The sequence below is a fragment of the Saccostrea cucullata genome, unplaced genomic scaffold (genome assembly GCF_032062105.1).
Source record: "Saccostrea cucullata isolate Sc308-1 unplaced genomic scaffold, CSIRO_AGI_Scuc_v1 ctg1875, whole genome shotgun sequence".
Classification (NCBI taxonomy): Eukaryota; Metazoa; Mollusca; class Bivalvia; order Ostreida; family Ostreidae; genus Saccostrea; species Saccostrea cuccullata.
Window position 1 is genome coordinate 121811 of NW_026922028.1, and position 70483 is coordinate 192293.

The following is a 70483-nucleotide window of genomic DNA, read 5'->3' on the forward strand; positions in this document are numbered from 1 at the left end:
TCTCTTCAAGACTTAGAGACTAGGGATCAGCATAAATTAAGCTGTTGCTGTTTAATATTTAATAAATGTGTTTCGTTTTATACATTGATGGAGTAATTATAGAGGATTTAGTTATTCAGAATGCTAATTTGATTATTTGATTATGTCTCGTATCAATTTTTGACAAAGGTATCCAATATGTTTTAATATAAAGCACATGTAGATCCTAATTCAAGACTTCAAGGCATTGTTAAGTCTCATCAATTACGGAACATTAAAATATATTAATACAAGTTGTAGTAATTTTTTTTCAGAAATATCAAGTCATATACTCTGTATTATCTTTAATTGAGAAATCAATACTATTTCTGTTTTTACAAAAAATTATCTCCATTTTAACACTTGTTCTATGAAAAAAAGTAAGCGGGGGGGGGGGGGGGTGTCACTCACTTTAATGAAATTTTCTAAAAGGACTCCTGCAATATAGCATATGATCACAAGAAAAAAAAACATAAAGTCAATATGCATTTCAGATTCTATGAATAGTAATTCAAGTCTTTATGCTGTTATATACTTAATCATGTGATCAAGTCAGAGAGCTTAGAATAAAAGGTGATATCACCTATTTGAATAAGTGCTATCACCTATTCGTAATGGTGATATAACCTATTTGAGTTTCTTACAACAGTCAATAATGAATGCTCCCTGTAATACATTGTATATAGATTAACACTGGAACCAAGAAAATTCGGACTACCCAGTTTTCATGCGTTTTCTACGATTTTCTTGTTGATAACATGATATATAAGTGAAATAAATTAATTTGTAAGCAAAAAGAAACTACAGCTGTTTGATGGGAAAAGGTGATATCGCCCATTCGAATAGGCGATATCACCTTTTCGAATTGGTGATATCACAAATTCAAATCAAATAGGTGATATCATCTATTGGAACAGGTGATATCACTTATTCAAATAGGGGATATTACTTTTTGCAGTAAATACCAAAACGGGGCCTCATACCTATGAATTAAGTCACAGTAGTGAAAACCCAATCATAAATATGTGTTTTTATGCTGTTGAATTTTGAACCGGTTTCATGATCAAAATTCAACGACCCGGCTCAGTTTTCAACGGATTAGGGTCTAAATTCAACACCTTTAATCTCAGTATTCAACGTTGAAAAATGACCCCCGGGTCAATTTTCAACCCGGGTCAAAATTCAACGTTACACCGGAACCAGAAGTAGAGATTGAAATACAAGTCCTCATTTTGGACGGCCCACGGAGGGAATTGTTCGATACATATTACAAGTGTGTTGTTTGGCGCAATAGGTGATAAGACTGGAAAAGGGATGAATTCAAAATCAAAGAAACGCGCAATATGCGACCACAGGTGCTTGAGGACAGGACCCCCCCCCCCCCCATATAGACCCCCGGGCCTGTTCAACTTTTTTTCACATAAATTATACATGGATGACACATTTGTGATAGAATCTATCCTATCAATTCAGAAAATTTGCTTAAACTTACATTTTATAAAAATATCTACCCTCTCTATATATAAATTCACAGGTGCTTGAGGACAGGACCCTCACAGGTGCTTGAGGACAGGACCCCCCCCCCCCCAAAGAAATATAGACCCCCGGGCCTGTTCAACTTTTTTTCACATAAATTATATATGGATGACACATTTATGATATAGTCTATCCTATCAATTCAGAAAATTTGCTTAAACTTACATTTTGTAAAAAAAAATATCTACCCTCTCTATATATAAGTTGATTTTTATATAGAGAATGTAGGGTAGATTTAATAGAACGTTTGTTTTAGGTAATTTTTCGATTTGCTGGTATAGATCTTATCACAAATATGGCAATGACAGATTTTTTATGAGAAAAAAATCGAAAAAGCCCAGGAGTCTATATCGAAGGGGGGGGGGGGGGTCCTGTCCTCAAGCACCTGTGTATGCGACAGTATGGCAGAAAAAAAGATTATGAAAGATGCAATGACGACATTTTGGATAGTGCAAAATCTTCTGGCGGTAGCTGTGTGACAGATGTAAACGTAACGTTGAATGGCCAACGTCACTGTTAGCCAGATCGAGGATGTGTGGAATATGGTCGGAATAAGCTCGCCGAGAAACCTGTAGAGGTAAAACCAGTGATATTCCACAAACTCCTCGTAGTTCTCCAGAGAAAAGAAGTGAATTAACACCGGAAGCGGAGAAATTCCAGTTAATGTGTCAGAAATTGCCATGGCAGCCAGGATAGCGTTAGTGGGTGAGCGCATGTGCCTCCGAAGAAGAATAAGAACTACGAAGATATTTGTCACCAGAGTGAAGAAAATTAGAACGGGGGAAACGAATCCATTTACGTAGAACGCCTCCGGGAAAGGATACACAAAAGCGAGGTGGAAAGGGAACGACATATTAGGGAAAAAAAGTTCCTCGGAACCTTCCATGTTGTCGAGGATTTTGCGTGGGACTTGAAATTTAAGAAAATGATCTGAAGTATGTCTCTTTCTCTCTTGTTTTAATTTAAATAAACGTAATATCTATATGTCACGTCAAAGTATTTCACACGATGACGTCAATATTTCCTAAAATATAAAAAATTAAATAATTAGCAAGCAACAGTATAAAATTCGAAGTAGATCTTTTAATCAAACGCAATTTATGATAATTAAAGTAGTCCGATCCCCAGGTTTATAAAACTAGCAGTTAAGTAATCAAAAATACTCAAAAAAGTATATCTATATGAATCAACAAAGTTATGTAAATTTATCCACAGTATTTCTTTACAGTTAAAGATAAAAATTAATCATATTATTTAGGGAAAATTGTCAAATCTCCAATATTTTTGCAGAAAATAACAGCAATGCATTTTCTAATTGCCCAAATATATTTCAGTTTAAAAAACGATAGGTATTCAGGCATTTAGAGAAATTGTCATGATTTTTATACTTATTTGGTATTTCTTGTCTTCTGTTTCCGTCATGTATTCTATAATACATAGTGTAAAAGGCTTTTGCTATCATTGCAAGACACCACAAGTCACTTCTTATTTCATTTCATGCTAATAAGCATTGGTATCTAAGGCTGAATTCAAGGAAATATCAAATCGTACTTACGGCACACTTTCTGATGATAATCTTGGTTAAAGTTCACTTTCCACGGATACAATTATTCAATATCACATTTTAATGTTTATATTTATAAAATTCCGGTTTACCAAGAAGACTACACTACTCTTATTTTTCATAAAAATCCCTACAAACAAAAGCACATTGTCGGGTCTAGGAAATCCTTGAACAAGGCCTTCCTTTCTGCTCGAAAAAATCTCTTGGTGCTAGAAAGAAAAAACTTCAGACGTACTTGAATACCGTATAAGTAGAATTTTTAGCGAGGATTTAATTTTGGCATTTTAGCGAGGGTCCTGAGATCGCTAAAATTAAATATCGGTAAAAATCAATGGCATTATATTTGCAATAGCTTCTTTAGTAAGCATTTTAAAATCGCTAAAATTACCTTTCGCTAAAAATAAATTACCATTTTTAAGGAGAAATCGCTAAATTTCCGTCTCGCTAAAATTTTCACTTATACGGTATTCAAGAACTGTTGAAAATAATTCTTTATGGTCCAAAACCAAGAAAAAATTTTAAAATTTCAAAATCATGAAATGTTTATAAGAATATTTAAACCGCACCCTATATTAATTTTAATTTCAATACAGTCATTTCTGAAGATGAAAGTTGATGTTTTGATATTATATAAAATTGCTTCTTCGATATAAGCAGAACTGCTTCTTCGATATAAGCGGAAATTTTAATAACACATCAATGAAATGATTTTGAAAGAGTCTCTCATTGCAGATACATGTATTAGGTCATGACGTGATGTGAAAGACTGTGGTATCTTTTATTTCATTCTCACCGGAATATATTTTATCGATATATCCCCTAAAAATCAATTTTTTTTAGATTGATATTCAGAATATTATTTTAATTATGTATAGAAATAATTATATTAGAAATATTTCCAATACATTTTTGCTTCGGCACTTAGTGGCATCAAGAAAATTCTTTTTCATCATTCATCAGGGGGGTGTTCTTTTCTTTGCAATCCAACCGAAAGAAAGAAAAACCAGAAGTATGCCTTTTTTCTCATGTTCTTTTTCTAATGGGAACCTTAAAATGCAGAATTGAACATATTAATTTTTCGATCCGTCAGTAATTAGTATTGGATAGATGTACAGTGGACCTTCAGATATCCGGACGCCAGATATCCGGATGCTTCAGTATCCGGACGATTTTTCATCGGAGCGGAATTTTTAAACTTTATTATGTTCTGTTTAACTGGTGATTCAGGTATCCGAATGCTTCACATATCCGGACAAATTGACTGGGAACCAAAGCGTACGGATAAATCAGGCTCCACTGTACATCTTTGATAAAAAATTTAAGTGATTAGCGGGCTAGGGTCACGTAGTCAGCTGAGCGGATCACTTGTATTTCTCTTCCCACGCTGCCCACAGTATTTATGAAATACCCGGTACGTATATTTTGAAGACCCGCAACCGACCCTGAAGTCCTACCTCTCGCATTTTTATTCATTGCATAAGATGGATTCTTGTAATTATGAATTTAGCTCATTTTGTTTTTATGTGCCATCCATTTTGTTTTGAAGTGCCATCTTTTTGCTATATTTTTCTTAAAATATTTGATCTTACTGTTTTAAAGGAATGTTTTCTAGTCATTGGGGGAGGGGGGGGGGTGGGGGTGTTCAGACATTTTTTTTATATTTTGCGTAATTTCAATAGGAGCCTGCGAGTCTGATCCCCATTTTTTTGTATAAAGTATTTTACTTCATACCGTCATTTAAATAAATGATATTATTCATCTCTGTGAATGTGTTTGAGTTAATCTTTAGCAAACTAAGCAAAAACCAGCTGCGGTGAGCCTGCCGAGCATTTGAAGACATAAAAACAGTTTGGTTCGACGAGTCAATAGACAAACCTTGCCCGAGAACACAAAAATAAACATTTTGTTATACCTATAACTTTTTAGTTTGCATGAAAGATATAGAGATAACGACAGTATTCAATATCAAAGTCTATAAAACAATACAAAATAGGAGCAGAGCAAACGCTGTCTTCATAAACATCAGAGATGGAACCAGGTGCCATGGAGGAGTGAGCATCCCCGACCGGTCACACCCGCCATTTGCTCCTTGTTATGATCAGGAAATAACGAAAAAATCTGTCGTCAATTCAGTGTGTCATAAATAATGACCTTACAATTAGTATGAAAAACGTCAGTCAGAATTTGACTCAATGATAAATTGCATTTGTTGACAAGGTCATTGTATCGACCATAGAACTTACGAAATTATGACTTTAAACAAGACTGCTAATATTCTTGTTTCATTGACTTGTTTGTCAATAATATTTCTAGTTTCAGGAATTGTCCATACGTAGAGCATGCTCTTGCGTATCGAATCAACTGAAATATGTGAGGTTTTTCTCTTGATTTAAGTATAATGAACATATAACGTCTACATAAAAAAAAAAAAATTCAAACGAGGGAGAGGGAGGGGCGCACGCTCTGGATCCAAAGAACTATATGCGGTATATTGCATACATTTGCCCCCACAAAAGTCAAATTTTGAAAACTTCCTGAAATGTGCTGAATTCAATAAATTGTATGAGAAATATAAATTAACAGAAAATATTATAGTGCCAAAGCATTGTATTCACAATTTTTGTTTTTATGACGTCACAAACTAGTCCGATTTTATATCCTTTTTCAGAAAGAGGACAAAATGGACAAAATTTCAACAATTGTAGCTTTGAAATTTATAGAGCGCAAGTTTGTTCCGGAACAGTATTGACATATTTCATTGATATTATCATTCTACACATTATATCAAAATATTGATCCTGAACACACATGCGCCCGGTGACTTTTACTTAAAATATCGACCAAATATGTACATTTTTCTGTAAAATTCATAAAAAATGTGAAAAGTTTACAGACGGACAGACAGACGGACGGACAAAATGTGATCAGAAAAGCTCACTTGAGCCTTCGGCTCAGGTGAGCTAAAAACCGAAATTTACGTCATGTTTGTGACGTCATTACGTACATATGGCGTCATTACTTGTGAAAATGTTCAGTGCTTTGAAGTCAGCATATACTCCCCTGTTTAAGAACATAATTAAATATATCTCCATCAAAGTTTGATTTGGGGGGCAAATATTGGATATTACTGAATAAAGTTCTTTGAACTCAGCATCTTTTAACCATAAATTTTAAAGTACCTCTCTGTACTTTCATAATTTTTTTAATAATAATAATAATTTTGCAAAAAAAGCAATGACAAGTTAAGTAAGTGTCATACAAGGAAAACATGTTTGCCTTTTTCACCTTTTACAAACTTAAAGGTTTTGAACTTTTTATTTTGTAGTAATATTACTTAATTGAATTATAATTCTTGTCTTCTTTTTTTTGGACTTTAAAGCTTAATATTTTATTATAGTAAAACACATAAAAATATTTTTTCATTAGTTTTATTTTTTCACTACTAGGTAAAAATGACTTGTGTTGTTCAAAAAACCAAAGGGTAAATTTCTACGAGTGTAGTTCATATATGCAATGAAAAACAGGGGCATTTTTTCTCAAGAAATATTTCAATTTTTCAAACGCAATGCATGAGAAACATTTACAAAAAAATGTAACTTTGTCCCTTACAAGTATTCTGTAAGCTAAATATGAGTCATCTGTGTGCTTTTAATACAATCTTAAACTCTTACTAGTAGATCTTCTAGTTGTATAATACCGGGTATTTGAATCACTAAAATGAACAGAATACAAAATTCAAGAGAAGATATGACAAAGATGTGACTATGAATTATAGATGAGCTGCACAAACATAGATACAGTACATTATTTTTTTCTAAATAACAGTCTTTATATGCACAAAAATAAGCACAGATTGTATTATTATAACATAAAGAAATATTATTGAATTTTTTAACAATCATTATATTTATAGTTATAGACGACATTAATTGAATTTTTTGAAAATTCAAGTGAACATGAATTATAATGTTTCATATCATAAAATACAGAAAACACAAAAAAATGTAGTTCATGCACCTTATGAATTTTGTATCGTTTTCTTTATAAACTAGCAAAATATCTCCAAGAGCCTTATTTTTACATACATACAGTGATTAAGTTAGGAAACTATTCATTATGAAATTGTCACTTTAAAAAAATCATATTTCTGTAGGGCCATCTTTAAAATAAGGTTTGCTTGCCTCCCCCCAACTCAGGGTAAAATTATTTGGTCGGTAGATAGACTGAAAAATCTTCTTTTTTTTTTTTACTCAGAAAATTCTTGTTGGTGGGATAGGAGGAATAAAACAAGAAATTATTGTGTCCTGAAATTAAAGAAAAACTTGAGTCAGCCATTTTTAGTTGGTCAGTCGGGAGAGGGAAATCAAGCAATTTTTTAAAGATGGTCTAGTTTACTGACATTTTGATGGGTCATAATTCTGTATGTGGAAGATACTGGAATCTAGGGATTTCCTATAAAAACAGCAATGTCTCTAACTACAACCCATTTACAAACACAAAATAATAAAGACAAATCTCCATCATGAAACTGATTCAGTGTTTTTGAAATTTCATTGCATATTTCTATGGAAGTATTATTTGGCATTATGTTTTCTTTTTTGACAATGGCCTTATATTCTTCAGATAACCAAGGAACTTATACCTAGCTGATGATATCAATGAAAAGAATGATTTCTCTATCTCTCTTTAACACACACACATACACACCCTCCCACTCTCTCTCCCACACAGATGGAGGCATGATAATTATACTGACATTAATTTATGAGGTTTAATACTTGAAACAAAACAGGATATGTGAAAGAAATCAATCATAAATATGCTAAGAAGAAATTCACGACATCTATTAAATATCAACATTAATAAAAATTTATATTTTCGTTAGAAAAACACTAGGGCTGAGGACTCCTTATTAGCTTACTGTAGTTCAAATAATTCTTTCAGTAAAAAAAATAAAAATAGCGTAAAAATAGAAATAGTGCATATTAAGTAAATTTTCATATGCTTTTAAAGACGGTTCTAAACAGAGAAAAAACTTTGAATGTTTAAACAGAAACTGGGATACAAGTTTTACAGAAACAAAAAAAAAATACTTAACATATTGCAATTTACATTCATAATTTCAGTAATAAATTAACAAATATAAAAATAAAATCATTTGTTAAACTTAAAATACTAATAGTAATACTAACTTTTTAACCCAAGATCAAGCCCTGAGGACTACAAGACATGCTTTATTATCTATAATTGACAAACTTCTGAAAATAAGCAGTCATTTTACAATCATTCCCCGCAAGCACTACAAATTTCTCTAAAGTTTTTTTTTGAAACAATATTTTAATTAGGGGGATCAACAAGTATAAAATAGTTGGAATTTGGCTATTGAAGATTAATTGAACTTTTTAAAAATTAAAATTGTTAAAGAATTAAATGAATTATGCATTAATTGAAAAAAAAATCATATTTTATAAGCAAAGAAACATTTTATGTTAAAAACAAGGGACAACATCAAATTTTACACCTATGTTCCACCATCATGTAATGAAACGCTTTATAAAAATGAAATATAATGCACCAACTCTTTTTTTAAAAAAAAACTCAAGTAAAGCTACATCATTGGAAAACTGACAGTCCATCTGGCTGCTAGGTAGAGAAGCCAGAACGACTAGGGGTGCTCAACAATGGTAAAGCTAGTAATCTTGAAAGAATGTCAAAGTTTCACTGTTTATGGATATCTATTCACAGGTCAACATCTACCTACACAGCATACAAAACTTATGTCTTGATTGTTCACAACGTATAGGCACTTATAAAAATAATTGTTACAGAACATAACATTTACAGTCAGTATTTCTACCCAGGTCACATGCCATGGGACAAATAATCAACCAAAGACAAAATGTTTAACAAAATTACTTTTGTGGTATTTTGTTCTGTTTCTGATATTACACATTACAGTTGCAGTTAACAAACTAAATATATTAGGGATGTCAAAATTGTCTGTAATTGATATTCGAATATTTAACAATACGATAAAATAAATGCATTTTGCATTATAAAATACATATTTTCACTCTCCTGTTAAGCAGTATAAGTTTTATGCCATTATTTTGGAATAAAAACTCTTGTAGATTTCGGTAAATGCACTGCATTACTGCACTTTATTTTTTTTAATTATTGAATAGTATACATCCAAAATGTTATGATTGTTTTTTTGAAAATTCAAAAGATTCTTTAGTATTATTAGTAGTATTCTTTAGTAGTAATAGATTAATTGATCGTCTTACCAAAGTCTACACTGATAACTCCTACAAATTTTTACCAATCAGAACAAATATTTAACGGTGAAATATTACAAGCAATTACTTTTTGCTAATTATAATTTCCTGATAATGATTTTTAATGATATTTACATAAACATAAACGTATGTTTACTGTAAAACTGTGTCTTTACAACAATACAAACTGATTGTAAGTACTGGAAACTATTATACTACTAATTAAGTGAACAAATAAATAAATTACTCTAATAGATACACTATTCACACCTTTGAGGTAATCAAAGAGGACAGTTTTTTTTTATTTTGTACAAACTTGATTCAATTTCTAATAAAACTTGTCAGGTTTTTCTCTCTATTTAATGCTTGTATACTTAAAAACGAATATTCGAATCATAAATTTATATTCGAATATCAACTCATCGAATGAATATTCGAATATTCGTTGACATCCCTATAATTAATCCATGCTTACAGAACAGTGATATCTATTCCCTATGAAAAAAAACTTGTAATAAATAAAACAGATGTAATGAATTACAATTTTACGTAATTGTTTGTCCCTGGCACTTGATTATAAACATGATTTATTGTGTATATGAATCACCACTTGCATTAGATACATCCAGATACCAATCGTCAAATGTATATTATTCAAAGAATGCCAATTAATAAATTAAATTGTTTGAAATATCCCAGCAAATTGACATGCTATTTATTTGATTATTTCTAACTTGTCAATCTTCCAGAATGATGTTGCACAATTAATAGATTACAAATAAACTATATCCTTTCAATATATCAAACTCCATCGCTGGCTTGTTTATGTCTTATACTGCCCACTTTGGTCACTAGGCTGTTTTTCTGGAGTGGGCAATGTCTTTCCCTATATTTCAGTAATGGATTAGTCCTCTTACACGTAAAGCTTTGATTTTTGTCTTTGTTCTGTAAATTGTATAAATTAGAAGCACCGTTGGTCACATCTTTATGCCCTGAGATTATAATGGAGTCCTCTTCTACTTGGAGAAGTCCAGTCAGTTTTAACATATTCTGCCCTGTATCATGGCTCATATCAACCTGAAAAATGGCTGCCTCCAGCATTCGGGCTAGAGCTATTAAATATTCCTCTTGCTTTTCTAGCATTAGAAAGTTAGTTCTGTGGCGTAATATTTCTACAATGTCCACATATAAAGTATTTATTTCTGGTTTTCTGTTTTCTGTGACTTGGAAAAGATGAAACCTCAGGTCCACAGTGTTATCCATATTGCGCATTATTGTCAGGGTATTCTCCCCTGGAAGAGTGGTGGCAAAAACAGACAAAAATACGGGGCCATACTGAGTGCTGCAGCTAAAACAAAGAAAGTCTGAGTTTTAACTACGGCTATTTTGATATACTACTGATGGTGCTGAATCATACAAGGGATAAGGTAAATACAGTAAAACTTAATTATAAAGAACATGTTAGTAACACAGAACATTATATGCTTTATGGAAAAGCCTATCATTTCTAAACTTGTCGATAGGTCTACCCTTTCTAATGAATTTTTTTCACAAACCTATATGCGTCTGTAGTTTTTCCTAGAGATTCTAAAGCCTCCACAGATTGGACATGTTTTGTGGCGTGGGTGTTCAGCTCCGCGGATTCGTTGTTATGGGAACTCTCTGCAGCTTCGTCACTATGGGAACTCCCCCCCTGGCTGGATTCTGTGGAAGGTGGAGCTTCCAATCGTACGGTGGAGAGGATTTCCTCCGAGACTTCCTTTTTCTGTTCTACATTTTCACTATTGGCTGTGTTGACAACCACTGAAAGTTTGAAAAAATCTATCAAGCTCCCTCCTTTCTAAATCTATTTATAAACATTTTAAGACATGTATTCATGCATTTTCATTTTGTCTTATTATTGAAAGTGTTTATAGTGCTTCATATTTTTGCATAACATATTTTAATACATGATGAAGAGTTTTTCAGAAATGATGAAATATATATTAAAAATTTCAATATCTTAGAAAATGGGATTGCCATTTTATCACATTTTATGAAGGGTAACTCATAAGAAGGGTTTTCCAAATAAATATTTAGGTAACACTTTTATTCAAAAAATCAATTATTACATAAAGTAGAGAACAAAGCTTCATCTTATTAAAAAAAAAATGGGGGGGGGGGTGTTAAACATGTCTCTTTGCTTGTACATTTGTAAGAACAGTATCCATGAAATATCTACAGATACAAGTATAATTTTGTTGTTTCATGCCTGAATGAAATATCAGTGTCTTGTTAATCACCCAACCATTTTGCAATAAAACACAAGAATTAAACAAGAGGCTCAGGGGCCACATCGCTCACCTGAGTCTGTAGTTTGGAAAAATGCAAAAATCTTAAAAAGCTTATATGCCTGAGTGGTCACAACCTACCCCTAAAAGGCAGAAGGGTTAAAGGGGGAGGGGGTATGGTTTTAATACCTGAGGATGCTTCCAAATAAATATGACAAATAATGGCTTCACTGATCCTAAGAAGAAGACTTTTTAAGATTTGACCTATACATTCCTATTTTAAACTTTGATCATATATTGTGGCCCACCCTACCCCCGGGGGGCATGTTTTGAAGAAACTTGAATCTACACCACCTGAGGATACTTCCATATAAATATCACCAATAATGTCTTTGCTGTTCTTGAGAAGAAGATTTTTAAAGATTTTCCCAATTCAATGTACATTCCTATGTTAAACTTTCATCAGCCATTGTGGCCCCGCCCTTCCCCCAGGGGTCATGATTTGAACAAACTTGCATCTACACTACCTGATGATGCTTCCACATGAGTTTTCTTTCCTGGCCCAATGGTTCTGGAGAAAGATTTTTAAAGATTTCTCCTATAAATTTCTATGTAAAACTTTGATCAGCCATTTTGCCCCGCCCTTGACCCGGGGGTCATGATTTGAACAAACTTGAATTTAAACTTCCTGAGGATGCTTTGTGGCAATGCACTTTGAAAAAATTACGCACTTTGAAAAAATTTTTCAAAGTACATTAAATTTGGGACCAACTCAACGCACTTTGAAAAAATTTTTCAAAGTGCGTTAAGGTTCTACATCAATATATTTTACCATGGAGACACATAACGCACTTTGAAAAAAAAATCATATTTTATTCATGGAAAGATTTTATTTGTTATTTTACTTATTTATCTTTCAAAACACTAAGCCTAACCCAACCTCAAAAATGAATTGATTTACTCCCGTCGAAAAGAGGAGAAGACGGGTATAAGATCCCTCAGTCCAAATCTTTATCTTTCCAATACATAGGTGTCGGTAACAAACAAAGGGGAGCAATAAACCTAAAAAGGGTACGCTGCATTTTCAATGCTTATACGATGTATATATCTTCCCAAAATAAGTGGGGGGGGGGGGGGGGGGGGCTTAGCCCCCCATCCCCTCCCCTGGCCCTTCGCCCAGTCTCGATGTCTATGCTATACTCAAAGCATTCATATAATTATGTATTTACCTAACTGGTATGACGTTGAAAAATTTTCCCTTTTATTTTATCAAAACCTTAAATATTTAAAACGTCAATATCTCAGGTCCTACTGTGACTTTATCATAAAAAAGTTATCAAACCAGAATCTGTTTATCATACCGATTATTTGAAGGAATATTGATCAATCTTTACTTTTTTTTTCAAAGTGCGTTAATATGGTCCATATTAACGCACTTTGAAAAAAAATTATTTTTTTCAAAGTGCGTTAGCTTGGTCCCAAATTTTAACGCACTTTGAAAAAATTTTTCAAAGTGCGTAATTTTTCAAAGTGCGTTGTAATGAGTTTTATAATCTTCTGTAAGATATTTATCATTTGTTGAATTAATCTCTAATTTTGAAGATAACAACACTCTTGCAAAGCAATTTTGTTAATTACTTTGAGTTTGGCCTGTTTGACTTCTACAACATTTTAGAACTACAGAAATATTTTGACTTAAGCTTAAGATGTTTCATGATCCCGGGGCCTGGCCTGGGGGCCATAAAACTTAGACAAGCTCACTTTTGATCTCAGTCTCACTTTAACCAAAGGAATATATAGTGGAAAAGTGAGACTGAGATCAAAAGTGAGCTCATCTGAGTTTTATGGCCCCCAGGCCAGGTGCCTACGAGAAGTAAGCATCCCCAGTCAACTCGTCTCAAAGCATCCAACTGACTGACCAATTAATTGTCTTAGCAATCAGTTGTTAATTCAGTGAAATAACTTGCCATCACTTTTAGCCGTGTATGTCAGTAGAACCTCCAGGTCTGGGTACTCGTAAGCCGCGTCCAGTAACCTCTGTCCCTCTTTATAGAACAGGAAGACGATAGGGATCACTACGTCTGACTGGCCGTCACCGGACATCGCAAATAACAGACTCGACTCCACTGTACTCTCCTTGTTATTATCTGGAAAAAATTATTCAAGAATAACATAGCAATTATATTTTTCCATGTATTTTTACTTCCCCGTAGTTCATGTACAAAAACTTTTAAATTGATTACATCACATAGTAACAAACTTAAAGCTATAATTGTGTTGCTGTATAGTACACAGGTAACTATTTAATGATGTTCTTACCTATGATTAACATTAACATTAATGCTCTTACCAATGACAAAATTAACACTAACGTTAACCTGCTTACCGATGACAATGTTAACAATATCACTAACAATAACGTGCTTACTGATGACGATGCCTATTAAATGTTTCTACTAACAATGATCTTCTTACCGATGACAATCCCCCCAATAGCACCTGCTGCCTGTAATCGCCTGGCCTGGAAAACGAAAAAAAAAACAAGATGTGTTTGTGAAACACTGATGACCCCGTATGGAACATAGCGAAGATTTGACTTTTCTTAAATGCAAATTTAACATATTGGTACCAAAAGTAGGGCATTCTCACAAGAAATACAATTGTGAAATATGAAAGTAGGCCAAGGTTTTAAGTTTTTGCATAAGTAAAGAAATCTCCAATGTCATAGTCAAAAGATCAAAGTAATTGTATCCAATGAAAGGTCTTGACACAAAAAATACGATGTATGAAGTATGGAAACCCTAGACCTAACCCTTCAAAAGTTATGGCCAATGTTAAAAATTCTATGGCCAAGATTAAAGTTTTTTCATAAGTACAGAAATCTCCAAGGTCAAGGTCAAAAGGTCAAGATTGTTGGTATCCAATGAAAGATCTTTCCACAAAGAATAAATATGTAAAGTGTGAAAGTCCTAGCCCTAACCTTTCAGAAGTTACGGCCAATGTTAAAAATTCTAAAAGTAGGTCAAACTCCAAGGTCAAGGTCAAAGGGTCAAAGGTCTTGCTATCCAATAAAAGGTCTTGTCACAAGGATTAAATTGTAAAGTTTGAAAGAACTACCCTATCCTTTGAAAAGATATGGTCAAATTTGCTTTTTAAAAGCAAGTCAAACTCCAAGGTCAAAGGGTCAAAGTTTTTGGTATCCAATATACGGTCTATTCACAAGGATTACTTATGTGAAGTATGAAAGCCATATCTCTTAGTGTTCAAAAGTTATGGTCAAGGTTAAAGTTTTTTTTCATAAGTATGGCAATCTCCAAGGTCATGGTCAAGTCGAGGTTATTGGTATCCAATGAAAGATATTTGAACAAAGAATAAACATGTAAAGTGTGAAAGCCCTAGACCTAACCTTTCAAAAGTTGAATTTGAAAAGTAGGCCAAACTCCAAAGTCAAAATGTCAAGGTAGTTGGTCTCCATGGAAAGGTCTAACCACAAAGAATACATATGTGAAGTATTAATGTCCTGGTATCTCAAATTCAAAAGATATGGCCAAAATAAAAGTTTGGAAACTCCAAGATTAAAAGGTCAAATTGGGTGGTACCCAAATAAAGGTCTTGTTACAAGAAATACACATGTGAAAAATGAAAATTATAGCTCCCCTAAATCAAAAGTTATGGGCAAGGTTATTAAAGTTTTTGCGGACAAACAGACTGACAGAGAGACAAACAGATAGCTAGACAGACGGACAGACACGACAAAAACTATATACCCCCAAAACTCTGTTTAAGGGGGCATAAAAATGACTGTAAACATTTCACTTAATTATAAACACCTTTGAAAATTAAAATAGAGTCCCTCATCCCTGGCAATTTTGAATATACGGCCTGATATAGAAAAATTGCCAAAAAAAATGTAGGACCAGAGGCTTGTATAAAAGCCTGTAAAATCCTTTCCACTATAAAATATTTAGAAAAAAACAGCCTATTTCTGTCTTGCCCATAAACAATCTTACAATAGAAAAACAATGTCACAGTATTTTTAAGGAATGCACATCATTGGTTACTAGTACCTACATAATTAAATATTAAGGTAATCTACAAATGATAACTAATACCTATGATCATCAATCATACACTGCACATCACCTAATACAAAGAACTTTCTTGTTCTTTATTTTTCATACCAAATATGCATGAAAAGAGGAGTAAACATTCCCTATCAAGCAGTTAAACCCACTGTGTGCTCCTCGACATGATTAGGAAAACAGACAAATCTATAGACAGTTCTGTGTGTAAATAACAGCTTTACAATTACATGTACAGTAAAACTCGGTTATAACAAAGTCACTAGGACCAATGAAATTACTTCGATTTATCCATACAAGGAATTCATTAAATTTGTACAGCTGGGGATCCAATATAATTTTGCTAGATCTGTGAATTTGCAATATCCATTTTCATACTAAACGAGCTTTACTGTAGTATGAAGACTGTTAGTCAGCATTTGACTTAAAATTAGACTGAATTTGCTTACAAGGTTCTACCAAAGAATTTGCAAAATGTAGACTTGTAACAAAATTATTGATAGCCTTGTATCTTCAACTTATTTGACAATAGTCTATCTCATTTAAAAATATCTTGGAACATGCTGTTGCACATCAAATTAAGAACTGGGAGACATAAACTCTAAATACTCATGAAAAGTTTGCCAGAGATTAAACTAAGGACATACTGTCATTGTACAGAAACATTTCCTACATTATCAGTTACTGTTATACTGCTATCTATAAAAACATCACATTACAGTGGAGCCTCGTTTATGCGGACGCTTTGGTCCTAGTCAATTTGTCCGGATATGTGAAGCATCCGGATATCTGAGTTACCAGTTAAACAAGACAAAATAACGTTAAAAAAATTCCGTTCCGATGAAAAGTCGTCTGGATACTGATTTTTTTTTTATCAATATCTTTTAATGCAGAAATGCTTTTCTTTGAAAATATGTAGCTGTTATTCAATATTTTATTCCGTAAATTTTCAATTAGCACTAAACAATATTATGTTTCATAACTGACAAATATTATTTCCTGATCATGTTAACTGAAAGAATGATAATTATCACATATTATATTAATAGTCACACTATTCAGTAATTGTCTGGTTTAAAACGATTTATCACATGTTTCTCGAATACTGCAGACAGATGAAGTAATTAATTAATTAAGCACTAATTGATTCAATTGAAAACATTTAGTAATATGTACTGTTCGCCAAATTTTAACAAATAATTTTTGATGATGTATAATTGACTTTAAAACACATAGCAAGTTTGATAGACATCATATCGGGAGTAGTTTACTGTTTTTAAGAAACATTTGACAGCAAAAAAGCTTGGTACTCAAAGGTCACCCTATCTTTTGAAAAATGAGTGAAAACAACAGCGTGTACAAAAGTCTTAACAATTATTTTAAAATATCAGTAATTGTAGTTATCCACGTTTGTTTCATATTCAAACAGATATTGGAACATGAATCAATTGCTTAAAACCATAAAAACAAAATTTACATTAAGATGTACTTGATAAAAATGGCAAAGGTCTGACAAGAGCAAAAAGACAGATTTATATGCAATTTTCTTAAATATTAGTGGTATTGTTGTTATTGACAGTTTAAGAGTCTAGAAAGCAATTTTCTTGCAAAAAAATCGAAGGGTTTATTAGAGGAAGGACCCAGAATCAGGAATCAACTACATTGCATTTCTTCATGACTGCATCCAAACCCGCATGCCCTGAAGAGTAAAGGGGGTTTTCAGGATAAACAGAAAGTTCAGTGATACATGTGCATTGCCCATTTTAGATTGAGTATGTACTTGGAATAATCCGGGTTGTGCATACCAGTTTTTTTTTGTTAGAAATGCCACAGTGACTATATATACTTGGTACGTGACGTATTCTAAGTAAGACGACGAGACATGGGTAGTTCAGGCGATACAATCATTTCAATTTTGGATCGATATTTTAAAAAAACCCACCCTCCCACCGCATTCTTATGCAGTTCACTGTTGAAAATTATATGTATGTTTTTATTATCATGATACTGCCGTGTTTTTGCATTATATATTTCAGGAAACGTCGAGACGCACGTAACACAACCGTCATCCGTCAACGTCGCGGTGCAGCTAAGATGTCTTTCTATCATTATTGTGCCATGAAGATGATGTTAGTTCGTTATCGTCAACCCCACCTCACATGAACGAGTGCTGTTGTTAACTCGTATGACATATTGTGGCGCTATTTGCGCATTTGTGGCACTATTTGTGCATTTGTGGCGCTATTTGCGCATTTGTGGCACTATTTGTGCATTTGTGGCGCTATGCGCTGTGGCGCTATTTGCGCATTTACTTTTATTTTAAACATTGATAAAGCAAATCTCAACATTTTTAGTACCTGGATATGTTAATGGGATATTGCACCATTGAACAATATGGTAATGATTTAACATTGATGACATTGTTAATGGGATATTGGCCCAGTGTATCATATTGTATTGATTTTACATTTTTGATGGGACATTGGCCCATTCATTTGACATGGATACTATCTAAATGGGATATTGGCCCATTGTATCCATTTTGCGTGGCGTTGTGCATTTGCGAAATTTACCCAGTGCACAATATTTAGCCCATTTGGGGCCGCCACTTTTGTTGTTATTGTTGGGGAGACGACCCGGCGGCTCCCAAATTTGTCATATGTCACCGCGACCAGATACGCCAAACTTCAAATAAATCCTATCAAACTATTAAGCGTTATTTTATATATAACATCTGAGATAATAACAATATTTGCCAGATCTTATACCTTTTGACTTATTTCTATTTCCAAACTTGAAAAAAATACCTTTCAGAAGGAAGAAACAAGTCCAGGAAATCACTTGTAGTGCCCCAGAATAATATTCTTTCCGGATTTGTTGGTTTTTATTTTACTGTATTCCGGATGCCATCTAAGGCATCAGTGCCAACCTTGTGGGTTCTAGAACCCAGCTTATTTTACTGTCTTTAAAGCCACCTATGAAGTAAGTTTTGTGCCTTTTCATTTACTACGATGTGTAAGCAATCCATAATACTCGTTTTCTAGTCATATGTAATTTTTTTAATGTCGTATTGAGTCAACTTGGCACTTTTGTCTGTGTTTGTTTTGATCATTAAATTTTGATTGTGACGATTGATAATTGCATCATTAATACATCTGTAAACATGCTAGGGATAAACTATTTTGATGTCTGTTTATTAATTCATTGAAATGATTTTGATAGAAAACGCTTCTTTGAGATCGGTTAAAAATTCAAAACTATGGAAACCCACTCTTGTCATATGTTTATTGTGTATGTTTTGTATTGAGATATTGTTTACATTATTGTATTGTTTGTTTGTAGTTTTTCACCCTCTCCGGGGGTTTGGATGCAATAAACACATTCAACATTGCACATCACTGGATCTGCCATTTTCCAGTATACTAAGGGTCATACCCAACAAGAGGCCCATGGGCCACATCGCTCACCTGAGCAGTGTGGCTAGGAAAAAGTAGAAATTGGTTTATTATTGAAAAGTTTAAATTCAAAAGTAAACCTTTGAACTGTTATGGTTTGGCTATTCTTGAGAAGATGATTTTAAAGAATTTTCCTATATATTTCTATGTAAAACTTTGGTCGGCCTTTGTGGCCCCCCCTACCCCTGGGGTCATGATTTGAACAAACTTGAATCACAACTACCTGAGGATGCTTCCAATATAAATATGATCAATCATGGCTTTGTTATTCTTGAGAAGAAGATTTTTAAGAATTCTCCTATATATTTCTATGTAAAACTTTGGTCATCCATTGTGGCCCCACCCTACCCCCGGGGGTCATGATTTGAACAAACTTGAATGTACACTATCTGAGGATGCTTCCATATAAATATGATCAATTATGGCTTTGTTATTCTTGAGAAGAAGATTTTTAAAGAATATTCCAATATATTTCTATGTAAAACTTTGGTCGGCCATTGTGGCCCCGCCCTACCCCCGGGGGTCATGATTTGACAAACTTGAATCGACACTACCTGAAGATGCTTCCATATAAATATGATCAATCATGGCTTTGTTATTCTTGAGAAGAAGATTTTTTAAGAATTTTCCTATATATTTCTATGTAAAACTTTGGTTGGCCATTGTGGCCCCACCCTACCCCCGGGGGTCATGATTTGAACAAACTTGAATGTACACTACCTGAGGATGCTTCCATATAAATATGATCAATTATGGCTTTGTTATTCTTGAGAAGAAGATTTTTAAAGAATTTTCCTATATATTTCTATGTAAAACTTTGGTTGGCCATTGTGGCCATTGCGCCCTACCCCCGGGGGTCATGATTTGAACAAACTTGAATCTACACCACCTGAGGATGTTTCCCCATAAGTTTCATCTTTCCTGGCACAGTGGTTCTTGAGAAGAAGATTTTTAAAACATACCACCAAAGTTTCATTAATTCCCAATTATCTCCCCTTGAATGAGGGCATGGCCCTTCATTTGAACAAACTTGAATCCCCTTTATCTAAAGATGCTTTGTGGCAAGTTTGGTTGAAATTGGCCCAATGCTTCTTGAGAAGAAGTCGAAAATGTGAAAAGTTTACAGACAGACGGACGCCGGACAAAATGTGATCAGAAAAGCTCACTTGAGCCTTCGGCTCAGGTGAGCTAAAAATGAGTTCTAAAAACAATCAGAAATTGGATAAAAAATGTTACGGACATGTGTTTTAATAAAAGAGATTAATAAGTAAAATCATGAAGACTAAATCATTGAAAAGCGTCTTTTGCTTTTTTCTGAGCACCAAGCACATTATATTTATTGAACAGCCCTCGTTAAAGGCAAATTCCACCAAAATAATCTCTAAAAATGCAACCAACATATTGGCAGACCAACTTATAGGCGAGTATATAAGGTATTACCTAATCAAATGGATTTTGTTGTTTTATTAGAAATGTAATATTTTCATCTATTCTGTATGTCTTTTCAGTTTTTCTTATCTTTTGAAATCAATCTATTGGCTGCTAGTCAATAGACTGTGACCTTTTGACTGGCAACTTAGGATTTCATATACTAGTATGTGTATATAATAAACACAATACAATGTGAACATCTGTAACGCATGCCATTTCAACATCTTTGCTCTGTGAAATGAAAAGGGTCAGGATAATTAAAGAATGTTTGAATGCAAGAAATCTGTGAGCCAGTGCTCACTAGTAATACCCCAGCTCTGATGTGAACATGCACTATCATATTAATATACACAACTTCAGTTTCGGGCAGATGCACGGATAAATGGACTTTTGCAAGATGCACTGACTTCTACAGTTGACAATATACTTGGACATTTAAACTTGTACCATGTATAGAGGTACAGAATTGATAATACATAAGAAAACCTTTCTAGTGGTCATAGGTATGGTATTAGTGGCATTTACATGTGAAGGGCTGGAGCTGAGGGTAGGGTGGTTGTCATTTTCTTCATGGACAACTTATATGTGCATCAGGGTTTTAAACTAACTTGTAATCCTTGATCGCCATGTGGGCTACTAAACCTTGCAATTCTGGGGCCCACATCAAAATATATTCGCCCACAAATTATCACACCTTCTATTGAACAAAAATACAACAACCCCATTTTCGTTATCATATGCTTCGTCTTTCTTTTCTATCCGTAGAAACATTATGCACGACTTATCTAAATTTAAGTTTGAACTCTTTTGTTTAAAAAGATTGACGTGGTTATTAAACATCATAGATTCACATGGCAGATATTTTCACAGATACAACAAAGATGCTTTTTGGTTTGTTGGGCTCATTGACGCGTTGATGCCACATTGTGTCCGTCACAATCACTCGGACACTTTATGTATAAGTACTTCTCACTGGTAAATATAACAGCTGTATAAAGCACTTGACTTATTACGAAATTTTTCAAGACAAAAATACGGAAAATTTGGACAAAATGGAAAAAAAAAATTATTATCGTAAATTTTCTAATGGCCATGTGGGCTACTTGAACGTAATTTTAAGTCGTCCACAAGGAATATTGATCGCAAATTCGAGTGGGCGATTGTTAATTTCAAACCCTGGTGCATTGAAATATAACTCGTTATTCTCATTAAATTAAATGTTGAGCTAAATATTTATATCCTAAAAGAACTATGTATGGTACAAACAGATGCACATATAAACAGGAAGTTGACATCAGATTCGTACAAAAATGAATACAAACATAATGCATGCCTCAAAAAAGAGTGTGCTAAAATTTCAAGCATCTGCAGTGAGTAGTTGTTGAGAAACTGTGATGAATATTTGTTTTATATAGTACGGACAGATGCAGGGATAAACATACAGTTTTTTCCAGACTTTTGACAGACAGAGGGACAGACACACAAGGGTAAAATTTTTACTTAAATTTACTAAAAAAGCATACCCCCGCTCCTTCAGAATGGGGTCTAGTAATAACTTTATGATGCTGTTGACAGGTGAATTTTCCCCCTGTTACATTTTTGCCCCTTTAGCCCTAACTCAGTTGGGTGATTTTAAGTTGAAGCAAATTCAATGAATACAGTATTATTTCTTGAAAATAATTGTGACTGGTCAAAGTTCAAGCAGGACATATTGTTTGCAAGTGTAGAAAGGCTAAAATAAGCCTGTATGCAGTGCATCTTTTAAAAGTGTTTAATTCATAATTTCTTTTCAATGAACTTAGCTCTGACTTGTAAAATATATTCTTTAGAACTGAAAGAAACTGCAATATTTTAATTTTGATCTCAAGGATTGTTCATATAAGATTGTTTCATTGAACATGCAATTTACACCTCCCACTAATGTGGTGACAATAAAAGTAACATAACAAATAAATCAGACTTATAGACACAAGAGCAGTCAAACAAGTGCAAAAAGGTCAAAGACAAAGAAAAAACCAAAGTTATTCAAATATTAACAAAGATTTTCATCTTTTTTGAATTTCTTAACTATACATCTTTAGACAAAAGGCCCATGGGCCACATCGCTCACCTGAGTAACTTTGGTGATGCTGTTCTTTAACATATTTCCTCCCTTGTAATACCTATTGTGGCCTTCCCATACCTCCCCCACCTCCACAATATCACAATTTCAATAATTTAAAATCAACACTACCCCAGGATGCTTCCACATAAGTTTCAGCTTTTCTGGCCTAGTGGTTCTTGAGAAGATGATTTTTAAAGTTTTTTCCTAATAGTATATATTTCTATGTAAGACTTTAATTCCCTATTGTGGCCCCGCCCAACCCCAAGGGATCATGATTTTTACAATTTAGAATCTACACTACTCCAGGATGCTGCAACATAAGTTTCAGCTTTTCTTGCCCAGTGGTTCTTGAAAAGAAGATTTTTAAACTTTTTCCCTATGTATTTCTATGTAAAATTTTGATCCCCTATTGTGGCCTCGCCCAACCCCTGGGGTCATCGGGGGTCATGATTTTAACAATTTAAAATCTACACTACCCCAGGGATGTTTCCATATAAGTTTCAGCTTTTCTGGACCAGTGGTTTGTGAGAAGAAGATTTTTTAATGACCCCACCCTATTTTTGTCTTTTCTTGATTATCTCCCCTTGTGATGGGTCTTGGCCCTTCATTTTAACAATTTCAACTCTCCTTCACCTATGAATGCTTTGTACCAAGTTTGGTTAAAATTAGCCCAGTGGTTCTTGAGAAGAAGTCAAAAATGTGAAAAGTTAACAGACGGACAAATGGACAGCTAGACAGCTAGATGGACGACGGGCAAAATGTGATCAGAAGAGCTCACTTGAGCTTTCGGCTCAGGTGAGCTATAAAAGTTTATAATTCTGGAATTTGACGATCACCAAGTCAATTTAAAATTGTTATTGTTTTGGCACTTATTTGAAAATTTCTTTGCCATGGTGACTAAGTTCACCACCAGTTAGAGCCCTTATTTGGTAGGTGAGATGTTAGAAATATTTATTTTAAAATTGTCTTTTATCCAGGTCTTAGAAGTAAATCTGGCTCCTGATAATTATAAGTCACAGATCAGCCATGCTGTATTCTCTTTCTGTGATTGGCTCTACCTTTACTGTTATTTCTTTGACGTCATTCCTAAACTTTGTATCCAGTAAACAGGTATGAAGCACTCAATGCTCCGGAGAACAAAATAACTCATGATTCACACAGGAATCTGATTGTATAACCAACATCTGTTTTTAACTTTTCCGTTTATTCAGCAAAGTAGAAGCACTTGTTATAGACAAACATTTAACTCTTAGATAAGATGGGAGTCTAAAATCTTACCTTGTCCATAAACATACAGCTTCCCCTCTCTATCACCCCTATCTTCCCCTCCAAGTCTCGGGGGTTCTGTATGGTGTGACAGGCATCATACGGTGTCACAATTGCCACCTGGCCTAAAATCTGAACAAAATGGCAAAGAGCATAAAAAACATAAAATGTTAATAGAATTAAGGCTCTTATGAACCAAAACATTGATTTTGATTTGTAACTCAGTCACATAATAACATCCATAAATATATATTCATATTCTATTTTTTTTCACATATTATTTTATTTTCTTTATCATGTTTAGGTTAAAGAATAAAGTAAGAGATGAATGCTGGAATAGTAACCCTTTTTACATTGTACAAAGTAGTGTTCATTTTTTTGAGAAAAAAAAACTTATCACTCTTACAATTCAGATGGAAATTTTTCCTATTTTTTACCATTTTAACTATCAATCATTAATAAAATTGATTCAAAATTTTGGACATGGTAAATCTAGATAAGGGTAATGGTAAATCTAACTAACCGGAGGGTTCACTTTAAGGTTGTATCCAAACTGAGCGGGTCCTGCTTTCAATGATACTGAGCCATGGAATGGGTTGGACACAAACTGTACAGTCATTGGTTCTTGCTGATCTGTAAAACAGCAAAATACACATCAACACATCTAAACAATTTTGTTTTTTTAATCATTAAATCTACAGTAATATGGAAATTATAAAAAAAAAATAATGATGCCAAATAATCATATTATTCTGAGTGAACCTCTAACACTTACGGTCATGCTGGGCATTCTGAGACAACTCAATCATTTCTTTCATAAACTCTATTCCCTCCTCTGCATCTTGCTTTGAAGCAGCCTATTAAAACAGATCATGAATGGTAAATCAAGAAGTTGAAACACATCATAATTCAAATGAACAACAATAGTCCCATGGACCAAAGCCCTCACCAGAGTCACTGTGCTGCTGTGAAACTTGACAATTTGTGACACGAGATATTCTTGTTATAAAAAATAACCTGTACAGTAAAACTGGGTTAAGTCACTGGGACCAATGGAATTACTTCGTTTTAACCGTAATTCATTATATCCGTATAAGGAATTTGTTAATTTTACATAGCTGAGGATTCAAGATAACTTTGCTATATCCATGAATTCGCCATATCTGTGTTTGTACTAAATGAGTTTAACTGTATGTAAGAAATATAAGAAATAGGAAAAACTTTGGGCTGCTGTGATCAGTAGGCTTCAGGGCATGTCATCAGGAGCCTAACTTAAAAAGAATAAATCCTGAAACCCAATTAGATTTTTGTAGTGGGAGTTATGCAGTTAGTTCCTAGACTTTTTGCTGTACTCACCAAGACAGTTAGTTCCTAGACTTTTTGCTGTCACAGCAGCCCAAAGTTTTTCCTATTTCTTATATTTCTTACATACAGTTAAACTCATTTAGTACAAACACAGTTAGTTCCCAGACTTTTTGCTGTACTTACCGAGACAGTTAGTTCCCAGACTTTTTGCTGTACTTACTGAGACAGTTAGTTCCTAGACTTTTTGCTGTACTTACCGAGACAGTTAGTTCCCAGACTTTTTGCTGTACTTACTGAGCCAGCGGAGTGTAGAAGCTGCAGTCTGCCGTCACTCATGGTGGAGATCTTGATTCCCATTCTGTTGATCAGCTCCTGGTGCTCCTTGTTACTGATAACGAAGTCTGCTGCATGTAACCTTGGACTCGGTCGTACACAGCTGTAAAGTTAAACAATTCGTAAAATAGCTGCAGTTAGCTGGCATCAGAAAACAAGTGATGAACTCTGATAAAGAATCAGACCTGTCTCCGGGAGAGAGGACATTATTGACGTAATCCTTCAGCTCTGTGCGGATGTCGAAGGCATAGGAGGTGGTTCCCTTGTTGAGGTGGAGGGGGTTAGGACAGGTCTGCTGGTCCGAGTTCTCCTCAGGGTCCAGTAATAAAGGTCCATCCAGGTCAACGTCGTACAACATAGTCTTCACCTGAAAGTCAATCAAAACCTCACCGATCTCAACCTTACATATTAACAAGTTAAAAGGATTTAGGGAATTTATATTTTTAAAATTTCATGTAGGATATTAGCTTTGAGAATCATATAGACTTTACTAAGTCTATAAAAGAATCATTTCTCTTACAAACTTTTCAGGAATGAAAGATACATGCACATTTGTAACATTAATTTTATTCAAAAAGATCCAAGGAAGGACATACAGTAAAACTCGTTTAGTATGAACACGGATATAGGGAATTCACAGTTATAGCGAAGTTTTTATGGGTCCCCGGCAAAATTCTTAACAAATCTTTGTAAAATTTTACGGTTATAACAAACTCTGATATAACGAATTTACGGATATAGCGAACTGATTTTGAGTCCCATTGAGGTTAAATATAATGAAATTTTAATTGAAGGAAAACATGCACCTTGCGATTTCGCTACATATGGTTATATGAATTCGTTACACGGATATAACGAATTACGGATATAGCGAATTAAATTCATAGGTCTCCAGGACTTCGCTATAACCGATTTTTACTGTAGACTGAACTTATCCATGAATAAAGACTAACTGTTGCCCTCTGAAGGTTAATGACCACACCTTAGTTTCTAGTGTCGAGGTATTGACAAATTTGACACAGAATTTCTTCATGAATTAAGACTTGTTGTTGTCTCCTACTAATAGCCTTACCTTTGTTTCTATGGTGGAGGAGTTGACCAGAGACAGAGTTAGGGGGAGTAGGTGAGCCTCCGTGGTGAAGATGTACTCATTGACTGGTACCACAAGGTCTCTCTCTTCAGAGAACAGAAGGTACAGGTACTTAAAGGTCTCCGCCAGCACAAACGAGTCTAGCCTAGTGAAAAACAGACAAGTACTTAAAGGTCTCCGCCAGCACAAACGAGTCTAGCCTAGTGAAAAACAGACAAGTACTTAAAGGTCTCCTCCAGCACAAACGAGTCTAGCCTAGCGATAAAGAGACAAGTACTTAAAGGTCTCTGCCAGCACAAACTAGTCTAGCCTAGCGAAAAACAGACAAGTACATAAAGGTCTCCGCCAGCACAAACGAGTCCAGCCTGAAAAACAGACAAGTCCTTAAAGGTCTCCGCCAGCACAAACGAGTCTAGCCTAGTGAAAAACAGACAAGTACTTAAAGGTCTCCTCCAACACAAACGAGTCTAGCCTAGCGATAAAGAGACAAGTACTTAAAGGTCTCTGCCAGCACAAACTAGTCTAGCCTAGCGAAAAACAGACAAGTACATAAAGGTCTCCGCCAGCACAAACGAGTCTAGCCTAGTGAAAAACAGACAAGTACTTAAAGGTCTCCGCCAGCACAAACGAGTCTAGCCTAGTGAAAAACAGACAAGTACTTAAAGGTCTCCTCCAGCACAAATGAGTCTAGCCTAGCGATAAAGAGACAAGTACTTAAAGGTCTCTGCCAGCACAAACTAGTCTAGCCTAGTAGAGGTCTCCGCCAACACAAACGAGTCCAGCCTAGCAAAAAACAGACAAGTACTTAAAGGTCTCCGCCAGAACAAACGAGTCCAGCCTAGCGAAAAACAGACAAGTACATAAATGTCTCCGCCAGCACAAAGGAGTCCAGCCTAGCGAAAAACAGACAAGTACTTAAAGGTTTCCACCAGCACAAACTAGTCTAGCCTAGCGAAAAACAGACAAGTACTTAAAGGTCTCCGCCAGCACAAACGAGTCTAGCCTAGCGAAAAACAGACAAGTACTTAAAGGTCTCCGCCAGCACAAACTAGTCTAGCCTAGCGAAAAACAGACAAGTACTTAAAGGTCTCTGCCAACACAAATGAGTCTAGCCTAGCGAAAAACAGACAAGTACTTAAAGGTCTCTGCCAGCACAAACTAGTCTAGCCTAGCGAAAAACAGACAAGTACTTAAAGGTCTCCGACAGCACAAACTAGTCCAGCCTAGCGAAAAACAGACAAGTACTTAAAGGTCTCCACCAGCACAAATGAGTCTAGCCTAGCGATAAAGAGACAAGTAGTTAAAGGTCTCCGCCAGCACAAATGAGTCTAGCCTAGCGAAAAAACAGACAAATACATAAAGCCAACACAAACGAGTCTAGCCTAGCGAAAAACAGACAAGTACTAGAGGTCCCCGCCTGCACAAACGAGTCTAGCCTAGCGAAAAACAGACAAGTACTTAAAGGTCTCCGCCAGCACAAACGAGTCTAGCCTAGTGAAAAACAGACAAGTACTTAAAGGTCTCTGCCAACACAAATGAGTCTAGCCTAGCGAAAAAACAGACAAATACATAAAGACTAGCCTAGCGAAAAACAGGTGTTTTAGCCTTTAAAGGTCTCCGCCAGCACAAACGAGTCTAGCCTAGTGAAAAACAGACAAGTACTTAAAGGTCTCTGCCAACACAAATGAGTCTAGCCTAGCGAAAAAACAGACAAATACATAAAGCCAACACAAACGAGTCCAGCCTAGTGAAAAAACAGAGAAATACATAAAGCCAGCACAAACGAGTCCAGCCTAGTAGGAAACAGAAATATGTACATGAAGTATTTCAAAAATTCAGATATGTCATGTTATTTCTCTACATAAACTTGTTTTTTTTTCAGAACAATTGTTTTTCTGTACATAGACTTGGTGTTTTTGTGTTTACAGACTTGATGTTTTTGTTAATACACAGTTAGCATTATTTTTTACAATATTTTTGTTTATACACACTTGGTATTTTTCTTTATAACAACAGTACTCACTGATCCTCGTGTTTTCCCGTGACCACGTCTTTGATGGCGGCGAATCCACACGGCACCCTGGCATGTTTGTTCAGGTTTTCCACGATTAACCGCCCGACTTGTAAATAATGGGGATCGTGTGTAGCCTGTAAAGTAGGGAACCGTTATCAAGACTTCTACAGCTAAATCTTTGTTTTATAGGACTCAAAAGTAGCAACCTAAGTAATCAACTCTACCAAACTTAGCTTTGTGACCATGCCATCATTCAGCAAATGATTACCATGCTAGGCAATTTCAAATTGAAATTAATAACCATTCAGTTCCTAGCTTTTATAGGCTCTTGTCTGAATTTTACACTTTTCCCAAAAATAAAACCTTTCATCTGAAACCTTTACTCAACAATCAAGAAATATTTTTTATCATTTTTAAACATCAGAAAATAGATATATATTGGTCAATGGTTATGTTATCAAATCAAATGAGGCCACATAAGCCACATAAGCATTAATCAGTTTTTGTTTGCTTTGTCTGTTTGTTTGTTTAAATCCCTTTCAAGAATTTTTCACTTGTATTAAGACACCACCATGTGTTGGTGAAGGGCTGCTATTATTGACCTATTATTGGCATTCAGGGCCACTGAACAGCTTGGGGTATTTTTTGCCATTCATACTGTGATAAAAAACAAAGGACATCCACATCCTGCAGTGGGATTCAAACCTATGATGTTATAGTCAACTCCCTAATCATGTTAATCTGTGACTCTAGAGTCAAGTAGAGCTTGACTCTCACCACTGAACCCTGTAGGTGACAAATTAATTAGTAAATTGTATAGGCGTTGGAACCGAGGGGGGGGGGGGCTTAGCCCCCCCACTTTTTTTTCCAAAGATAGACTAAGTATAGACATTATACATTGCTACAAAGGTTAAGCCCCCCCCCCCTTTCCACAGACATGTTGCAGCATAGGCTTAAAATGGGGAAAGTGGCAGTGTTTGCAAAAAAATTTGGTACTGAAGTACGAACCTTCCCGAAATAGGATTTTCGTGTTTGGGCACTTTTCCTCTTTTTTTTTGCTTGTCAGGTTGTTTTGAAGGTATAAAAATTTTTTTTACACTTAGCCCCCCAGCTTTCAATTTGCTTCCGAAGCCAATGAATTGATCATTATATACCTCAATTCATGTAATCTTATTCTTTATATGTGTTTTCTGTTGCAAAATTATAATCATGAACCTGTGGGAACTCTTAAAATGACATTATAATGAATTTAAGGTCACCTCGGGTCATGGAACAAATTGAATCTAAAGTGTGATAGACATCCTCTGCTCATTGCTCAGATACACACAGTCTGATTTTATAGAGTGAAAAGCATTTGAAAATACAAATATATTTATAAATTAGAGGTATTGTGAGCAATGAGCTCAATAACTGATACCCCCACCTACCATATGAATATAATGGCAGTGTCCATGTTTTGCTATGGTAAACCCAAAATATGTGTCGGATCAAAAAGTAAAATAGGAGGTGCACAATGGGAATATGTAATAAAGATTCTGTGAAAGTTTCATCAAATTTCATTCCGTGGTATGAGAGGAATTGCGGATTATAAGAGATCGGTACCCCAAAGCGTAACAGACAGACGGATGGACATACTGATTACAATATACCCTCCCGCTTTTCGCGCTTTTCAAGTGGGGGGGGGGTATCAAAAAGCTTACTTAAGCAATTAAACTGTAAATCATCTTCAGTGTCTGATTTATCATAAACATGGCAATTAAAAATCCTTCACCTTATACAGAAAATATGTTGATTCCACAAACTCTGGTCTCAGAGGATGTTGTCCCCAGTGGACTTTAAAGTCGGTGGTGAATGCCTGAAACAAAACAAGTCAAAAATAACTGCCTAGGCACAATAAGGAGCTATACACTGGTAAGAAACTTTGTAACAAGGAATTTGGGACAATGAACTTTTCATCTTGACTCTAAACACTTAGTGTGTGGGAACCCGATACATTGGGCCTGACATCACAAACAATGTTAACAACTTTTACTGGTAAATTTAATATTGCAAAATAAGGAAACAAGCTTCATCATTTACTTTGCATTAACCAATACATGTTAATCAGCTTAAGAAAACTAAGGAAAACTGATAAAAGACATCTTTGGTTAACCAAACTTTATTTCTGGATATGACAATAGACCCGTGGGCTATAATGCTCATTTACGTCATCCTGAATCATAATTCTTCAACAAATGATTTCCCCTCTTAATACACGTAAAAAAATTTACCACAAATTATGGCCCCAGTAGGTCATGATATAATCTACCTGAAATTCAGGATAATGCCTCAATGTATTCATGATTAACATGTTTTTAGGTAAAAGTAAACATGATTAAGACAAGAGGCCCATGGGCCTTATAGGTCACCTGAGTATTGTGCAACAACTTTCAAACAATTGAATTTGGTTCGTGTTTTAAACCAGAGGCCATGAAATTCGCAATTCACAATTTTGAAAGAGGTACCATTGCTTCTAATAATTATAGACTTAGCATGCTTACTCTATTTACTTAATACCCAGAGGTAGATCAGAGTAACATTAAGAGAAAATGCACTTCCCCTTTATAACCGGTTGTGCACCTCATCCCAAAGGAACCACTGATCCTGGGGCCACATATTTCAAAATTTTGCAAATTTTATCATAAAATCGTTGATTAACACCAAAGAGCAGATTTCAAAGCATTAATTTATTTTCAGACTTTGTACTCCCCCCCCTCACCCCCGACCCAGGGAAGGGGCGGGGGGCATAAAAAATAACCATTTTGCTAGGTGCACCTTTCTTCATCATGAATATATATATATTTGGATCATTGGCATAAAACCCAGGAGCAAAGGAAAGATTTTCAAAGAATTAATGTATTTTCACTATGTAATCAATAGAGCCCCGCCCTAACACCAGAACCCATGACCCTCGGGCCATAAAATTCACAATTTTGGAAGAGGCACTCTTGCTTATCATAATTATGTACTAAGTTTGTTAAATACTCAGGAGCACAGAAGAAGATTTTAAAAGAATTAATGCATTTTCACTATATGATCAATAGAGCCCAGTCCTAACACCAAAACCCCTGCCCCTGGGACCATAAAATTCAAAATTTTGGAAGAGGCACTCTTGATCAACATAACTATTTACTTACATAGTTTATTTAATACCCAGAAGCATAGAAGAAGATTTTCAGAGAATTAATGCATTTAATTTCACTATATGATCAATAGAGCCCTGCCCTAACACCAAAACCCCTGACCCTGGGGCCATAAAATTCAAAATTTTGGATGAGGCACTCTTGATCAACATAACTATTTACTTACATAGTTTATTTAATACCCAGAAGCAGAGAAGAAGATTTTCAAAAAATTACTGCATTTTCACTATATGATAAATAGAGCCCTGCCCTAACACCAGAACCCCTGACCCTGGGGCCATAAAATTCAAAATTTTGAAAGAGGCACTCTTGATCAACATAACTGTTTACTTACATAGTTTATTTAATACCCAGAAGCAGAGAAGAAGATTTTCAAAGAATTAATGCATTTTCACTATATGATAAATAGAGCCCTGCCCTAACACCAGAACCCCTGACCCTGGGGCCATAAAATTCAAAATTTTATAGGAAGCACTCTTGCTCATCATAACTATGTACACTGTACTTAGATAGTTTATTTAATACCCAGAAGTAGAGAAGAAGATTTTCAAAGAATAAATGCATTTTCACTATATAATCAATAGGGCCCCATCCTAACACCAGAATCCCTGACCCTGGGGCCACAAAATTCACAATTTTGGAAGAGGCGCTCTTGCTCATCATAACTATGTGCTTAGTTAGTTTATTTAATAGCCATTCTCTGTAACCACTTAAACTTCGTTGCCACGCATGGTCACCGATTTTGATGAAACTTCACCCATGCTTAGTACTTGACACCAGAAACAAGTATCAAACAAAATTTCGTTGCTACGTGTCTTTGCTATGGCAACAGCCGGAAAAGTTTGAAAAATCGAGATTTTCAGCCACTTTAAATCTTGACTGTGGCTTAATAAAAACTAGAAAAAGCAAACAAACCATTCTCACAAAAACATGACACCTTGATGTCACTTATACTGTAAAGAAACTGTTTAGAATATATCTCTAAGTAAGTGGTAACCAAGGGTACATTTGGAATACATTTAAAATGCTGAAATATGCTGAAAAACGCTCAGTATTCACTATTGGTAGGTGTTACATGCTCAAACTCAATCAACGACTTAAGAAAAACAATGAAAATGTTTGACCTTAAGTATATAAGTATAAGCAATATTATTCTATAAATAACTTTAATGGTTGCCATGGTAACACAGTGTAACCATGCAAAACCAGTAACTAAGATTGGGTTAATGCTACTGTCTTGAGGAAAAACATGAAAATTCAAGACTGGCAAATATGCATCCTTATGACCTTGCAACACCAAAACCATAAGAAAAATTGGGTATAATTGCTACTTTGTAGTGTTACCATGGAAACAAAGTACCAGTGCTTAAAAGTGAATTATTTTCCGCTGCGTTAAGAATTAAATTGCCATTCAATCAAGAAACAAATTAAAGAACTCATCTTGAATAGTACTTATCTGTCAGAACTGAAGTTGAATATCATATATTGATAAAATTTGATGAATAAAACAACACTGTTGCTATGGTTACCAAGAAGGGAAAATCTTCGATTTTGTGAACTTTATATCAATATTAAACACTGTGTGCCAACTTCTTGCATCCACTTAGAGATTGGATGATAGTCAAATTTAAAAGTCAAGTTAGCTGTTAATAAGTATCAATCATAAAAGTTTTGGGAATCTACATTTAAGGGTACGTATCCAAGGAAACAAAATATTTTTCAGGTTTTTAAGCATATATTTTCTGCTTATTTCCATAGCAACGCTCTATTTAAAGAATCTAATCTGAATTTTTTCAAATGGGAAAATTTGGAGCACACCAACATCTTATAAAATTGATCATTAGTTATGAGGAAATGTGCTTTTTTCAAAGATAGGATCAGATTTAAACATACATAGTGTTACTTTGAAGGCTCTCTGTGGTATAAAAACCTTGGCAACCATTGCCAACCAAAATGAAATATCATATTTTTTTCTTGGTATGTGTTTCAAGGCTCTTTTTTCTATTATTTGGTCACATTTTATCCTATAATTGCTTTTTATTTTTACGTGTATGACTTAATAAAATTCAATGAATATTTTTTTTACTTTTAAATACTTTGTTACCATAGTAACGTATGTAATAGTTGATTTACCAAACATGTTTATCATGCATTTGAGACATCTGACCTTCAACTTTTGGAAACAGTCATTGATAATTGTTTGCTTTGCCGCAAATGTTAACGATAGGGCCCTAAACATGTTAAAAAATGCCATTTTTCGAACTTTAAGACATGTTGCCATGGTAACTATAAAACATAGCAACCAATTTTTGCCTGATTTCAGTTTAGGGTATCAATGAATTTTATTATAGAGAGTTTGGAGAAATTCTGAGATTATGCGTGCCACAGCTCCTATATAAAATTTCAAATCATTACAGAGAATGGCTCTTAATACCCAGATGTAGAGAAGAAGATTTTCAAAGAATAAATGCATTTTCACTATATAACCAATAGAGCCCCGCCCTAACACCAGAACCCCTGACCCTGGGGTCATAAAATTCACAATTTTGGAAGAGGCACTCTTGCTCAGCATAACTATGTGCTTAGTTAGTTTATTTAATACCAAGAAGTAGAGAAGAAGATTTTCAAAGAATTAATGCATTTTCACTATATAACCAATAGAGCCCCGCCCTAATACCAGAACCCCTAACCCTGGGGTCATAAAATTCACATTTTGGAAGAGGCACTCTTGCTCATCATAACTATGTGCTTGGTTAGTTTATTTAATACCCAGGAGCAGAGTAGAAGATTTTCAAAGAAATCATGCATTTTCACTATATAATCTATATAGCCCCACCCTAGCACTAGAACCCCTGATCCTGGGGCCATGAATTTCACAATTTACACAATTTAAGTAGAGGACTCAGTGCTCATTACATTCATGCCAACAGTTTCCCTGCTTGATATCCAGGAGTAAAGAAGAAGATTTTTAAAGATTGCAATAATTTTAGTGGTTTTGGCCCCACCCCTCAGGCCCCGGGGGGCGGGGACCATAAATTTCACAATTTTTGTTCCCCTTCACCCATAGATGCTGTATACCAAATTTGGTTGAAATTGGTTCAGTGGTTTCAGAGAAGAAGCTGAAAATGTTCAAATGTTAACACACGACACACGACGCACGACACACGACGACGGACGAAAACGGATAGCAATAGGTCACCTGAGTTTACTCAGGTGACCTAATAAAAACCGATTAAAATTAAAATTTAATTTATAAGTCCTACGATGCAGGATCCTTTATTTGAGGGAAAAATATTAAATCCATACAACATAGAAATGTTTACTTGTGATTAACCCTGCACTTCTTCAAAAGAAGTTTTTAAAAATAAAATCTGTATTTATTTTCTTTTTAAATATTGTTCCCTTTAGTGTCTCCAAATCCCAAATTGAGAGACCATTATTTAAACACAAATCTGCTTAACATAACGATGGCTACATATCAGTATTACTAATCTGCTTTATTTTGAGAGCATTTTATAACATTTTTTTACATCTTCCTATTGAGAAATTGATCAATTCAACATTTATCTGCACTTTCTGAAAATTACTTACATTTTTTATATCCCTAACATGACCCTTCTGTACTTGAGAAAAGATATGTTTTAAATTTTCTGCTATATATTCCAGAGTAAAATTTTGATCCTCTATTGTGGTCCCTCTGTGGGGTAAGCTTTGAATGATCTTGAATCTAGACAAAGTCAGGAAGTGTCACATACATTTCACTTTTTTTTTAATGACAACAAATTTTTGCTATTGCTTTAATATCCTTCCTTGAAAGAGGGTGTGGCCCCTCATTTGAACAATTTGATTCCCCTTCATAAAGGTTGCTTGTGCCATGTTTGGCTGAAATTGTTCTTTAGAAGAAGTTAACAATATGAAAAGTGTACATATTACAGTCAATCAACAATTGAGAAACGCTGGACACTCTTCAATACAAAATATTCTCTCAAGTTTTTAGCTCAGGTGATCTTAAAAGTAAACCATTTCTTACCTCTGGTAGAAAATTATGCCTCTGAATGACTTGATACAGCATTTCGTGGGTTTTAATGGCGGGACTGATGTCCCCTTTTAACACCTGTAATCCCGGCCAGAAAGCGAGGAGAGCGTCCATGAAATGTCGGGCTGATGATGTGGGTTTATGCATGTGAACGTCCACCAACATCGGCCCTTTACTCATGTACTTCATAATGGAATTATAATGCTGTAACATATAGAATTAATTAAACATGTATTATGTCAATGGGGACAAACCTTGGACACATTCATTTTTAAAACTAGAAATATGTGTGTAGGAAATGAATCCCCATCCAATAGTATATTGTATAGCAACAGATAAGAAATGTACCAAATGGTGAATACGATTAAAACAGTGACACTCTTTTAACTTATGGGCTGTAGCATACGATACTTAAATTTAAATCCCTGAGAGAGAAAAATAACAAAGATAGCTGTGGCATGAATGTTGCTCTACAAGATTTGAGTTTTGCTTGAAATATTACAGAAATCAATATCCAGTATGTGTACTCAGGACAGCCTGTAAACTCACCCTATCAAATCTGTACAAGTACTTCTCATCTCCCAGTAAAACATATGCTTTCAGTACATATTCATAATAGGAGTCAGTGCCAGCTCCCACACCCGCCTCTGTCAAAGAGAGATAACTCCTGTTACATCACCATTATCAAGTGGAAAATGTAATACATTTAACAGGGCTGAAATACACAAATATAAATAATACCTTAAAGTTATTGTGTTAATCCTATACCCACCCCTCCTTATCCAGTCCCCACTGTGGACATTGATGACTGTTCCCAAAAGGTCACTGGAACTGTGCCTCTGCTGCCATAAATAGTCCATCACTTTATGGGCCTTCTCCTGGAACAAAATATAGTGTATATTATCAATGTAACCACAGTTTATGTGTGCGCTTTCTGTAATACAGAGAGTCATTTCAGCTTAATGTAACTATATATTTCTGTGCAATTTTTAACACTGTCAAATAATGATGATTTTTGAAGAAATAAGCCATCGCGTCTAAGTTAGCTTTTCTGACTTAAAAGTTTTCAGCTATACTGGTTTGTCTGCTTGTGTGGTCTGTAAACTCCTTTTTTCAACTTTTTCAGAATTAAAAAAAAATTATATACGCTGGGCAAAAAAACTTGGGTAAAGGGGATTCAAATTTGTTCAGATAAAAAGCCATATCTCATGTTAAAGGGAAATAACAGACAAACCTATGTAAAAATGTTGTGGATCATTTAAAAATATTCTTAAGAACAAGTGGAACATAGAATACAAAATTGACAAAAAAGCTTTTTCTACTGAGTAAAAGACTCAAATATGTTTGTTCTTATAAATATGTTTAACATGAAATAAACATTTAGACTAGCTTGATACCGACCTCAAACACCGGGTCTCCCGTAAGGCGACTTAATGCCGCAAATTCTAAAATCATGGTACCAGCACAAGCTGTACAAGTGTCCTTATGTCTCTGTGCTAAATTATCTTTCTCCATACCATATTTTAAATTAATCTGAAAATGCAAATCATTGGTCTTTGAAAATAAATATATATCATTATGACAGTAACTTGATCCAAAGAGCTGGAGCACATCAAACTGACAAGCAATGATCATTATATTGTACATATGTACATGTATATACTATATTGATAAATTCATTATACATGTAATCCATCTATCACTAGCTTATTAAAATATTATACAAGATTTATTTCTTTGGATCAATTCTATAATAAATATTATATTTTGTGGATCTGACAGTTCCTCAAAACACTTTAGGCGGAAACCAACAAACTTGGGATATACATATATAGAATACAATCCAAGCGACTACATATCCTGGTTTCTGGAAACAGTGTATGCAGTTATAATACAAACTTTGGGATATTAAATATCAGTTACACTTTAATACTACATACCCTGGGATAAGGAATACCAGTGGTTGTGTTCAGTGCTGGTAGGAGGCGGTATCCCACTTCTTTAGCCATCACTAGCAGCTCACCATTATACCATTCCATGGCGCGCCGCTTTCTCTTAAAATAAGCTGCCATCACATGGCCTCCTAACAAACCCCTTTAACACAAAACACCAGTTTTTAAGGGATATTCTCCAATGTTTAAGTATACACATTTTAAAATTATCTACTTAATTTCAAACTAAATATTGAATTCTTCCATTTCAAAATATTTGACACATTATATGAAAACCTTTGCAAGTTCATGTAACATCTGAATTAATTCTTTTTGGGGGAAGGAATGAAGAGACTTTACCTCAGATATTTCAAGTTTAGCATAAATTGATTTATATCCAGTAAATGCAACTCAACCCTGTATGCATTTTGCTAAAAATGTGTAGATATAAATATAATCAACACAAGCTTCTAAAGCTCACAAGCAAAATTAAATACAATCCTATAGTGAGTAGAACTTACCCCAGAACTCGGATATTAGTTTCAAACACTGACACAATAATATCACTGTCAAATCTGGCATAATCAATGACTAACTTAACAGCAGTCTCAAATTTCTCCACTTGACCCAGAACCTGAAAAGTTAAAACAAACATAAATGCCTACAAGACTGATATTCTAATGCAATCAGGATTCATCATGACAGAAAAACTCCTCTGAGAAAATAAAATTCTATATTTGTAAAAGGTTTATCTTTAAAATAAAGTTTGTTTGCCTTCACCCAGCTCAGGATAAAAAAATTGGAGTGGTAGGTAATGAAGAAAATTTTCTCCAGTAAATTTCAACACAGTCTTGTTGACAGGATGAGAGAAATCAGGAATAAAAAAAACAAATCCTTTCCTGAAGGTTAAAATAAGTTTTGAATTGGGCCATTTTTAGTCAGTTGATCTAGAGAAGATGAATATATATTATTATATGGCCTGAGTAATAATAAATTTCAAGAGAGATATAAAAAATAATCTTCATACTAGATTTCACAAAATGTGATTTTTTAAAATAGAGTTTTGAAAACGACTTACGGTAATTTTTTTTAATAAAATAAAAAAACAAAACTGTAAATAATTTGTCTTCACATTTTTCATTTACTTAGATGTAGAAAATTCAATAATATGTAAGTCTAGAAAACTTTATGAATTGTACGAATTTCACCAGGTCCAAATTAATATTTTTCTAGAAATAAAGAATGGATGATGTGTACGCAGTTGTAATACTATGCAGGAGAGTACTTTGTTTACTAGTGTGATTAACAATTAAATATTTACATTAAATTTTCCAAATGCTTCATTAATTTTAGTAAAAAAAAAGTTCATATCACTTTCTTCAGTTTGATACAGAATATTTTGTGTTTTGATCAAAACAATTTCTCTGCACTCTTTCATATAGCTTAGATTTAATTCATGTGTTCTCCCCAAGGCTTCTGTTTTGCTCAACTGACAGTAAACAAATAGATGGGGTCACATGACCCCATCTAAAAATTACATAAACACAAGAAAAACAGTTCAAATTCATTATTTCCAACCTCAGTAGTCCTTATATTTTTTTTTTCCTGTTTTCATCGCCTTTTTTACTTTACCTTACTCGTAATATTCAACAATAACAACAAGTAAAAAAGTAGTAATTATTTTTTTTTACTTACAGCTAATGTATCCAGGGTATCGATTAATGTTAAAGTAAAACTGAAACAAAAAAATTCAAAAGCAAATGAGCTTAACACACGATCAATTTTAAATTAAAAATATACTAACATATCATTGCATAAATGTGCCAAAGTCATTGGACAAAATGATCGAAAATGTAGTCTTCTCATAAAATATGCCATGTAACATAATTAGCATTTTGACAATAAAAAAATAAAATTTTAGACTTTGAGAATATTGATAATAGTACATTGATAGTAGTACAAGTAAATGATCTTACTTTCCGAGGGTATCGTCAACATCACCCCTACTTGGCTCTGTACCTCTATACCGCCCCTTACAGCTCAAGGGCATCAGTTCATCAGCAGGAAAGGCATATTTCTGAAAAAATAAGAATCTCAATTATTATCTTCCTCAAGCTTAGAGCATGGAATATATGCATCATTTACAAACTCACAATTTATATTTAAGTTCTGCAAAATATAATAAGTAAAAATTACCATGTATGATCCATATGCATGATTAAACATTTCTTCAACAGTTTCCCTAGGAATAAAAATAAAATAAAATCACTTTGTCAATTAATATAACAAAGGCATTGATCACAAAAATTATCTTCTATTGACCCTAATTATCATGATTATGTGTACACTTCTCTATAAATTTGCTCTCAAGTCAACTGTGTGCATTACCTGCAGTCTGTAAAAATCAAAATTTCTACTAAATAAAATACTGTAAATGCATTACATTTGGCAGTGTATTCTTTTTAGCTTTTTGGTGGAAAGAAACTTCCGCTAATTTAAGAACATTAAGAAATGCGCTAAATCAAATCTACGCTAACTTGTTCAAAAATCAATTTCTGCCAAATATTGTACACGCTAAATATTATAATACATTTACGGTAGATCACAAAATTTTCACAACATCTTATTTTCGCAAGATAGTCATGAACTCTTTATAAGCTTGAGTAAATTTTCACAAATTGTGGTAAGTGCACTCTAATTCTTAAGGAAAACTTATATAGGCAAGAATAAAATTTTCACGACCAAACTGTCTAGCATAATTATACAAAAATAAAGTTCTCACAAAAATAGTGATTTACAGTATTCAGCAAAGCTATGTAATGTAGATTGAATGAGCTGTATATCCCCAAAAAGCTTTTCCAAATAGCTTCATTTAGCAATTTATCATACGTTTTATAAATGTACAGCGAATGTAAAAAAGAGTGACAAAGTGACACCTTTGTGCAATGATAGTTTTCAACACGTTCAACTTTGTATTGTTCCGAAAACAATCAATCAACGCATGAGAAAAATGTTAATCAAATTGCACCTCCTCCATATACTTTGCACTCAAAAGTTTTTAAACTTTTTGGGTTAGCTAAGAATTGAAAAAGTTGAAAGGGAGTTTGTAATTCCTTCTCTTACAGGGGTGGAGGGAGAATCCCAGAATGAATTGGGGGAGGGGGGTTATGTCATTGTAGGTGGGGGAATTCTCCACTTGGTCTCCTCTTACGTCCTTTAGCTTGGGTAAACCATTTACAGCTCTTGATGATGTTAGAGCACTAGACTGACATGCCAAAAGTTACAGTTCAAATCCACTCAGAGGCAAGAACTATTAAATGGCTTTATCATGTTTATCAAGACAATTTGAACAGCTGCTAAAAATCTATATAGCTATTTCAAGCTATTAGCAATATCTTGATAAAGCTATATAGCTATATAAAGCAATATATTGCTTAATGTAGAGATTGTGCTGGACCAGACCTATACAGCGAACTCAAAAGATTGTGAGGAACCTGTAAAATTTAAGTGGATGTGATACGTCACCGATAGTACAGCCAATATTCTTATCTTTTGTTTAATTTTTTTGGTTAAAGAAATGCCATGAATGTTTTCATATTCAAAAAATCTTTCAATTCAAAAGACATAAGTTAGATTAGGGGCCTATCAGTTAGCATACGTATTGACATACTCATGAAAACAAATGGATTATTTTGTAAACAACGTATATCCTGTTATGTAAACATTTAAAATCTCACTTCATTTCTCTTTTTTGCGAGTCTGACATGCTGTGTACAGCAGAATCTTCATATACAAGAATGACCATCGTGATTCCTACAAGTTTACCAGTCCATTTGTTCGTCATTTTACTCCCAGCTACAATTTTCTCTGTCGTGTTGTCATTACTGCTCGGACTAAATACCCAAAACGAACTTCCCTTACTAAAGGGACGGTCTTACCATATTAACAAAATTATTAGCAAATATAATTTTAATCACAAACACTGTATAATTTTTTATTAATAAATTATGTCATTAAAAATATAGAAATTCCGATAAATAATTGCTATTTTTTTAAAAAATAGAGAAAATTTGGTAATTCAAAGAAGATTTTCGAGCCCGATTCAAAATGAAATACATGGGCATGCTAATCACCAACAAAACTGTAAACTAATGATACCGAAGTACGTATTGTTATACAAAATACAATGCATGTAGGCCTGTATGGAAAGCATTGGGAGTCGTGATACTTTTTTTCAAATATTGTAATTTATATCAGGAAAACTGCATATCACTCTCTAAATGTAATTAATAAAATAACTTGACTAGAACTGAAAAAAATATCACCGATAAGTTAATTACTGGTTTATGAAAAGAGAAAAGTTTGTCTGTTTAGTACTCTTCCAGTAATTTCCTATATAATTAGAAGTTTTGAAATTGAATTTCAAAACACGTTATGTTAATTAGGATGAGAATTTTATTTAAACGAGGATTATATTTATTAAGAAAGGGGGAAAAGACAGTAAATCGATCGCCCTTTCAATCAGGAAATTTAAGAATCTGTAATACGCGTGATATGAAATATTGACGGAAGACGACTATTAATTCACAAAAATACTTTTAAAAATATATTTATTTATCCAATATGAAACTACTTTGAGCAATGGGCTCACCAAATGATACCCCCACATCCCTTATGGCTATATATAATGGCTAATTCGATGTTTTGCTCTGGGAGACCTAAAATCGGTGTCAGAACAAAAAGTAAAATAAGAGTTGCACAAAGACATTATGTAATAAAGAATCTGTGAAAGTATCATTAAATTTTATTCAGTGGTACAGGAAGAGCAGTGGATAAGAGATTGGTACCATTCAATATTAAAGAAACAATATCCATGTCCATGTTCGTTTTTTTGTTGCTATGGAAAACCCGAAATATTTTACCGATCAAAAAGTAAAATAGAAGGTGCACAATTGCACTACATGTAACAAAGATTCTGAGAAAGTTTCATTTAATTTCAATAAGTTGTTTAAGAGAAATTGCGGATAAGAGATGTGTACACCAAAGTGTGAACAGACGGACGTACAGACAGACGGACGGACATACACACATCCGGAGCAAACATGCATTAGCTTCCAGAGGGCGGGACTATCTGCGAACTGCGCCCTCCCTGGGTACTCATCAGACCCTCTTGCGTGGTCATTTCCCACAACACGAATGTCCCAGTCCCCCTCCCCAATCCACAGGAACTGAACTCACACTCGCCCGGCACCCTCAAAACGGCAAAGTAATAATTATTTATATATATATATATACTGTGGTTTTATTATTACGGTATATGATTTTTTAAATAAATTATTATTACACGCTGGGAGCAAGTCCCTGTGTATCTATAGCGGATAATCTGCTAAACAACAAAGGCAACTATAAACGTAGAACCATTTCCAGCTTAGTTTGGACTTTAATTATAAGGCGTGGCATTCGCGGCACTACGTAATTAGCGTCTGTCAAATGGCGAGTAGATTCTCATTGGTTAGGAAATTAATAACATCAGGAACGTTGTTGACAACGATGGGACCACTTTAAAAAGCTACACCTTTTTGTCGGACGAGACAACGTTATTGGTTATTCGATACACTAATTGGCATTTGCCCGCGACAGTGAAGGAAAGCTGTGTAAATTTCAGAAGCTAAAATTTTATATAACGTCGAGAATGCCACGCCTTACTGAAAGTCCAAATTAACCTGGAAATGGTTCTATATGTTACCAAACGGGCACATATAGCATCAAATGGGAGGAGGGAGGAGGTGACCTCCCCCCCCCTACTTTTTTCCAGCCTTATCTATAGAAGAATTTCATCGAAAGACTTAAGTCCGCGGTTGATCCCCACTTTTGGTCGCAGTTTTGTCAAATTAGAGTATTATAAGGGTAATGCAGTGTTTGACTAAAAATTTTGGTACTAAAAAAAGTTGGAGGGAAAAGGAAGAGAGTCCAAATTTTTTGTTGTGTTTTCAGTGTAGTGAAATACTATAATGATAATCCATATTCCAGATTGATCTCCCTCCAAATCTGAAAATCTTCCCTGTATCCTTTTAAGTTGTTAAATTATATGTAAACGTACGCTAACAACTATACCCCCCCCCCCTTTTTGAAAAAAATTCTGTTATGCATCCTAAGAGTAGATAGTTACACTGTGTTCATAATACAATTTATATATGTTTGTTTAGGTCTGTTTATTGTTATTTATAACTATGATTTAGGACATACAATGTAGTTTATCTTTATGCTTCACTGCGGGTCCAAATTGGTTGAATAAATGTTCTATTCTATATAATAATTCTAATCTATACTTATAATTTAAGTTAAGTGGTGGTGGGACAGAGAAAACACTAATCTCTGTGATAAAATAATACGCAATTTATTAGTGTCCGCAATATTACAATATACAATAATGACGGAGCTGACAGGGACACGTCTGTTATCTCAGCAGAATAACAGGAAAGCAGGTGCGCCGTATTTATATACCCCCTGATCGGAGGTAGCAAGGCAGTCCGTGCCCAGTCCTCCTGGAGCACTACACTACACGATAACCGTGTCGCACTCCTCTGGAATTTACCTGTTGTCATACCTTGATCACGTGACTCATTCTTACCTGCGAAAAAATGGTGGTCAACTGTTTGAATTTACAAACGATCGGGAAGATGGCCAACCTTTGGGGTCTTATTGTTTTATTGATAGGAATTTCTACTACATTTGGTAAGTATGGAACAATGGAATGGATTTTAATTAAATTGATTTCAGGAATCTTTATAACCGTATTGGGTTCAGGTATACGCCTGGTAAACAGTGGTGGATCGGAAGTGTAAACAAAGTTACAAAATCGTGGGAACGGCTCGTTTGTGTGAAAAAGGAAAATTTTTTGGAGCAAGTTACAATTTTGAAAATTGTTTATTTAAATATATTATGTGATTTCTCTCCACATTAAACAAGTTAAAATTTCGGCAATTAATGAATTGTAAAGGTTGGAAAATTAATAGCATTGCTGTATCGGTATCTGATGGCAGATTTATTAAACACAATATGGTTACTATACTTAATTGTTTTTAAAGATTGGGCACATAAAAACATGGTATATAAATAGGCAAAATCTTAACAGGTGAATCAGAGACAAATATAATACATTGGTAAAGGGGGATAAATCTGTAGGAGGAAAGACTCTGACAAATAGATATTGATTTGTATCAGAGACAGCAAATAACTGCTTCTCATACATGTCATATTATATTGTTCTTTTTTGAGGATTAAATAGGAAGAATAAAGGGAATGCATAAGCTGTTGGTAAACATTATATAAATCATGTATAGATATAGACTATCTCCTGATTTATTACTGCGTTTGAGATTGGGAAATTGTCCATGTTTTATTAGGAGCCTCAGGAGGTACATGTTATGTATATATATTTAAATTGCTGTGTTAAGATCAGTAAAAAATTAACTTTTATTATGAGGTAGCATAATTTAATTTAACAATCTATTACTTTAAAGGACTTTTATTTTTTCAAAGCAATGTATAAATCCAACATGTGCATGCAGTTTACCATATTTGTGTGCATCTTTTTCTCTCTATATTGGATATGGTACATGTATTCCATAAAATGCTTTCTGTCTTCATTAATTTAACCTGCATACTTAGTGTAAATGATACTTGTATATTAAGAAATTTTTTAAATTAAACAGAAATCCATTATCTTTTTTGAATTGAACATATTTATTGACAAAGTCAAAAGGATCAGACACAAGTTCAGAAACTTAGATAGTCTTCTCCTGATATAACATTTTGTGAAATTGCCAAAGTGAAACAAATATATATACATATGGTCTACTATATACATTGTATACATTGTAGCAATAGAAAGGAATAAATTCTTTAAATATACAAATATCATTTGAGATGGTGAGAAAAAAAAAAAAGAAAGTAAACTTATTTTGAAAAACGACCACATTCATTTAAGAAAGTTTGAATAGTCTTGAAAAGTTCAGTATTTTGTTCAAAAGTTAGAGAATCATCGCCCCATAGCATTAAATGTACATCTATAATATGTAAATAATTCAATGACAATAGCTTATTCATTAAAGAATTTCTTGCTTTTACATAATATTTACAAACAAAAAACAGATGATATGTATCTTCTAGTAGTCCACAAGAACAATTAGGACTGGTTATTAGGTTACATCGATATAAATCAGACTTTAAAATACAATTGTGTCTCAATCTTGTATGAATTATGTTCAAGAACCTTTTTCCATAAGAAAAATATTTCTGAGGTTTTACAGTATTACTTTGCAGATATTTTTTGAAAATTTCAATAGAAGTTGCCTCCCTTGTCTTTAGACTAAGGGAATTCCACTTTCTAACAGTATCGGGAATAAATGATTTATTGTAGAGTTCTAATCTGTATTTTGGCAAAGAATAATTTAAAAAATTCCGGGTAGTGTATCCTGAAATATTGCCTCTTGTATCAGGTACTAAGTTTTGCAAGTAAATAGGGACTAATTTATTGTGCATTTTATACATTGTTATTAGTTTTGCCCTATTTCTTCTATATTACAATGGTTCCCAGCCTGTTTCCAAATATAATGAATTTCTTGAAGCAATAATTGTAAGCCCAGTAACTATTCTTGCAGCATATAATTGTACTTTTTCAAGATTCTCAATGTCTGTTTTTGTGCATCCAGACCAAACTTCAACAGCATATTCAAGTTGTGGTCTAATAAAAGATATATACATCTGGGATAGAATATCTCTTGACACAGTAAATTTTAATTTTTTAAGAAGCCCTAGTTTTTTGTATGCTTTCTTTATAATGGTATCAATATGATCAGACCATCCTAAGTTAGACGACAGAAGTATCCCAAGATGTTTGTGTTCTGTAACATATTCCAATTGGCAATTGTCAAAAAATAATTTAGGAAAATGCTGTACATTTTTCAAATTAAAAAATACTGCTTTGGTTTTCTGTGGATTGAATTTCAATAACCATTTCTTTGACCATTCATCTAGTATTCTAAGATCATGGTTAAGATTTTGTTCTATATGATTAATATTATCTGAACATTGTTGTAAAGAATTATCATCAGCAAATAGTCTACAAACAGATATCATATTTTCAGCCACATCATTTACATATAATAAAAATAATAGGGGACCAAGTACTGAGCCCTGAGGAACTCCAGCTTTTACTTGTCCTACAGAGGAAAAATGATTTCTATACATGACTTGTTGGGTTCTTTCGCTTAAATAACTATCAAACCAATCTAGCATATCCCCATTAATTCCATACATTTTTAATTTGTAAATTAAGCCTTTATGCCAGACCCTATCAAATGCCTTTGATAAATCACAAAACACCATACAACAGAATTTACCTTCATCAACATTTTTTACTATAGAGTGGTATGTTTCTAAGAGTTGATATACCGTGGAATGACCTGGTAAAAAACCTGCCTGGTATTTATAAAATATATTATGTGAATACAAGAAATTGTAAACATGCTTAAAAATTATTCTTTCAAAAATTTTGCTTATACAACTCAGCAAAGAAACTGGTCTATAGTTTGAAGTGATGGAAGGGTCATCTTTCTTAAAAAGTGGAAGAACATGTGCTAGTTTCCAGCAGTCTGGAAATGTTTTTAGTGATAGGGATTTGTTGAATAGTATACACAAAGGTTTTGAGATAGTTTCTTTGCAGGATTTTAACATTTTATGGCTGATGCAATCAGGACCAACGGCTTTATTGACAGGAATAATAGAAATTATATCAATGATTTCCTGCTCTTGTATTTCAATGTGTGGAAAATTATCCGTACATCTTGACACTATATTTGGGAGCTCTTGATTACTGTCATCTAACTCTGTAATTGATGTGAAATATTTGTTTAATAGTTCTATTTTATCTATATCTGAAAATGCAAAACTTTCAGTGCCATTATTGTCTGTAAACTGAATCGGTGGAATTTCATTTGTTGGTTTAATGTGAAAAGTATCTTTCAGTAACTTCCAGTATAGTTTTTGATTGTTCAGACTAGCATCCTTAAGATGAGAATCTATATTGTCATAATAGTTTTTAATAGCATATTTTTTCATATTATTAAACTTATTCCTTACTTTGCGAAAGTTTTCCTTATCAGATTCTCTTTTTGTTTTTTGTGCTATTTTTCTAAGTCTATTGCGAATACGCAAAGTTTTCTTTAGAAGAGAGTCCATCCATGGTTTATCATTTGGCCTTATAGTTACAGTTTTTTCAGGTATGCATTGATGAATAATAGAGTTAAATTTTTCTGTGAAGTTTGTTGTTGCAGTATTAATGTTTTCTGTATCATCAATAAGGCTATTCCAGTCGCATTTTACAATTGAATCATTAAGGAGTTCTAAATCTGCTTGTTTATAGTTCCAAATTTTACGTTCATATGCCACATTTACATTTGTATTCTGGTGAATATATATATAAGTTGCTTTATGATCACTAACTGTATTACTTACTTGTAATGTTCCAGAATCATGTACATGTATACTGTCACTAATAATGATAGGATCTATAAGGGTTTCTGTATCGCAAGTAATTCTTGTAGGTTCGTGTATGATATTTGTTAACCTACAGCTATTCATAATTGTATGAATCTCATGTGTGTTGTTAACTTTTAAAAAATCGACGTTAAGATCACCAAGTACAACAATATTGTTAGATATATCACAAGCCTTTTCAAATGACCAAGATAACTTTTGCCAAAAGACACTATTAGTATGTGGTGGACGATAAATACAACATATAAGTAGTTTTCCCTTTACTTGTGGTATCTCTATCCAAATGAGTTCCGTATCAACGGGTTCTAAATCTTCTCTTCGATTAGCCTTAATTAAATTTGAAACATAAATCATTACACCACCACCATGAGAATTACGATCTTTTCTGAAAATACACTTAAAGCCTTCTATAAACAAACTTTCATTTGTAACATGTGTGTCTAAATGAGTCTCACTAAAACATAGTAAATCAAAATCTTGAACTAGATACAGTAGAGAATCAATCTTATTCCTGATGCTTCTGATATTAAGGTGCAAGATATCAAGAGAGTTTGGCGCAGATGGACCTGGGTTTGTTTCAATATCACCAGATAGCAATAGAATAACAAACATGAATAATTGTGCAAAAAAATTAATTCTGAGAGACCAGAATGACATACTGTTATAATGTTTTTTGAAGATACTGGATATGGAAAGCAAAATATCTAACAACGTAGTAGATTTTGAAACTTTGAAAGCAGACCTTGACAGTATATTATGACTTCGAGTGTAGAAAACCCCAATCGCGGCACGATGTTGTTCTAGAGAATTACCCATTATCAAAGATTTTATCTATGCAATATCTAAAGTTTGGTTTGCTTCTGGGCCGCCTTGAGATGGGATTTAGTGAAATTGTATTTTTTTGGCAATATGTAAGATATGTCAATTCAAAATAAATGGAAAGTAAAAAAACACAAAACAGTAAACATAAAATTTGAAAAAAGAAGTACGTTAACTCGCACAATTCCCACGTAAAAACTGGGAGATACATTATAAAAATAGCAAGGAAAGCGGGTATTAGAGTACCGCTGTACATAACTGGGTTGTAGTATTTACATACATGTGTTGGTATGCAAATAATTCGTGACAGAACGATATAGCATCCAATTATATACAAAAGCAGATCACATTGAAGACAGTGTGACAAACATAATAGAATAAGAATAAGTTTGAACATACTGTACAAATGTTTGGGACATCCGTTATGTTGATCTGTCAATCACATGTTTTTAAAGGAAAACGAAAGTAGGACGTGTTAACGAAGCGCTGATTTGACGAGGTTCCAAGCGTTTCCGTGACGCGAACACGTGGAAATGTTTATAAACACAGTGTTTTACGATTTTGGCGTCGAGGAGAGGAACTGTTCGTCTACGTTGTCATCTTGGAAACACTGAAGGTCCTCTATCGTATTTATCAGTATTCTCTTCCCATGGTCACCGAGAAGTTTCGCATAAATACGTCCGTCATACGTCCAGCAGCTGTCAAGTTTTTTGTCTTTAACTATTTGTCGAATTTTCCCATAGAGTTCTGCACGCCTGGATGTCAAAGCTTCGTTGATGAATATAGGTCCAGTTTGTTTTGTTGGGTTTTTGTTGTAGGATTTTAGATTACGTTTGTTTCCATAGACTCTGGCTTTATCTCTGTAACTTATAAATTTTACTATGATGTCTCTGGTTTTACGGTTTGGATCATATTTGCCCACTCTGTGTGACCTTGAGATATCTTTGATCGAGATTTTCTCATTATCTTCATTTAGAACAAGGTTGTTAATGACATTCAGGGCTAGTTTATCAGTAGATTCGTTTCGTTCTTCAGGTATGCCAGTTATTTTAAGGCAATTTCGCCTTGAATATTGTTCCATTTCGTCGATTTTCGACGTGAGTTCGTTTATTTCTTTTTTGAGTGAGCCTATCTCCGAGACAAAAACCCCTGCAAGAGCGTTTTTAAAATTATCTTTATTGAGAATGAGAGTGATTGCCTGTTTGAAGGCGTTTTCATCCACGGAAACGGAGTCTAACAAATCATTGAGTTTGCTCAGATCACCAGAAAGTATGACGCTGCTGTCTTGTCTGGCTCTCTTGTTTGGATTTAGTTCATTATCATCAGTAGCCATAGTGCTTTGCACTATGTATAAACAAACAAAAAAATATATATAGGAACCTTGATGTTCTAACGTAGTCTTGCTTATGAGTAGTGAGTAGGTGTTCACAATGGCGACAATGGCGACATACACTCAATCATAGAAATAAGTTTTGGGGAATTTCTGTCACAAGAATCTCTCAAATAACTTTTTTCAAGATTTTTTTGTTACTTTTCACTTACATAACGTCAGTATTCACTCATTCCTGAATATCCTATCTCAAATCTCTCAAAAAGACAAACATTATCGGAGCCCCACAAAGTCCGTCCTGTCTACATAGTGACGTCACACTGCACTCATCTTTTTTTAAGTATGCAACACAAAGAAAAATACTTTTGTTTTTCCCAGGTGATATTTTATGGTTTTGAAATGTTTGTTTTACAGTTGATGCTCAGAGACCGGAGATTGTAGATGAAATTCTACCTGAGGTCAAACAAAAGAATCAAATAGGATACCTGAACTGTTCAGTGGTGAACAATTAAGGCTCAGAATCAGTGGTAAGTAGTGAACAAGGGCTCGGCAGAGCCAACTAGAATGCATAAACTGCATGTATAAAAGTGAAGAAGGGCTCAGAATATGTGTTAATTATACTTTAAGTAGTGAATAAGGGGTAAGAATCTGTACGTCACTGTGATGTAAAGAGAACCAAGCCTCAGAGTCGGGTATGGCCATCAAATTAACATTCTTGCCTTACAGAATGCAAGGTCTTGTGATTCACAATCAATTAAAATTAGATGTTCTGAATCCGCTATCGCTTGAGAAGCGATAGCAGATTTGGAACATCTAATTTTAATTAGATTGTTTGATTCAGGGATAAAATTTTTCATCATTACTCAAAGTCCTGCATATTTTGTGTGGACAAATACAGCTGATGAGCAAAAAAAGGAGCTCTACCTTACAGTTATGCTACACAAGCAATTTACAAAATAATTTATATGACTGCAAAGTATTATCGGTAAGTGATTAAATTTTGGTAAACATTAAGAGAGAAGTCTTATAAAAAGGGACTTTAAAAAAACAAAAAAGGAGACTTTAATATTCGTGAAATTTTATGACATCATTTTATCAGATTTTTTTAAACATGTATAATTTCCCTTGTACTATTATTACCATGGTAATTGTATAAACAGCTGATTATTGTATATAAGTTATGGATGGTCTTTTGTAGGTTCAGTGGACAAAGTCTCAAACAGTTAATGGAGGAAATCCTATTTTGTTAAGTGAAGATGAAAAAATAGTTTATCAAGGTAAGAGAAAGTTCTCTTCAGACAGAAAGGTGAGAGAGCAAAAAAATGATTTGTTTACTATTACCTGACTGACTCAAATTTGTATAGTGCTATAAATCCATTTTTATTTCTTTGTAAAATACAGAAATTGCATGTCTTTTGAATATGACATTTTATAGCTTGTTAAGGTGACATTTTAGTAGACTTATTTTTTTTAAAAACTTTCATTTTGATTGTTAAAACAAAATTAAAATATTTTATTGCAAGAAGAAACCTTTAAGCTGTCGTTTAAAAATAAACAAGAGGCCCATGGGCCACGTCGCTCACCTGAGCACCGTGGCTAGGAAAAAGTAGAAATTGATTTATTATTGAAAAGTTTAAATCCAAAAGTAGTCCCATGACAAATCATGGCTTTGCTATTCTTGAGAATATGATTCGTAAAGAATTTTCATATATATTTCTATGTAAAAATTTGATCGGCCATTTTGAGAGAGTCATGAAACAAATTTGAATCTACACTACCTGAGGATGCTTCCATATAAATATGATCAATTATGGCTTTGTTATTCTTGAGAAGAAGATTTTTAAAGAATTTTCCTATATATTTGTATGTAAAACTCTGGTCAGCCATTGTGGCCCCGCCCTACCCCAGGGGGTCATGATTTGAACAAATTTGAATCTACACTACCTGAGGATGTTTCCCCATAAGTTTCATCTTTCCTGGCACAGTGGTTCTGGAGAAGAAGATTTTTAAAACATACCACCAAATTTTCATTGATTCCCAATTATCTCCCCTTGAATTAGGGCGTGGCCCTTTTTTGAACAAACTTGAATCCCCTTCACCCAAGGATGCTTTGTGGCAAGTTTGGTTGAAATTAAAACAGTGGTTCTTAGAAGATGAAAATGTGAAAATTGCGACGACGACAGAACCTTTAAGCTCAGAAAAGCTCTTGAGCCTTAAAGGTAAAAAAGTTATGCCTTTATCATGTTTATTTAACTAAAGAAAAAATAGTAGTAATTTTTACATACAAATTTGTTTATATGTAGGTTACGATCAGGGGATAAACGAGGACTCTGGACTCGACAAATACGATATACAGAGTCGTATAAACGGAAGAAGAATCACCTACATGTTGGTGATCCGTTATCTAGCAGAGGAAGACGCCGGAGATTATCTCTGTACAATAAAGATCCAAGGCGTGGAATGGACAGACTGGCCTAAAAAGATTGGCAAGCTAACGGTGCAGAGTAAGTTATCATTAAAGTATAATATTGAAATAATATCAGCTTTTGTCATTTGCTATGAGTATACCGGGTTACCCATATTTTAAGTGACTTTCATATGAAATCAAAACAGTGAAACTTGTTTAACACAGACATTGTATATTCCATAATCTTAAATTGCCTAATATGGTCTAATCTTCAGTTCCCATTCAGTTAATTTAATTTTTTTAAATGTTCACTTATCCAAAATGTTGCCTTATTAGGCTGATTGCATGGAACTGGGGGTGTTCAGATTAGAGAGTTTTATATAAACAATTATCATGATTGTAGAAACAATTTCAAAGAATACAACTTCTGTGCTGAAAGCATTGTATTATTATAAATTGTGTCTTTCACAATGGAATTCTATGATAAAGAAGTATAATTATTGTTTTCTAGTTGCACCTCAGATTCAGCCAAGTATTAATTCAGCTTATGAGCTGGATATTGGATCGAACCTCCAGTTGGTCTGTGAGTCACATGGAATTCCGTCACCCAACATCACATGGAAGAGGGAAGATGGTCAGGAATTGCCAATGGGAGGGTTCCAGTCAAGAGTAAACATTTATGATCTTATATCAAATGTCAAAAACAGAAATCTATAGTTGTAATGTGGGCATATACATACACCTGTATTTTGTAGAAATTTTGATCAGTGTTTTAAAGGAAAACAAAATTGTGGTAGTTAAAATTTTTAGAAAAAATAAGTTAAAAAAATTCTCATAAAAATTCTAAAAAATGATCACATTTATCTCCCTTTTTCAAATAAAGTTATGATTTAGCATTGAGAGAGTTTTTTTGTACACAAAAAATTAATTCATAATAAGTAAACAATGCCACAAATCTGTCATGTTATTTTGGATTTCTTGCTCTATATACATGTATATGACATTTTACAGGGAGCCCAGCTGAATCTGACCGACATTCAGAAAAATGATCGTGGGAACTACATCTGCGTCGCTGATAATAATGTCAAACCTCCGGATGATTTCAAAGTAGAGGTTGTTGTCTTCTTCCCTCCGGCCTGCAGACCAGTACAGTCCACCGTGGGTCAGGCCCAGAATAGGAGGTTTAACGCTAAACTTGAGTGCATTGTAGCAGGTATAACCCCCGGAAAATATGATCCTTTGAGAAATCTGTGATGGAAAAATAAGTATATAAATAGATGCTTGGAAAAAGAAAATCATTTTTTATATACTTTATTCAGACAAATTAAAATATTGAGTACAGTTTATGAACTTGATTCCTTTATGAGGAGCTTTCATATCAAATATAGCAGTATTTTTTAATTTAGTTATTGAAATTCATGCCCGCTATTTACATTTCTTCATTCTTATAATGACGTGCTTTCCAATTCTGAAATATATGTTTGTCTTTTGTGGAACAGGTTTTCCTCAGCCTAGCATGAGATGGATGAAGGAAACAGAAAATGGACAACGTGTAGAAATTACAGACGATGATAAATATGACATCACCAAACAGTTTAGCAGTCAGCTTCAAAATGATGAGTTTTGGTACACATTGCTTGTGAAGAATGTTCAGGCTAAGGACTACACTAAATATTATTGTGTGGGAACTAACAGATACGGAGATGGAGAAACAACTATCATATTGTTTGGTATGTAAAGCTTGTGAATTTAATACAGTTTAATTAATCTATGGATGTAAATGCAAAACCTCAACAAAATAATTAATATAAAATAAAGAATTTCAACATTTATCTCATACTTTGCTTTTAATTTTTAACAGATTTTGATCCTAAGACATTTTGATAAACTTTAAATAATGATAATTTTTTCTGCAAGAGGAAACAGTTAGAAGAAAAGAAATCTTACAGTACATTATTGAATACAAAATTAACTGTTTTTTAACACATCTTAGGCCATGCAAAATTTATCCTGTTTGTTTTTGTATTTTCAGAAACCATGGAGTGTCAAGGAGCCAATTGTCCTAGTGCATGATGAGGCAGCTTTTTACATTGTACAAAACCTCAAAAAATGATGAGGGAGGTGATTTGGTGTTTATATTTTATTGATTTAGCAGTAAAAAGGGTCAATGAGGCACCCTTGGAAGAGATGAGGGAGGGCCTGAGAACCAAGAAATTAATATTTTTTTTGCCTTAATTGTTAAATTTATCCTGTTTGTTTTTGAATTTTCAGAAACCATGGAGTGTCAAGGAGCCAATTGTCCGAGTGCTGGAGGATCAGGGGCCTCACAGCTGGAAGTGTCCCTATCATCCATGCTGGGGCTTGGACTTTTCTCCTTGTTCTTGCTTTGGAGGTCCTAATACAAACTGATTGCATCAAAAGTCCTTTTAGTAAGGTGAAGGGAGGGAACTCTTTATTATACGCCATAGATGGCATGTAAATATATTTTGCTGAAGAGTTGTTTTTTTTTTTGAAATTGAAGGAAATATTGGGAAGAAAATGAAATCTCTAATGCTTCCATCACATAGTTATGGTTTATAATGGAAGTAATTTTAAACCATTGATTGACACATGAATCAGATTCTAATTATGATTTGCACAATGTTAAAACTATTTTGTATACATTATAATTATAATTACAAATGGAAAGTTTTTTGATGTAATATTGGCATTGTTAATAAGTAATTTGTAAATAATGTATTAAACACAGAAAAGTCATTGACATAAAAAGGACAAATAACATTTAATTATTGATCAGTTGAATGTAATTTTATATATATTTAATGTTTTATAACGAAGGAGACACAATACATTGTGATTGATTAGAAGTGCTTTATAATTTATGTTAGGACTTCCTGATACCTAATCAATAGTATGTTGTAATTGTAAAAGATCTTGATTTTTTCAGTAATTGATTTTTTTTACCATCCATATATTGATTCACATATCTAGAAAAATTTTCATTTCTAACTCAACATAAAGGAATTTCTACTGAATTTTTCAGCCAATTGTTAAATTAATATTCATGCACTAAGGCATGTCACAAAGAGTTTTACACTTTCCTTTAATTAATTGTCACTATGTGTGGGCTATCTGATAGTCGCAATGGTGCATTCATTAATTTGTTAAACCATTTCACATTTTAAATGTGTGTGTGTGTGTTTCTGGCTTTATCAGTGTTTGAAATCCATATTTTCAACAAGATTTAACACTCAAAAACATATGTCTTATGTGTAGTAAAGCCCCATGATAACAATTAAGTGGTAAGGTGAACTGGTCAGTTTATCAGTTCCAATGTGCTAGCTTTCCGGAAAACAATGAAAAAAGTTAAGTTTTGAATTTTTAACAAAAGAGAAAAAGATGAAGATGGCTTTAAAAAATGGAATTTTAATTACAAATTTGGAACAAAGAAAAACCTGAAGAAAGTGAAATCTGCAATGGTAATTTTTTGTTAGGCATATCTCATTTCTCAATCTCTCACCAGAGGGCATGTTCTGCAAGCTTCACTTACACATGTTTGAGCGGAGTGTAAAACACCCTCTGGTGAGAGATTGCTCATGTCCTAGTCAGTGATTGATTGTGAGGGATTGCCATACTCATATCACCATTTCAATGATTATACATCCTTATAAAGAATATATAATTATATGATTAGGTTTCGTTTTTTGCATTGATAATTTAAGGTAAAAATTGTTTTTTATCTTATATTGCATTTTATGATGTGCTTAATGAAAGGATTGTCAATAATCTGAGTGATTTTTTTTAAAATGATTTTTTTTGGCCAATTCCCTCAATGTTGCAAACCATTTCATCCATAGTAGTATAGACTAGATTGTCATATATAATAAAATGGCTCGACATTTCAATCATATTTGTACATACCCATGATAGAAAATCAACAATGAAAGAGGCCAAATTGTAAATATATTGCCTAATTGTAATCTCAAATGTGTTTTAAATTATTCTAATGTATAGACCAAATGATGAAATTATTACTGTGAACATTTTACAGTGTGTATGTTATTTGATAAAATGAGTGTTGCATGCCAGTAATATTTGAATGGTTTTAAGAGATGGATTTAATGTATAACTATTTTATATTGTGTCCACCCAAATTTAAAATTAAAAAATTTTGTGAAAAGAAAATCTTAATGAAAAACACATTTCTCTTTTTAAATACGTACTGGCCTGAGATAGAAAAATATAAACAGGTAAAAATATTCCAAAATGAATAATAACCAAATTTTATTTAAATATTTTTTATCTTATCTAATAGGAGGTAACCAGTTTAGTCTTGTATTTGGTAAAACTTGTATGAGTGGAAGAATATCTGCATGACATGATATACATATGTGTTATTCTTTTACAATTCTTTATTTCTTCTAATGATAATTACACCTAATTAATTGCACTGTTTTGCACAATTTAATTGATTTTTTTTTACATTTCCATTGATTTCATGAAATTTGTCCGTATTCTGTGCTCAGATCTATTTGTATACAAGTATATATAGTTTATGAAAATCCACTTTTTTAACCATGAATCTTATATGTGATATATGCAATAAATCTTAAATATTCTGAATTTATGACTGTTTATTTACATAGAGGAAATCCAGCATTGCCTTGGTTACCTTGTATTTGATAGTGCCAAGTGGACCATTATGATTGCCGATGATGCAGTGAGCTTTTTCTACGCGATAGTATCTGAAAATTTTACCCAGACCAACAAGATTACAAAATAACAGACCTTTCAACAATCAATACAAGAAGTTCCCCATTTTAACTAGTACCGGCAGGTTTCTGACATATAGACGGTTTGCCTTTTCATTAAATATGGAAGTCTTGCGTTTTATTTATACCTTGCCATTAAGTGTTTTAAAAATTATTTGGATGAAAATCATTCTGATTATACACACATCTACCCGGAAGTCAACTTACTTGAGTTCCTGACTGACAATATGTAGTTTTAAGGATCAAACATTCCAGCAATCTTTCAGAATTTACAGGGGTATCAACTAGTTCTTGCAGGCCTACTACTCTTTTGAAAAAACTTATTCAAAAACGACTGCATGAGGAAAAAAAAAACACCTGTTGTGGACTTTTTTTTTAAATAGTTACTTCCATTCATATGTCAACTACATTTACTTAACTGAACTCCTCTGGAAAGGTAGTTAATACCTCCCAGTTGATTTAATATACAAAAGCTCAATGTATGTATAACTTGACAATTCAAATTTCTAAAATGATAAAGTTTAAGAATTTAATGGGAAATATGTCAAACTGATTTCATATATTGAAATTTAATATTTAGTTCAAAACCAAAACTTTCAAATTTCCAAAGTTTAATTTTTTTTACGTTTTAGATTTTTACCTTATATATTCTTATTCAAATTTCCAGAAACGTTTTTGGTATATTAAACATATAAGCTTCTTAATAGTGACTTCCACTCATTTGTTGACTGGATACATATGAAATATGAACAAACTAACTGTAGCTAAATTGTATGACAAACAAGACGATTTCCGCCTTTCCATCGTCAGATCTCCTTATTTATAAAATTATCTTCCGCTATGACCTGTATACGAGGGTTGATCCAAAAGTTCGTGGAATTTCTTCATATTTTATTTATTATTCAGTGGAATTGGTTGAAAATTACAAATGAAAATATAGACACTTGATGAATATTTTAAATTAAAAAACATTTTAAATATCTTCGATAGTAACTTTATGGCAGTTGCCATAGGAACGGTTGTTTGGAAATGCGGGGGAGACATTAACGCGTTTATTATCATTTAAATTCTGAATTCGTGAAATAAGAATTAAACGGCCCTATGTGGTATATAAAACGTGTCATTATTACGATTGCTTGATATTTTATGAACCTTTGTGTGAGAGTTTTACTGATTTTACTGGATATTTAGTTGATAAGTTGATGATTTATTGCTCATCTTTAAGTTGTTAGATAATATTAGTTATCCAGGTTCAATCAAGGGTGTACGGGGATTTACCCCGGGTTTTATTCCATACACCCTGAGGCCGTAGGCCGAAGGATGTATGGAATACAACCCGGGGTAAATCCTCGTACACCCTTGATTGAACCTGGATAACGAATTTATTTCCTTTGTACCCATAAAAATGCTCTGTAAACATCAAAGTGTGTCTCAATCTATGGATTAGATAACTACTGTATGCATTGTGACGTCACGTTTTATTTACACCCGGCTCAAGTAGGGTGCACGGATATTTACACCCGACTTTGTAACCAATCAAAGCTCGTGTTACAAGATAACGTCAATTATTTCCTATCAAGCTTGTAACACGAGCTTTGATTGGTTACAAAGTCGGGTGTAAATATCCGTGCACCCTACTTGAGCCGGGTGTAAATAAAACGTGACGTCACAATGCATACAGTAGTTATCTAATCCATAGATTGAGACACACTTTGATGTTCACAGAGCATTTTTATGGGTACAAAGGAAATAAATTCGTTATCCAGGTTCAATCAAGGGTGTACGGGGATTTACCCCGGGTTGTATTCCATACACCCTTCGGCCTACGGCCTCAGGGTGTATGGAATAAAACCCGGGGTAAATCCCCGTACACCCTTGATTGAACCTGGATAACTAATAATATCGGTCAAGTCACACGTTTTGTGAAAATCCAGGGATCACTCTATCTTAAACGCGTATATTATAGACAGAGGCTTGGGAAAAATGCATTTAGTTACTGGTTTTCCAGTGGTATAAGAAATTTAAGAAAAATAGAACTTCCACGGACGTTGATAAAAGGTGTGGTCGCTTTTTAGAGGCTCTGTTTAAGTAAGTATCCCCCTAGACAAATTAAAAGCGTTAATTATGGACGTTGTCGGCTGCCGTAGTTCTTGACATTGCTCATGTTGCTACTGAAATTGGAACATCATATGGAAAGGTGGGTTAGTATTTTGAAATATGAGTAAAAAATGAAGATAAGTTAGTGCGAGAGGATACTCGATCAGGCTTTTCTGGAGAAAAAAACGGAGAAAAAGGCAGCATTTTGTAGAATTACATATTATAATTGGACATTTGGGCGAGATGCTTCTATAACGTGACGTGACATATCTAACTTGACGTTACGTCGAAGTCTCCCCCGGGTTTCCCAACTATCAATTTTCAGAAAGCTCGTGTGACCTTATTGGTAATTGGAAAGAAGTGAAATTTTCCAATATTGTTGCATTATGACTCTATATTATGAATATGCCTGTTGATTGATTTCATCAAATCACGATAAAATTTTAAAAAGAAATTCCACGAACTTTTGGATCAACCCTCGTACAGTGTTTATGTCCCCAAATCCATTCGATACTAAAGAGCATTCGCTGAGTTCATTTATCTTTGATAAGAGACCAGCTACTGTCAAACATGTTAATGTTACAAAGATTTCAGAAAACGTGTTTAAAGTCATCCCTTCGAAAATTGTCGTTTTATAGACTTCGTTAACGATAGCAAATGTTTTTGAAGTCCGGCCCAGTGGGGATGCCTACTCAACTAGGGACCTAATTCCACCTCTTGATTTTTTATGCCCTTCTCACAAATTGGACCGTTATTGTTTGTAATTTTTTAGATCGACCATTTTTCGCTATCGCTATCTAAGTTATTTCGTTAAAGAAATTCTGAATGTGCATACACGTACATGTACTCGATCTGAAGTTGATATTAAAAGGATGCTCGAATTTCTGATTGACAATATCTATGTAGTTTTTGCATCGGAAACAACGTCTTCCAGCACTATATAGGTATTTCCATGCGTACCAATTTCACCTCGTCATAAACAGACCTATATTTCTGTACTCATATATATGAAGCAAAATTTATTCAAAATCTTAAGCACGAGAAGACACTTGCTGTGGCCTTCAACTCGACATGTAGATACATATATATTGACGACGCATTATCAATTTACAATAGTTATTAAGCGGTTAGCTTCGCTAGCCGCTATATGGCATGTGTCGGCAACCGGAAACCTCCATAAGGCGCTACCTATCGGCATCGCTTTATCGCTCGTAACCTTATCCTTCTGCAACCAAAACCGGAAACTTCCACAAGGACCTACCTATCGACAACGGTAACTTCAGCAAATGATTTGTATACTGTCGGCGTAATACGCCCCCTGGTTAGGGATTGACAATATGCTGTGAAGTCTGAATAAAGCCAGCCCCTACTATATCACTTCGTACTAACGAAGTATATGCTGTGTATGAAGAGTGGCTATTATAACGATTATATCGAATTCTTATTAGTATATTTACCAAAGCATTGACAATACTTACAACACTTACTTTTAAGAACTGAGAATTTGGTCCTTATTATTGCTTATTAAATGTGTATCGCGCGATCGCGATTTCTGGCAACTGTTAGTTTATTTTTGAAAGTTTATTATACAGCAGGTTGGAGGTTATTACAGACTGCAACAACATCAGCAAATCTCTCGATCGATTTTGATTTTCCTTGCCAAAGTATTAAGAAACACCATTTATTAAGTTAATACCTGAAAAGCGCTTTTATAAAAACACCGAACGCATCTGTAAGTTTAACACTTTTTGTAACGTTTTACGGAAACAATAGGGTTACCTCCACTATGAAAGCGCTTTTATAGAAACACCGAACGCATCTGTAAGTTTTACACTTTTTGTAACGTTTTATGGAAACAATAGGGTTACCTCCACTATGAAACGTTTGTTTTTCTTCTCTTTTCTTCTCTGTCTAATAAACAGATTATAAAAGCTCTGCTCCCAGGGATAAATTCTCTACTCCGTCTTTGATAATTTATAACAATCGATCATAAGGGATTACTTACTATAAGTTTTGTAAAAAATAATGGAGCACTTAAAGTAGTAAAATCAATTTTGAAAAAAAAAAATGGAGAAATATATATTAATTTTGATCAGCATTGTGATCCTCTTTTAAAAATCAACCGATATTATTTTCACAGAAGAATGAGGTATGAAAAATTTTGGCAATCAGCAAAAATTTAAAATATATACTTAATGCTTATTTATAAGTTTTGAAACTTTGATCAATTCCTAGGGAACGTATTATTAGCTGTCAAAATACTTTTAAAATTTGAATTTGTCCAATTTGTCGATTATTGTTTTAAACGTTTGAGAAGAATAAAATTAAAATACAGGTGTTTAGAGGCACATTGATAGAAAAGAAATCAGTGTATATTGTTTAACCGACATATTGAAGAAAGTGACACTGATAACTTCTTAAGTTACACTGATTTTTAATGTACATTAGAAATTTGAATTTTTAAATACATATATTGATTGATTACACAAATTTCCTTTTCGTGTTTTATTTGAGAACAATATTGCATGAAGAGTATATGATAAAAACACCTTATATGTCCTTATCTAGATATTGTGCCTTATATTGTGCAAGACTTCTTTCAAATAATTCTCATATACCATTTACTTTATTCGAACATTTACTTGTTTGAAAAGTCAATAAAATATATTTTATAAAGCTTGATAATCTTGTTTACTCGTCAGTCTTCCCGTAGAAGTAGTAGTTTATAATAGTACTAAAGGAAGTATTCAGTATCTGTATCAAAATACAGAATGATCAATGATCGATTTTAGAAGAAAAGCTGACTCCTGAAAGTTCAAGAGGTGGGATCCGTTGCCTAGAAAAAGTAAGCATCCCTCGTTGACAGGTTAATTATATTGCCGCGATGAGCCTACACAACTGAAGATCTCTGATATCAATTCATTTACAAAGTCTCTCCTCAGCCATCCTTTTTTCTCTGACTATAGCCAGCTGTAGATCTACACTACTCTAAATCCATTAATCTAAAGAATTTAACTTGTCATTTTTTTTAGTTGTTTGTTATGGTAGGCTTTACAATTACCTAATTTCAGATTCAATAGAGAATAAAAGACAATGAAATTTTCAACATCAACATAATTATTTTTTATCCAGAGAACAATTGCCCAGATAGCAAAACATAGTTAATTGGGCCAACGTTGGCCCAATTTTTTTTCCAACGTTGGCCCACGGTTGGTAAACTTACGTTGGCCCACGGTAATTTTGCTCATCGGCCCAACGTTGGTCCAACATGTTGGCATATTGTTGGGCCAACGTAGGTATAATTGTAAGCCAACAAATAGCCAACATTGTTAAATGGTTGGTTAGGTTGGCCCAATGTTGGCCCTCAGTTGGTCCAACATGTTGGCATATTGTTGGGTCAACGTAGATATAAGTGTATGCCAACTAACAGCTAACCTTTACAACTGTTAGGTTAGGTTGGCCCAATGTTGGCCCTATGTTGAAATGTCAGATGGCATATTGTTGGGCCAACGTAGTTTTAAGTGTATGCCAACTAACAGCCAACCTTAACAACTGTTTGGTTAGATTGACCCAATGTGACCTTTTTTTACAATATCAGGTGGCAAATTGTTGGGCCAACGTAGTTATTACATAGAAACATTTGCAATTGGTTACATGATTCTTTACATAAGCCTATTTTTATGACTGTTTAAATAATTTATACACAATTCAATCTTCATTCATAATGCATACATGGACATGTTCAATGAAAACATTACTAATGATTCACTGTGATAATATTTTATAGAAATCAATTCAATCATAATTTACAAAATAAATTTTAGAATTGACAATGGAGGTAAATATTGAAAATTTATCAATTCAAAGTTCTTAATCAGGGCTCACTTGAGTCACTTCCTTTATTACTGTACTTTTGTTGTATTCCCGCTCTTTTTCCGTCCCTTCGTCGCCTCACGTTTTCTTCATCTTGATCTTTGTCATACAGACTCGTACTTTATACAATTCTTTATGCATGGTCTTCGATTTCATTGTTATTTACCGCCACCACATTTCTTTTCCTTGCAGTCTCTGACTGAATTTCTTTGTTACAATCGTGTCTGTAATAGACAGTTAAGAATTAGATAGATAGAAACAACTTCAAAGATGTTATTTAACCTTTATTTACAGTGCTTGTGTGCAAAAACATGAAAAGATTGAATTCCTAATCAATTAAAACAGTTAACCTGAATAAATAAGAATAAGTATACTTACATCGCTTCTAAATGCAGCTATATAGCCAGTGTATAATCCACAAATTTAAATTTCACTTCTTCTTGCTTGCCCTCCATTATCACCACCTGTGAGCAATTGAATCTGACAGCTAACTCCACAGTTTTGTCACGTGTTAGCGAACGCCTAACTTTTGTTTCAATCTAATTATAAAGATGTGTCATTCTGATTTATGTATATGTGGGCTTCATTCACACCCTTTTCCTGAGAACTTATTCAGACTTCTCTAAATTCTCATGAATACAACATGTACAACGCTTATGAAAAAAATTATAATTTCAGAGGTTTTATTTCTAATAAATAATCATGCATGTGCACAATTCAAAAACTAAAATAAAACACTCTTTGGTGCTGTGATCACTTAAGTTAAAATTTAAAATGTTAAATATATCAGATTTAAACAAAAACAGTCACCCAATTAAAAGCATAGATATAAAATTGACACCATCTTTAGTTGGCAGTACAATAATTGGGTCAGCGTTGGCCCAATATAAACATCCAATCTTTGAAACACCTAAACAAAAGAACACTCGTGCTAACATCGGGCCAACATACTACTATCAAATTGATAAGACGCAATCTTTTTATGGGTGTATAACAAACATTGGGCCAACGTTGGGCCAACATACTACTACCAACTTTAAAAGACACTTTCTTTAAGGGTGTATTACAAACATCGGGCCAACGTTGGGCCAACATACTAAGACACTTTCTTTAAGGGTGTATTACAAACATCGGGCCAACGTTGGGCCAACATACTACTACCAACTTTAAAAGACACTTTCTTTAAGGGTGTATAAGAAACATCGGGCCAACGTTGGGCCAACATTCTACTACCAACTTTAGAAGACACTTTCTTTAAGGGTGTATTACAAACATCGGGCCAACGTTGGGCCAACATACTACTACCAACTTTAAAAGACACTTTCTTTAAGGGTGTATTACAAACATCGGGCCAACGTTGGGCCAACATACTACTACCAACTTTAAAAGACACTTTCTTTAAGGGTGTATTACAAACATCGGGCCAACGTTGGGCCAACATACTACTACCAACTTTAAAAGACACTTTCTTTAAGGGTGTATTACAAACATCGGGCCAACGTTGGGCCAACAAACTACTACCAACTTTAAAAGACATTTTCTTGGAGGGTGTATTACAAACATCGGGCCAACGTTGGGCCAACAAAGGAATTCTGTCATAGTCGAGAAGGTTGGCATGGTGACATTGGTCCAACGTTGGCCCAACGTTGTTTCCCCAACGCCAACCATACAACCTTTTGCCAATGTTGGCCCAACATAGTCTTGCTATCTGGGTGGATGCCATCAAGAGAGAATTTTTAAAAATGCACTTCCTGTCTTTCAAACTGAAGAAATCTCATGTTTAAATTTTGAAACATGCATTTCAATCTTATTAAAATTTATTTAAATGTTCCAAATCCGCTACCGCTTCTGAATCATCTAACATCCCATTCGGGGTCACATCAGAGCGACCTTTCAATTATAAATACATGTACACTGATGTACAAGTAAACACAAACACTTTGGCCATGTAGATTCAAGCCTCGGTAAACAGTTCTCAAATTAATTCCACGGCTACATATCATCATTATTGATACTGTCGTACGTTGAATTAAAGTAATTTTGGAATAAATTTCATGTATCTTTTGCAGTCTGGCATCTAAACGTGAATAATGCAAACGAAAGAGCACAAACTATACAAGATACCCCACACGTCATACATAACACAACTTTTGCAATGCATATCTTTTTACTACAAAACTCCTCGGGTGTTTTGGTTGGGTGATGAAAACAAGAAACCCATCTGCCAGGATTTCGGAGGAACCATTTTCTTTGCCTAATCGGAGATTCACTCTTACATGACCCCAAAAAGGATGTTGTTAGATGTTTGAGAAGCAGTAGCGGATTCGGAACATCTAATTTTAATTAGATTGCATCCATCTGTGACATCAGTTTGGAATGTTATTGGTTTTACTATTGAGTAAAGTATTACAAAAACAGAATGTCTGGGTTTTTCTTCTCTGATGACATTGGACAAAGATATGCATACTTAAATATCATCATTTTATGCACTTTTTCGGTACATATTAGATGAAAGCATGCTAACCGCTTTTCAGTACTTTCAGTACTTTGATATTCATATGTCGACACAATATATTCCAAGGAGCCCCAGAAACAAAAGATACCACTGTGTCGGACACATCTGCTTTATATTTGGATATTTTACTTGAAAAAGACATTAAGAGTATTCTAAAACAGAGCTTTATGATAAACATAACGATTTATTTTTTTTAATCGTCAACTCCCCTTACTTATACAGCAACATAATTTATAATCTTCATAAGGGGTTGATCTCTCTCAGTTAATTAAATACGCAATTAAAGAGCATGCTCTACGTTTGTGAAATCCCTAAATCGAGTTAATTATTGGCAAACAGGTTGATGAAATAAAAATAATAACAGACTCGTTTAAAATCATCAAATTGTATGTTTTATGGTCGTACCATGACCTTATCAGCAAATACACTGTACAATAGATCATTAAGTCAAATGCCAACTGACTATTTATAGTTTACACACCGAGCTGTCGAGGGTTTTTCACGTTATTTCCCGACTATGATGATAAGGAGCAAACGACGGGTGTGGCCATTCGGCAGGGGATGCACACTCCTGATCCCACCTCTGATGTTTTGGAGGTCCGTGTTTGCTCTGCTCCTGCTATGTTATGTTTGAATTGACTTTGAACTTAAAAATACCGTACGTTATCTCCTTATATTTTACCCCACCTTATTTTGTTCGACTCCAATATTTGTTTTACAAGTTAAACACAACTATGGGATTATATATATAATATTTTATTTAATAATCACAGTATTTAAAATAACCATAACAATTTTCGAATTTGAATAATTACTTTTTGAATATAATGCATTACCTATAGATATCAATTGAAATTAATTTGCACATAAATAACAAGTTAGTAGTAAATATGCTGTAAGAAAACTTTATATATATTTCTAAAACTTTACAAATAATTTTTTGAGCTAGCTGTAAAGTTTCATATTTTAATTTTTCACCAAGTTATGTGGTTTAGCTAGACAGATATCACTTCTAACATAAGAGAGACACCTATTTTAGAAGAGATTTTTGAATTCGAAGAAAAAAATTGTTAGTATACAGTTAATGTATATCATTGAGGGATTTAGCAAGATTCCAGTTCCCCAAGACCAGGACTATATTTCTCAAGGCGCAGCGCGCCGAGGGAAATAGTCCTGGTCGAGGGGAACTGGAATCTTGCTAACTCCATCAATGATATACTTTTTAAAAACTATTTTATTATACCTATACAAATAGAGGATTACGAATGGTGAGGAATTAGCTTCAAAACTAACGCACGGGGAATTAGTCCATTAACATATTAGACCGATACAAAATTAAAATCTAGAGGATTACAAAAACCGGGGAATTAGCTTCCGAGGCAGGGATTAGCTCATTTAACTAACGCACAGGAAATTAGTCCATTCACTAAGATTTCTAGGGAATTATTCATATTTTACTGCCTTACTTTTATATAGAAAAAAATCAGTAGAGGTATAATAATGTTATTTATCTTTAAGTGTAGTGATCCGTAGATAAATATAAAACAATTTTATACAATTTGAGAGAAAATGTTATGTATCTTTAATATGATACGATTTTTAATTAATTTACTTAAATCATTTTCTATTTTATGTCATTAACAAGCAAACGCTATAAATATAACGTGACGGTAGTTTCGGTTCAAATCCTTGCCGAGTGAAAAATACTTTGGTATAAAACGTAAGGTATGGTTCCCAGGAAGAACGAGCTCCCTCCGATCTCCGAACTAATCCAAGTCATAGTTTGTACGTTTTGATCCTAATATCTGTTAAATATAAATGTAACGAAATTCATGCCTATACGAAGATTTCTTCTTTTTTTTTTTTTAAATATCAATACTCTTACCAGAACCTGTGGAACTTGTGCATAGAAAAACCGCTTTTTTCTGCTAACGCCAATACTACAATGACGGTCAAAGAAGCGGAAGCCCCGACAATACCATAGAACGCAACAGAATATTTTCCCCCCTGAAAAATCCCCAGAATGAACCAAAAGAAATATGAAAAAGAAAACATATAATATAACTAGAGATTTCTTAGGAATACGTGCGGGCTGCTATAACATCTTTAAAGATTGAATACAACTTATTATGGATATACCAACAATACACATGTAGCTCATGAAGGAAAAATTAAAATCAACGAATAGTCAGACAGCAAATGTGTCAGACTAGTAAATATGAAGGTACTTTTACCTACAGTAATAAAACATTGATTATTTAGTAAAGAATAGTTAATACTCTGATATTTGACTTTACTTGAGCAAACTACAGTTTACTTTGTTATTTTGTTGGGATGTGTCAAATGAATACATGGAATTCTTGCATTTTTTTAAAATCAATTTTCTAAGTTTTTTGTTGTTATTTTTCTATCGCTGTTTCCCTCTGTACTTACATTTGATTTAATTTCCACCTCCAAAATCTTAGTCGTTGAATCTGTGGTCTCCTCCAAAATTCCAGTAGTTGTTTCAGCAAGACCTGATGAAATTAAAATCATCTCATATTCCTTTCGACCATTTCTTTAATTAAATAAAGAATGCAAAAAATTGTGGCTGACGAGATATTTACCTGCTGTTGAAGAATTTGTTTCTGATACAGTATATTCTCCTAGAACCGTGTCATTTAAACAAATCGATCCCTCCGGAGGATTCATTGTTTCTGGGAATACAAATGAATCTTCAGTTATATATCAAACATTTAAATACTTTAACAGTTTTATATGTGGTCTGACTGCAATCATGGATCAAACCTTTGAAAAAAAATTTAATTACAACTTTTAAAAAATCTTCCTTCAAGACGTACATAGTAATTCCAGGAACATGCGGTTGTTGGCTGATTTCTAAGTTTAATAAAATGAAATATTTTACAGTCTTGAAACTATAGCTGTATATTCTTGCACCGAAGTGGAATGATGATCATTAGATGAAACATTAAGAATATGTCTAAAAAATCATATAAAAGTTGTATAAAAGGAATATGGCCAATTGATAGTGTTAACACGAAGATTGAAAATTCGCATTGTGACATCGTGGATTTTCATTGAATTTGTGTTTTTTAAAAAAATTTTTACATGAAAGTTCGCACAAATGATAGAAAAAAGAATAAAACTATTACTGAGAGTGGAATGATTAAAACAATGTCTCCTAGTTGAATTGATCCGCTCACTTAATATTTTCCTACAAAACATAATTAATAGGACATTACAGTCATCTGAATAGTAAATCGACCACATATTCGAAATGCATATAAGGTATAATAAATAAGCCCTTCGTTTTAACTTTCATTTTTCCGTCGTTGAGACGTGAATTCTTGATAAATGGTAATATTGTATCATAGCATCTTCTCGGTAATAAAAAATGAACGTTTCATGTCAACGATCTTAACGTCAAACAGTTTTATATTGACACTTCATTCAGGTAAGCCCCTCGATTAAATTCATAAAGTGTTTCTATGACTATTATTGAATACATCTTGATAACTTTTAATTAAAGTGTCCGATACTTGTTCCCCCATCTTTGTATATGTTTATGTAAGTGTAATTTATTTAAATCGGATGAAAATTAAACTGCTACTTCATTCATCTAATTCACAAACTTTACATACCAAACAATATGATAGTTGTTTCTCCATCTTCGTATCTGTTAGTTCCAACACAATAATATTTAGTGAAGTCTTCAGCCTGAACATTCGTCACAAGCAATGTGTACCAAATCTCATCAATTTGAAGCTGACTGCTAAACTGTTTGGTGATGTCATATTTATCATCGACCGTAATTTCCACATTTTCCATTTTCTGTTTCCTTCATCCATCTCATACTAGGCTGAGGAAAACCTGTTTCACCAATGACAGCATTTACATATATCATTGAATCTGAAAGCAATCTTTTCAGTTCTGATATATACCCGGTACATAATACACTGCAATGTATTTGACAAATTAAAGCATTTACACACCATGTTGATTAAGTTTCACGTCCAACTAAAACCGCGTTAAATATTCACTTTTTAAACAATAGTTTATTTATTTATTAAACAGTTGTGAAAACGCTTTAGCGGGGTCAAACGTTCATGCTTTAAAGAATAAGTACTGTTTCAAAAGGCTTTTTTTTTGTTTAAAGAGAAACATTAAATACAACTAGTAATTTTACATTTCATGTTGGATATCAATTTGTATACC

The 70483-nt window shown here is 33.8% G+C and overlaps 3 protein-coding genes and 1 pseudogene across 3 annotated transcripts; 1 reads left to right on the forward strand and 3 right to left on the reverse strand.

The window, feature by feature from the left end:
• Positions 1–645: 645 nt before the first annotated feature.
• On the reverse strand, positions 646–2478 carry LOC134261091 (sex peptide receptor-related protein 2-like). The gene is made up of 2 exons (XM_062743564.1): positions 1940–2478; positions 646–684 (listed from the first exon to the last, which is right to left on the reverse strand). Exons 1-2 carry the CDS (start codon positions 2438–2440, stop codon positions 646–648), a joined length of 540 nt encoding a protein of 179 aa, XP_062599548.1. The 5' UTR covers positions 2441–2478.
• Positions 2479–8540: 6062 nt separating this feature from the next.
• LOC134261094 (ER degradation-enhancing alpha-mannosidase-like protein 3) lies at positions 8541–41780 on the reverse strand. The gene is made up of 23 exons (XM_062743567.1): positions 41633–41780; positions 40092–40137; positions 39872–39972; positions 39591–39630; positions 38417–38529; positions 37905–38058; positions 37366–37497; positions 36737–36842; positions 36514–36611; positions 35959–36168; positions 30518–30601; positions 28756–28880; positions 26715–26877; positions 25828–26009; positions 25604–25745; positions 24780–24861; positions 24528–24637; positions 24017–24136; positions 14142–14187; positions 13634–13813; positions 10953–11199; positions 9847–10744; positions 8541–9090 (listed from the first exon to the last, which is right to left on the reverse strand). The coding sequence occupies exons 1-22, from the start codon at positions 41737–41739 to the stop codon at positions 10198–10200; spliced, it is 3135 nt and encodes a 1044-aa protein (XP_062599551.1). The 5' UTR covers positions 41740–41780; the 3' UTR covers positions 8541–9090; positions 9847–10197.
• Positions 41781–44355: 2575 nt separating this feature from the next.
• Positions 44356–56409, forward strand: LOC134261096 (lachesin-like; annotated as a pseudogene).
• A 12063-nt stretch (positions 56410–68472) lies between these two features.
• On the reverse strand, positions 68473–70096 carry LOC134261092 (uncharacterized). Its single transcript, XM_062743565.1, has 4 exons — positions 69910–70096; positions 68875–68964; positions 68702–68784; positions 68473–68502 (listed from the first exon to the last, which is right to left on the reverse strand). Exons 1-4 carry the CDS (start codon positions 70094–70096, stop codon positions 68473–68475), a joined length of 390 nt encoding a protein of 129 aa, XP_062599549.1.
• Positions 70097–70483: the final 387 nt, after the last annotated feature.

Bases quoted from the DNA above. Each gene is read 5' to 3' on its own strand.
- LOC134261094 (XM_062743567.1), bottom strand. From the start codon at position 41,739: ATGACGAACAAATGGACTGGTAAACTTGTAGGAATCACGATGGTCATT. The intron at 40,138-41,632 runs GTGAGATTTTAA...TTTTATTCCTAG, and splicing joins TCGCAAAAAAGAGAAATGAA to GGAAACTGTTGAAGAAATGT. The intron at 38,530-39,590 runs GTAAGTAAAAAA...TTAACTTTTCAG, and splicing joins ATACCCTGGATACATTAGCT to GTTCTGGGTCAAGTGGAGAA.
- LOC134261092 (XM_062743565.1), bottom strand. From the start codon at position 70,096: ATGGAAAATGTGGAAATTACGGTCGATGATAAATATGACATCACCAAA. The intron at 68,785-68,874 runs GTAAATATCTCG...TAATTTCATCAG, and splicing joins AACAAATTCTTCAACAGCAG to GTCTTGCTGAAACAACTACT. The intron at 68,503-68,701 runs GTAAGTACAGAG...TTATTACTGTAG, and splicing joins AGGTGGAAATTAAATCAAAT to GTAAAAGTACCTTCATATTT.
- LOC134261091 (XM_062743564.1), bottom strand. From the start codon at position 2,440: ATGGAAGGTTCCGAGGAACTTTTTTTCCCTAATATGTCGTTCCCTTTC. The intron at 685-1,939 runs GTGCTTGAGGAC...AATGTATTACAG, and splicing joins CCATACTGTCGCATACACAG to GGAGCATTCATTATTGACTG.